Source organism: Erpetoichthys calabaricus, chromosome 10 (assembly GCF_900747795.2).
Source record: "Erpetoichthys calabaricus chromosome 10, fErpCal1.3, whole genome shotgun sequence".
Lineage (NCBI taxonomy): Eukaryota > Metazoa > Chordata > Cladistia > Polypteriformes > Polypteridae > Erpetoichthys > Erpetoichthys calabaricus.
The window spans coordinates 8,742,908-8,808,975 of NC_041403.2; the positions used below are offsets into that span (position 1 = coordinate 8,742,908).

Sequence of the window (66,068 nt, forward strand, 5' to 3'; positions counted from 1 at the left end):
AACTCCATTTGCAGAAATGCAGCCCCAAACATTCAAGGAACCTCCACCATGCTTCACTGTTGCCTGCAGACACTCATTATTGTACCGCTCTCCAGCCCTTCGATGAACAAACTGCCTTCTGATACAGCCAAATATTTCAAATTTTGACTCATCTGTCCAGAGCACCTGCTGCCATTTTTCTGCACCCCAGTTCCTATGTTTTTGTGCATACTTGAGTCGCTTGGCTTTGTTTCCACGTCGGAGGTATGGCTTTTTGGCTGCAACTCTTCCATCAAGACCACTTCTGGCCAGACTTCTCCGGACAGTAGATGGGTGTACCTGGGTCCTACTGGTTTCTGCCAGTTCTGAGCTGATGGCACTGCTGGACATCTTCCGATTTCGAAGGGTAATAAGCTTGATGTGTCTTTCATCTGCTGTACTAAGTTTCCTTGGCTGACCACTGTGTCTACGATCCTCAACGTTGCCCGTTTCTTTGTGCTTCTTCAAAAGAGCTTGAACAGCACATCTTGAAACCCCAGTCTGCTTTGAAATCTTTGTCTGGGAGAGACCTTGCTGATGCAGTAGAACTACCTTGTGTCTTGTTGCCAGTTTCTCATTAGGATTAATAAAGTATCTATCTATCTATCTATCTATCTATCTATCTATCTATCTATCTATCTATCTATCTATCTATCTATCTATCTATCTATCTATCTATCTATCTATCTATCTATCTATCTATCTATCTATCTATCTATCTATCTATCTATCTGTGCTCAATTTTGCCATGACATGAAACTGTCTTCCACAACCTCACCTTGGTAGCAGAGTCTGGCTGTTCCTCACCCAGTTTTAAGCTTCCTACACAGCTGTTTCTGTTTCAGTTTATGACTGTGTTTCAACCTACGTGTGACATTGATGATCATTAGCATCTGTTTGGTATAATAGTGGTTAGTGCTACTGTTTGTGCACAGTTTCGTGATGTGAGGTTTGAAACCTGCACAAGTCACTGTAAGGGCGATGTATACATACACTCTCCATGTATGCAATGATTTTTGCTGAGTATTCTTGTTTTCATCCTATACTCCAAAGACAAGCATATTACATTTATTGGTCACTCTAAATTCACCTGGTATACATGATCATGCTCAGAGATGGACTTGCAGGCACTACAAGAGCAAGATATGTAAGAGTGCAGATAATGTTCACAAAACTGAAGAAAAGAGAAAAAGAAAAAATAACTTTACATTTGTTTCTGAACATTTATTTCAGTGCATAAAATCATTAAAATTATTGTTCACTGTTTTTAATTGATTATAAAATTATGTGTAAAAGCAACAGATGATGGAGAAGACATTGTCTGCTCAAATTATCAAAAAGTGAAATGCCTTCTGAAATAACTTATTTGTTACCTTCATTCTGCCGGCTGTATTTCTATGTATGCTACTCTGATTTCTTTTCACAGGCAATATCACTGCAAAACATTCGTAATTTGGGTGTGATCTTTAATCAGCTTCTTACTTTTCAACCACACATTAGCTCAATAGTACAGACGGCTTTTTTTCATCTCTGCAGCATTGCTCATCTGCATTCTTTCCTCAGTGTGAAGGATACTGAAACACTCATTCATGCTTTCATCACCACCCGTCTGGACTATTGCAATGCATTGTTTTATGGCCTCCTGACTAAAAATATCAATAGAGTACAGTATGTTCAGAATTCTGCTGCTCGTCTACTTACACTAAAACATCTGCTCACATCACTCCTGTCCTCTATGATTTGCATTGGTTACCAGTCTTTTCAAGAATCAAATATAAAATTATTCTTCTCACCTTTAAAACCCTTCATGGGTTAGCCCCTCATTATCTGTCTGAGCTGCTGCTTCCTTACACTCCTGCCTGTGCGTTAAGATCATCGGTTGCTAACTTACTCACTGTACCTAAATACAGGTTAGTAACTATGGGTGTGATAGCCCCTAAAATTTGGAGTGCTATTCTTCTCAGCCTTTGTGAAGAAAAATCTATTATTCATTTCAAACTCCTGTTAAAACACATCTCTTCAATGAGTATTATTCATTTTCTTGTATATAATTTCTATTGTCTTGTTAATGTGTTTATTGAATTGTGTCCTTGAGTGTATGAAAGGCGCTACATAAAAAAAAACGTATTATTATTAAAAAATGAAATCTAAGCAAGTGAAAAGTACTTGTATCATGACATTAAATCTTGTTTTCCATAATGTAAGACTTATTGACTTATCAAAAACGGATATTGCTTTAAGAAATCTTGTCAAGTAAATTTTGCTTACCCCATTGACAGATTTTTTTTACTAAATATAAGCAAACAACTGCCATTTAAAGTTTATTTTCTCTAGTTTTTGCATATGCATTTTTTCCAGTGTAGCTGTGTTACATTTTATAAGACAATGGGCCTCAATTATAGTGTCATCGATTAATTGGATGTATCAGAAATACAATGTAACTAAGTACTTTTCTGTATATAACATTTGTGAGATTGTATTCAAAGACTAATATTATTGTCAAGGCAGTGTGGTGTTATCATTAAGGCTTTGGACCTAGGACTTCAAAATCTGAGGTTGTGGGTTCAAACCCTGCTACTAACACTCTCTGTGCTCCAGTGTAAAAAACAGATGAAATGTAACCCGTTTTCTCTCAAATTTTGTAAGTCGCCTTGAAAAATGGCATCAGGCATCAATCAATTAGTAATGAGCTTACTCTTGAACGTGCTATTCACAATTGCACAAGAGTTAAACATTAGATCAGTTCCTGCGTTTCCTAGCATTGAAGACAGTTAGTAAGAGACAACCAATTTTTTGATGAAAAGTTCTGAGAAGGAAACTCCACTGTAATTCTGTTGTTAGAATTAAGAGCAGCATTTGACACCATTGACTATTCTATTTAACTGCACAGGCTAGAAAATGATGTTGGCCTTACAGGCACTGTGTTCACTTGGTTTAGTTCTTATTTATCAAATCGACTCCAATATGTACAGAAATGTGCTGACAGGATTCCATGATTACACACAGAAGTTCAATATGGTGTCCTGCAGCGCTCAATACTGGGACCTTTACTGTTTTCACTTTACATGCTTCCACTGGGATCTGTCATTAGGAAACATCATGTTAATTTTCACTCATATGAAGATGACACCCAGTTATACTTTTCTTTTAGATCAAATGAAGTTTCTCTGATGTTGTCTTTAATTAGTTGTGTTAGTGAATTAAAGGAGTGGATGAATGAGAACTACTTGTCTTTAAATACAGATAAAACAGATGTTAATTGTTGGAGGGAATGACGCCGATCACAACAATATTTTGTCATCATTTAACTCAGTTGGAATCCCCATTAATTTTACTGAATCAGCCCACAATCTCGGAGTTATCTTTGACTCTAGCATGTCATTTAAAGCATACATCACAAAGTTGTCCAAATCAGGTTTCTTCCATCTTAAAAATGTTGGGAAATTAAGGCGCTTTCTAAATAAACAGGATTCTGAGAAATTAATTCATGCATTTATTTCTAGTAGGATTGACTACTGCAGTGCGGTGCTCACTGGATGTTCAAACTGTTCTTTATACAGCCTCCAGTTAATTCCCAAAATGCAGCTGCAAGAATTATTACAAGAACAAAAAAATACGAACACATAACTCCAGTTCTTAAATCCTTACACTGGCTCCCGGTTAAGTTTAGGGCAGATTTCAAAATCCTCCTTTTAACATATAAAGCCTTAAATGGCTGAGGTCCGGCTTACTTGCCTGAACTTATCATGACTTACAAACCAGAACGTACATTAAGATCTCAAGATGCTGGTCTGCTTATGATTCCAAGAATTAATAAAATAATGGGGGCGGTCGAGATTTTAGTTACAGGGCCCCTAAACTGTGGAGTCGTCTGCCTGCTACTATAAGAGATGCCCCTTCAGTCTCAGCTTTCAAATCCCGGCTGAAGACTCACTACTTCAGTTTAGCACACCCTGACTAGAGCTGCTGATTAACTGTACAGACTGCATCTGTGTTGTTAGTCATTAGCACTAAAGCATAAGTACCATGAAAGTTAGAATTTGTTACTAACCCTCACCTATTCTGTTTCTCTTCTCGGTACTCAAATGTGGCACTTAAGAGACTAAGGTAAAGTCATCCCTAATGAAGGATCGCAGGAATCATGGGGTAGATGGTTCCATTCATCGGATTGGCTGGTCCAGCACTCTCTCAGCTGTGGAATGGCCAAATGGGGGAGGCAGCTTGATGGCTGAGGTCTCCAGGACTCTAAACAAATCTACAGTATATAAATGTAAATAATTATTAAATCCAAATCATATTATATGATATGATCTGTTAAATTCTGCTCCGAACTTGTAATATTTTTATTTTTAAATTGTATTGAGGATTACTTGTGTTCTGTTCTGTGTATTGTATTGACACCCTTCTTTATGACACCCACTGCACACCCAACCTACCTGGAAGGGGTCTCTTTTTGAACTGTCTTTCCCAAGGTTTCTTCCATTTTTTTCCCTACGCAGGTTTTTCTGGGAGTTTTTCCTTGTCTTGTTATAGAGTCAAGGCTGGGAGGTTGTGAAGAGGCAGGGCCCGTTAAAGCACATTGTGGCACTTCTTGTGTGCTTTTGGGCTATACAAAAATAAATTGTATTGTATTGTGTAAGTTAAATCTTGCTGATAATAAAACATCTTTTTAATCAATTCTATCGATTGTTACAAGTTTCGTTGTGCCCTACCAGACATTTCCAAAACTGTTGTTTTTTTTTTTCTAATAATACCATCAAGATATTTCATGGAGCACAGAAAATCAATATTTCTCAGATGGTCACTTTATTCCTTTTATAAATTTTATTGAAACAGATATTGTATGATGTCCTGCAGTGGGTTGGCACCCTGCCCAGGATTGGTTCCTGCCTTGTGCGCAGTGTTGGCTGGGATTGGCTCCAGCAGACCCCCGTGACCCTGTGTTCGGATTCAGTGGGTTGGAAAATGGATGGATGGATGGAAGGATGGATATTGTATGATAGACACACAGGTGCAAATGGGATCAATTCAGACAGTGACCACTTGGCTTTCTTTGCATCTCATTATTGTTAATGAGACAGCAGCTAGTTAGAGGAAAAACAACAAACAATTAAGGGTTCTGAATCCTAAAAAGCAAAGCAAGGAGTAATTTGTTATTAATTTAAAAGAGCTGCCAGAATGAAATCCTGCTGCCACTATGGCCCTTCAGAATCTTAGTTTGACGCCCCTACTCTACACCAAATCGGGCATGTTTGCTTGTGTCATTTAGCATATTATTGATTTTGTTTGACTTTTTAAGAAAGTAATTATTATTTTGATAGAATTTAGCACAGCTGTGTCTTTGATGGATTTTGTCAGTTCTTTCTCTGTCAGGAGGATTTTGAGGCAGCTGTGTATCGAAAAACAAATAAGCACAGCTGCCAGGTTTGAGGGATTGAGAAAACAAAACCAAAAGGAGAAAATTCATGTCATAAAGAGAAAAAAAGGAGCAGGGTTTGCATGAAGAGGAGAACATATTAGCAAATAACAACATTATTTGCATAAAATAAAATTTTGAAGTTGTAGACGCAACATAAAGATGCCAAAAAGTCCAAAAAAAAAAATCAAATCACCCACAGCTGCATGGGTAAGTCTGCTATACTTTGGATATTACATGATAGAGGATTACAGAAAAGAAATTAAACTTTCGAAGGATTTGAAAAAAGCTATCTGCCAAATCTTTAAAGATGCTGAAAGCTATGATACAAAGAAGTATGAACAAAGACAAGTCTGTGCCAGCGATAGAGTGTTGCCTTGAGCATGGGAAAGGCGCTATATAAATAAAATGTATTATTATTATTATTATTACTCAGGAACTCTTCAAACAATTTCTTATGGTATACTGACGATTCAAACTGTACTGCTGTTGTATCCGTACACCAAAACACACACAAATGCACACTTTGATAATTATCACTACTCTCAAATGTGGATAATAGGAAGCACTGTTGAGGCATCTGTAAATCAGATTAAATGCCAGGGAGAATGAAGTACTCAAAGTTGATATTTTAGTATTTTTATTTCATTTATTGAGCTTAGTTAATACAAGGTTTGTACCACTGTCTTACTAGCAGGATGCCTTAAACACTTTACCACTACATAATACAATCAAACCCTTCACTAATTCAATTCCTAACCACTCTCTCTCAGCCATAGCCTCTCTATATCTTGTGAGTTGATCCCTTTGTATGACTTACCACTCAATGAAGAGTTCAAAGGGACCATGACTGGCGGTGGCATTTAAGTCTCAGCCTGAGGGCAAGTATGGGGTCAAAACTGGCGTCTGAAACTCCTGGGACTCAGCAGTTAACAGCATAGAGTAGCCCTAGGGGTTCTTATAGTCCTGATTCAATACTCTTCTGTAAAGGGCCAGGTCTGTCTGTCTACTAAAATGAGCAACAGCAAACCAAGCAAACCATAAGCTTCTATGTTTAATGCTGGGGGGAACTCCAACTCTTTTGGGAAATACATAACTCTCCTTAGGTTTCTCTCAACCGTGAAGTATCTACATTCAGGTTTTTCATTATTGCCCATTCTGCCAACCCTTGCAGAACCTAAGCACACCTGCTACTTCTACCAATGACCTCTCCTAAAAGTACTTGGAATCCCAAGACTGTCCAGGTTCACCTCCAGAGCAGCCTGTCAGTTTTGTTGAGTTGACGATTCAAGCTTTTGAACGGGTAGGTGTACCAAACAATCAACTCTCTTTCAGTACTTTTCATAACCTAATCATCAATATCGAACTACATAAGTATTTTACTTATATTATTACAAAATAGGAGCTTTAAGAACCCAATTTATGTAGAAAAGTCTAAAATTATGCACAGTTTGGACATGGGCTGTGTTTTTGTTTAGTATCCTTGAACAGTCTTATCTGAATGTAATGTTTTATGGTACTTATAATAATACAGCATATAGTGGCCCTGAGTTACTTCATTAGAAAACATTAAACTGATGATATCATCCTGGGTTCAATGCCACTCCTGGCCATTGTCTGTCTGGAGTTTGTACATTCTTCCCATGTCTGTGTATGTCTTCTATCTACTGTACATCTCAAAGACATAACGCTTTAGATTAATTGCTGATTCTAAACAATTTCACGCGTGTTTGTTTTCCTGCCATGTACCTAATGCTGTTGGACCCCTGAATTTGACTACGTGTATCCAAGAATATTATTTTACACAAGAGTCTAAGATCCATCCATCCAGGTTTGGTTCTTGTATTGTCTTTGAAAGTGCCAAGAGTAGTGTCAACCTTGTGACTCTAAATCTGCATACAGTGTACAGTAATTTCCACTCATCCATTTTTAATCCATATTTGATTCCCTTTATTGGTGGCTTTCTGCAGTCATATAATGTTCATTATTCACTAGGTTGCAGGACACTGAGACTGTTCTGGCACCACTGGGTGCAAGGAAGTTGTCACCTCCTGACAGGATGCTAGGTCATGGCAGGGCAGACTCGCTCACACTATGCCAGCATTTCTCAACCTTTAAGTATTTGTGACCCGTGTTTTCATAACAGTTTTAATCGTGCCCCCTTAACGTTTTTTTGAAAGGAGCCCGCTAATACCAATTTGTTCTTTTTTAATTAATGATATATCATAGATGCATATTTTATTATACCTTGTGACAGATAGAGGGCGCTGTCGTCCTCTTGCACTCCAGACACCAGGTAAAAGTCCAAATATTATTTTTATTTGAACAATAATGTGCACAAAGCACCCTCCACTCCACAATATTCATAAATCACCAATAATCAATCAATACAATCCTCCACACTCCCAGACGCGTTGCCACCCTTCCACCCAGCTCAGCTCGACGTCTGGGATTTCCCATAGTTCTTTTATAGTCCTTGACTAGTCCTTGAAGTGTTTCGCCCTCTCTGTCCACGTGATCTGGAACACTTCCGGGTCAGATAAAAACTCTTCTTCTTCACCCCGGAAGCACGTCATTCTTCCTGTCGCTATGACTACAACGTACTTCCGGGTTATAGGGCACATAATAGTCTCTGGGCCTTCCTGCAGCGTCCCCTGGAGGTTCCCATGGTATCCAGCAGGGCTGTGATGAAAAACTCCACTGTCCACGATGCCCTGCTGGAACTCTGGGCACCTCTATGTTGCAGGCAGAGCTCCACCTGGCGGCCTGGGGGTATTGGCCGGGATAAAAGGCCGGTCATGTCCCTCAACCTGCTTAACTTTTATCGACATTTATCTAACTATATTTATTTTTCTAGTATCAGAATGTAGTTTAAGTTAATTTGTTTTGGTTTCAATAGATGTATTTTTCATATTTTTGATTCTTGTTTTCTTTTTTTCACATCTTCGCATCCCCCTTTTTGTTACTTCATGCCCCCCTAGTGGGGCTCGCCCCACAGTTTGAGAACCACTGCACTAGGCCAAATTAAATTGGCCAGTGAATCTTATTTGGTTATGTGGAAATATGCTCTACATAGAGAGTGACCCAAACATGAAACTTCTAGCAACCTTTTCCCCATTCTCAACAGTTATTAAGTGCTCCTGAAGTCTCTTTTATAATCCCAGCATTATTACTGTCTGTTTGGAATTCCTGCTTTCTCCCTGGGTCTGCATTGGTTTTACTCCAGCATCCCAATGATGAGCACAATATATTGGTGTCTCTCTCTGTTCTGGATTGTGCCAGATTAAAGATGGATTTCAATTCACTCTGAGCTGGTAAATGTAAAATGCATACATTCTCAAACTCCTTAATTGAAGTTGGGGCTGCAAGACATCGATGTCTGGGGTTTTCATTACTGCCCCCTGCTGGCAATCCATATACATTAGTTGAATGTAAGTACTTAAGCTTTAAGGCCATTTTACGGAGAGTTCTTTCCAGTAGTGTCCAGAACTGGATCTATAATCTTGTTTTTGTTGATATTTGTTGGGTTCTTTCTAACATTTGAACTGGGACATTAAAAAAACTAAACTTTCTTTTCAGTTATTGCAATAATGCTGTGTTCTGACTTCTTCACTTTATAAGTATTTGAATAAAGGTTAGGTCAATGGCCTTGCACTTAGTTTTGTCAAGATAGGCCCCCATCTTACTGAATGCTACATCATGCTATAATGTACTATTGATGCTTGAAACACAGCCATTGTCATCAGTTGTTTGATATTGTGCAGCTGACAGCTTTGTGCAAATCTGACCACATGTCCCACATTCTGTTTTAAATAACACAGGTATACAATGAAAAAATGGTTTTGATTATTTCATATGACTTTTAATAATGCTTTTGGGTGCTGAATTTAAAAATGAAAACCATTCTTCCCCATCATGTAACATTTTTTCACAAAGCATGTTTTTAGCGGGCGGCACAGTGGCGTAGTGGGTAGCGCTGCTGCTGTTAGGAGACCCGGTTCGCTTCCCGGGTCCTCCCAGCATGGAGTTTTCACGTTCTCCCCATGTCTGCGTGGGGGACCTCCCACAGTCCAAAGACACGCAGGTTAGGTGCATTGGCGACTCTAAATTGTCCCGTGCGTGCATGCGCCCTGTGGTGGGCTGGTGCCCTGTCCAGGGTTTGTTTCCTGCCTTGTGCCCTGTGTTAGATAGATAGATAGATAGATAGATAGATAGATAGATAGATAGATAGATAGATAGATAGATAGATAGATAGATAGATAGATAGATAGATAGATAGATACTTTATTAATCCCAATGGGAAATTCACATTCTTCAGCAGCAGCATACTGATACAATAAATAATATTAAATTAAAGAATGATAATAATACAGGTGAAAAAACAGACAATAACTATGTATAATGTTAAATATTAACGTTTACCCCCCCTGGTGGAATTAAAGAGTCGCATAGTTTGGGGGAGGAACGATCTCCTCAATCTGTCTGTGGAGCAGGACAGTGACAGCAGTCTGTTGCTGAAGCTGCTCTTCTGTCTGGAGATGACATTATTTAGTGGATGCAGTGGATTCTCCATAATTGATAGGAGCCTGCTGAGCGCCCTTCGCTCTGCCACAGATGTTAAACTGTCCAGCTCCATGCCAACAATAGAGCCTGCCTTCCTCACCAGTTTGTCCCTGGCGTGAGGCGTCTTTCCTCTTAATGCTGCCTCCCCAGCACACCACTGCATAGAAGAGGGCGCTCGCCACAACTGTTTGATAGAACATCTGCAGCATCTTATTGCAGATGTTGAAGGAAGCCAGCCTTCTAAGGAAGTATAACCGGCTTTGTCCTTTCTTGCACAGCGCATCAGTACTGGCAGTCCAGTCTAATTTATCATCCAGCTGCACTCCCAGATATTTATAGGTCTGCACCCTCTGCACACAGTCACCTTTGATGATCACTGGGTCTATGAGGGGTCTGGGCCTCCTAAAATCCACCACCAGCTCCTTGGTTTTGCTGGTGTTCAGGTGTAGGTGGTTTGAGTCGGACCATTTAACAAAGTCATTGATTAGGTCCCTATACTCCTCCTCCAGCCCATTCCTGATACAGCCCACGATAGCAGTGTCATCAGCGAACTTTTGCACATGGCAGGACTCCGAGTTGTATTGGAAGTCCGATGTATATAGGCTGAACAGGACCGGAGAAAGTACAGTCCCTTGTGGCGCTCCTGTGTTGCTGACCACAATGTCAGACGTGCAGTTCCCAAGACGCACATACTGAGGTCTGTCTTTAAGATAGTCCACGATCCATGCCACTAGGTATGAATCTAATCCCATCTCTGTCAGCTTGTCCCTAAGGAGCAGAGGTTGGATTGTGTTGAAGGCGCTAGAGAAGTCTAGAAACATAATTCTTACAGCACCACTGCCTCTGTCCAAGTGAGAGAGGGATCGGTGTAGCATATAAATGATGGCATCTTCCGCTCCCACCTTCTCCTGATATGCAAACTGCAGAGGGTCAAGGGCGTGTTGAACCTGTGGCCTAGGTGGTGAAGCAGCAGCCTCTCCATGGTCTTCATCACATGTGATGTCAGAGCAACAGGCCAAAAGTCATTCAGCTCACTAGGACGTGATACCTTTGGGACTGGGGTGATACAAGATGTTTTCCAAAGCCTCGGGACTCTCCCCTGTTCCAGGCTCAGGTTGAAGATGCGCTGTAGAGGACCCCCCAGCTCCAATGCACAGACCTTCAGCAGTCGTGGCGATACTCCATCTGGACCCGCTGCTTTTGCTGGCACGAAGTCTCCTCAGCTCTCTGCTCACTTGCGCTGTTGTAATTATGGGTGGGGATGTCTTTCCTATGCTGGTATCAGCAGAAGGATGTGTGGAGGGTGCAGTACTCCGAGGTGAGAGTGAGAGTGGGTTAGGGTGGTCAAACCTGTTAAAAAAGTTGTTCATTTGGTTTGCTCTCTTCACGTCTCTCTCGATGGTGGTACCCCGCTTCGAGCTGCAGCCAGTGATGATCTTCATCCCATCCCACACTTCCTTCATGCTGTTATTCTGCAACTTCTGCTCCAGCTTTCTCCTGTACTGCTCCTTCGCCGCCCTGAGTTGGACTCGGAGTTCCTTCTGCACGCGCTTGAGCTCATGCTGATCACTGTCTTTAAAAGCCCTTTTCTTCTGATTCAAAAGGCCCTTGATGTCACTTGTAATCCATGGCTTGTTGTTAGCATAGCAGCGTACTGTTCTTACTGGAACTACAATGTCCATACAGAAGTTGATGTAGTCAGTAGTGCAGTCAACAACTTCCTCAATGTTCTCACTATGAGATCCCTGCAGGATATCCCAGTCTGTAGTTCCAAAACATTCTCTCAGAGTATTCTCAGCCTCCGGAGTCCACTTCCTGAATGATCGTGTGGTTACAGGTAGGACTCTAACTTTTGGTTTATAGTGAGGCTGAAGCAGAACCAGGTTATGATCTGCTTTCCCAAGCGCAGGCAGCGGGGTGGCGCTGTATGCGTCTTTAACGTTTGCATAAAGTAAATCAATAGTCTTATTTCCCCGGGTGTTACAGTGCACATACTGGGAGAATGCAGGTAATGTTTTGTCCAGCGTCACATGGTTAAAGTCTCCAGCGATTAGCACAAGCGCCTCAGGGTGCTGCGTTTGTAACTTAGCAACAGCGGAATGGATGATGTCACTCGCTGACTCCACGTCTGCCCGAGGAGGAATGTATACAATAACAACAATGACATGTCCAAACTCTCTGGGCAAATAGTAGGGACGTAAACTTACGGCCAACAGTTCGATATCCCTGCAGCAAGTGGAGATTTTGACGTTAACATGTCCAGAGTGACACCACCGTGTATTAACATAGAGAGCGAGTCCTCCTCCTTTGTGCTTACCACAGGTACTTGCATCTCTGTCCGCTCTAACTGTGCTAAACCAGGATAGCTCCACGTTGGCATCTGGGATGGTGTTATTTAGCCACGTTTCGCAAAAACACAACAAACTGCATTCTCTGTAGGTCCTTACATTTTTCACCATCGCAGCCAGTTCGTCGATCTTATTTGAGATTGAGTTTACATTCCCCAGAATCACAGAAGGCACCGAAGGCTTGAAACGCCACTTTCTCGCAAGCCGCTTCTTTTTTAGCTTAGTGCCGGCTCTGCTGCCACGATACCGCCTTCTTACCTCGTCGGGTAAATATGGAACCACACCGGCACTGGCATTTGTTCTCAGCGCCCGAAGTTGAGTACTTGAATAGGCGAGTCTCGGCGTGTTAAAATCCATGCCCACGTTGTAAAAGTAAGTGTGTCCAGGGAAGGAATCCACATAAAATAAAGTGGTAGGAGTGATCAATAAATAAAAATAGAAAAATAAAAGTAGAAAAGTACACATACATATACAGTCATACACTGAGCTGCTGAAAAGGCTGCCACTCACGGCGGCGCCGGATGGCTGGGATTGGCTCCAGCAGACCCCCGTGAGCCTGTAGTTAGGATATAGTGGGCTGGATGATGAATGGATAGATGTTTTTAGCTGTCAGTTATAGTTTTGGATTGCTTTTTTAGTCTATTTAAAATCATTTTTTGTGATAAGTTGTTTGAATTTAATATATTCTAATATTAATATCTGTGTTAAAAGCAAAACCACTATTTTATTCTATAGAAAGGTCAGAATGTACAGTAGGTGGAATTGTATATGGCGATGAGCAGTTAGGGTATGCATCCTCCATTATCCAACTACAGGGTCACGGGAGTCTTCTGGAGCCAATCCCAGCCAAAACAGGGTGCAAGGCTGGAAACAAACCCCGGGCAGGGCGCCAGCCCACCACAGGGCACGCACACCCACACAAAGCACACACTAGAGACAATTCAGAATCACCAATGCACCTAACCTGCATGTCTTTGGATTGTGGGAGGAAACCGGAGTGCCCGGAGGAAACCCACGCAGACACGGGGAGAACATGCAAACTCCACACAGGGAGGACTCTGGAAGCGAACCCAGGTCTCCTAACTGCGAGGCAGTAGCGTTACCACTGCGCCACCGTGTCACCCTGGGTATACAAAATTAGCTGTTTTTTCTCTTTGAGTGGGACATTTTTTTCAGTAAGAATGGCCAGCTAGAAATAAGCTGCAGCTTTGTGCCAAACAAATCTACAGACCTTGTTTGGTCTGTCCAGTTCAAGTGCTACTGCCACAGATTCATATTAGGTTCAAAGAATAAGAGGTATAAGAATAAGATTCATCAGAGGTGACTGTGTGCAGAGGGTGCAGACCTATAAATACCTGGGAGTGCAGCTGGATGATAAATTGGACTGGACTGCCAATACTGATGCTCTGTGCAAGAGAGGACAGAGCCGACTATACTTCCTTAGAAGGCTGGTGTCCTTCAATATCTACAATAAGACGCTGCAGATGTTCTATCAGACGGTTGTGGCAAGCGCCCTCTTCTACGCGGTGGTGTGCTGGGGAGGCAGCATAAAGAGGAGGGATGCCTCACGCCTGGACAAACTGGTGAGGAAGGCAGGCTCTGTTGTAGGCATGGAGCTGGACAGTCTGACATCTGTGGCGGAGCAACGGGCGCTGAGCAGACTCCTGTCAGTCATGGAGAATCCACTGCATCCACTGAACAGGATCATCTCCAGACAGAAGAGCAGCTTCAGCGACAGACTGCTGTCACCGTCCTGCTCCATTGACAGACTGAGGAGATCGTTCCTACACCACACTATGAGACTCTTCAATTCCACCCGGGGGGGTAAACGTTAACATTATACAAAGTTATTGTCTGTCTGTATACCTGCATTGTTATCACTCTTTAATTTAATATTTTCTTTATCAGTATGCTGCTGCTGGAGTATGTGAATTTCCCCTTGGGATTAATAAAGTATCTATCTATCTATCTATCTATCTATCTATCTATCTATCTATCTATCTATCTATCTATCTATCTATCTATCTATCTATCTATCTATCTATCTATCTATCTATCTATCTATCTATCTATCTATCTATCTATCTATCTATCAAGTTTGGTTTAAAGATGCAAAGCCCTATCAGAAGATATAGCCTTTTTAAAACATTTGTGCTGAAAGTTTCCAGGTTTGTCCGAGGATAAATTGAAAGAGGACATTTTTGTTGGACCTGATATTAGAAAACTGATTTCTGATGCAGAAACTGATTTTATGATGAGCAATCTGGAACGAGAGGCTTAGATATTATTTAAAGAAGTAATGTCTAAGTCTTCAGGCAACAATAATGATCTAAATTCTAAAGAAAATTTTTATTTTTTTTTAAATTAAGTTTAAGAAATTGGGTTGCAACATGAGCCTCAAAGTTCACTTTTTGCGGATTCACATTTGGAATTTTTAACTAAAAATCTTGGAGTGGCAAGTGAAGAGTAGGAGGAATGATTCCATCAGGATACCAAGCACTTGGAAAGGTTACTAGGGTCATTGGGAAAGTCACTGGGACAGCAGACTACTGCTGGATGGGTCATAAGGACACAGCAAAATAGTGGACAAATGACGGGCTTTCAAATGAAGTTTTGTAATAATAATCCATCCATCCATCCATTGTCTCCCGCTTATCCGAGGTCGGGTCGCGGGGACAGCAGCTTGAGCAGATATGCCCAGACTTCCCTCTCCCCGGCCACTTCTTCTAGCTCTTCCGGGAGAATCCCAAGGCGTTCCCAGGCCAGTCGAGAGACATAGTCCCTCCAGCGTGTCCTGGGTCTTCCCCGGGGCCTCCTCCCGGTTGGACGTGCCCAGAACACCTCACCAGGGAGGCGTCCAGGAGGCATCCTGATCAGATGCCCGAGCCACCTCATCTGACTCCTCTCGATGCGGAGGAGCAGCGGCTCTACTGTGAGCCCCTCCCGGATGACTGAGCTTCTCACCCTATCTTTAAGGGAGAGCCCAGACACCCTGCGGAGGAAACTCATTTCAGCCGCTTGTATTCGCGATCTCGTTCTTTCAGTCACTACCCATAGCTCATGACCATAGGTGAGGGTAGGAACATAGATCGACTGGTAAATTGAGAGCTTCGCCTTGCGGCTCAGCTCCTTTTTCACCACGACAGACCGATGCAGCGCCTTCATCACTGTGGACGCCGCACCGATCCGCCTGTCGATCTCACGCTCCATTCTTCCCTCACTCGTGAACAAGACCCCGAGATACTTGAACTCCTCCACTTGGGGCAGGATCTCGCTACCAACCCTGAGAGGGCACTCCACCCTTTTCCGGCTGAGGACCATGGTCTCGGATTTGGAGGTGCTGATTCTCATCCCAGCCGCTTCACACTCGGCTGCGAACCGATCCAGAGAGAGCTGAAGATCACGGCCTGATGAAGCAAACAGGACAACATCATCTGCAAAAAGCAGTGACCCAATCCTGAGCCCACCAAACCGGACCCCCTCAACACCCTGGCTGCGCCTAGAAATTCTGTCCATAAAAGTTATGAACAGAATCGGTGACAAAGGGCAGCCCTGGCGGAGTCCAACTCTCACTGGAAACGGGTTCGACTTACTGCCAGCAATGCGGACCAAGCTCTGGCACCGATCGTACAGGGACTGAACAGCCCTTATCAGGGGGGCCGGTACCCCATACTCTCGGAGTACCTCCCACAGGATTCCCCGAGGGACACGGTCGAATGCCTTTTCTAAGTCCACAAAACACATGTAGACTGGTTGGGCAAACTCCCATGCACCCTCCAGGACCCTGCTAAGGGTATAGAGCTGGTCCACTGTTCCGCGACCAGGACGAAAACCACACTGTTCCTCCTGAATCCGAGGCTCGACTATCCGACGGACCCTCCTCTCCAGGACCCCTGAATAGACTTTTCCAGGGAGGCTGAGGAGTGTGATCCCTCTGTAGTTGGAACACACCTTCCGATCCCCCTTCTTAAAGAGGGGGACCACCACCCCGGTCTGCCAATCCAGAGGCACTGTCCCTGATGTCCATGCGATGTTGCAGAGGCGTGTCAGCCAAGAAAGTCCTACAACATCCAGAGCCTTGAGGAACTCCGGGCGTATCTCATCCACCCCCGGGGCCCTGCCACCAAGGAGTTTTTTGACCACCTCGGTGACCTCAGTCCCAGAGATGGGGGAGCCCACCTCTGAGTCCCCAGGCTCTGCTTCCTCATTGGAAGGCATGTTAATGGGATTGAGGAGGTCTTCGAAGTATGCCCCCCACCGACCCACAACGTCCCGAGTCGAGGTCAGCAGCGCACCATCCCCACCATATACAGTGTTGACACTGCACTGCTTCCCCTTCCTGAGACGCCGGATGGTGGACCAGAATCTCCTCGAAGCCGTCCGAAAGTCATTCTCCATGGCCTCCCCAAACTCCTCCCACGCCCGAGTTTTTGCCTCAGCAACCACCAAAGCCGCATTCCGCTTGGCCTGCCGGTACCTATCAGCTGCCTCCAGGGTCCCACAGGACAAAAGGGTCCTGTAGGACTCCTTCTTCAGCTTGACGGCATCCTTCACCACCGGTGTCCACCAACGGGTTCGGGGATTGCCGCCACGACAGGCACCGACCACCTTACGGCCACAGCTCCGGTCAGCTGCCTCAACAATAGAGGCACGGAACATGGCCCATTTGGACTCAATGTCCCCCACCTCCCTCGGGATGTGGTCGAAGTTCTGCCGGAGGTGGGAGTTGAAGCTACTTCTGACAGGGGGCTCTGCCAGACGTTCCCAGCAGACCCTCACAACACGTTTGGGCCTACCACGCCTGACCGGCATCCTCCCCCACCATCGAAGCCAACTCACCACCTGGTGATCAGTTGACAGCTCCGCCCCTCTCTTCACCCGAGTGTCCAAGACATGTGGCCGCAAGTCCGACGACACGACCACAAAGTCGATCATCGAACTGAGGCCTAGGGTGTCCTGGTGCCAAGTGCACATATGAACACCCCTATGCTTGAACATGGTGTTCGTTATGGACAATCCGTGACGAGCACAGAAGTCCAATAACAAAACACCGCTCGGGTTCAGATCAGGGGGGCCATTCCTCCCAATCACGCCCTTCCAGGTCTCACTGTCATTGCCCACGTGAGCATTGAAGTCTCCCAGCAGAACGAGGGAGTCCCCAGAAGGTATGCCCTCTAGCACCCCCTCTAGGGACTCCAAAAAGGGTGGGTACTCCGAACTGCTGTTCGGTGCATACGCACAAACAACAGTTAGGACCCGTCCCCCCACCCGAAGGCAAAGGGAGGCTACCCTCTCGTCCACCGGGGTAAACCCCAATGTACAGGCTCCAAGTTGGGGGGCAATAAGTATACCCACACCTGCTCGGCGCCTCTCACCGGGGGCAACTCCAGAGTGGTAGAGAGTCCAGCCTCTCTCAAGGAGATTGGTTCCAGAGTCCAAGCTGTGCGTCGAGGTGAGTCCGACTATATCTAGCCGGAACCTCTCAACTTCGCGCACTAGCTCAGGCTCCTTCCCCTTCAGAGAGGTGACATTCCACGTCCCAAGAGCCAGTTTCTGTAGCCGAGGATCGGACCACCAAGGTCCCTGCCTTCGGCCACCACCCAACTCACACTGCACCCGACCTCCTTGGCCCCTCCCATAGGTGGTGAGCCCATGGGAAGGGGGACCCACGTTGCCTCTTCGGGCTGTGCCCGGCCGAGCCCCATGGGTGCAGGCCCGGCCACCAGGTGCTCGCCATCGAGCCCCATCTCCAGGCCTGGCTCCAGAGTGGGGCCCCGGCGACCCGCGTCCGGGCAAGGGAAAACACCGTCCAAAATTGTTTTTCTTCATAGGAGGTTTGTTTAACCGCTCTTTGTCTCATCCCTCACCTAGGACCAGTTTGCCTTGGGTGGCTCTACCAGGGGCATAAAGCCCCGGACAACAGAGCTCCTAGGATCATTGGGACACGCAAACCCCTCCACCACGATAAGATGACGGTTAAAGGAGGGGTGTAATAATAATAATAATAATAATATATATATATATTTATTGCTTTTTTTTTTTTTTTTTTTCAATTAATAATAATAATAATAATTGAAAAAAGCAATAAATATATTGTTTTTTGCATGTATGTAATAAAATATTAGATTGACTAAATATTTTCATGTAAAATTGATTTAGAACAATATTGTGTACATGAATAAATTCTGTAATTAGTGAAATTTTAACTATTTTTTTTTTATTTATACTTGCATATGACGTGATAGAAACATTCAGATTATATTTTATTGTGTTCATGTATGCAAATAAAAACAACTATTTACAATTAAAATAGTTTTTTATCCGTTTAATTTTGGAGACCCGCGTAAAGGACGCAGTGCCTCTCCGATGCCTCATGAGAAGTTTCCGTTACCTCAAGCATTACAAAGAAATAAGAAGTGGGAAAGTTTGGACCACGCGTGTGTCCGGCTAAATAAACGCCGGAAAAGCTGTGCTCACACCACCTCCCCCACAAAGAGCTTTGTGCTGAAATTTCAAAGGAAGGAAGGAAAGACCGTTGATAAGGGCCATGCATGCTTACGGGTTTAGTAAAACGTACCGCTGTCTTCTCTTGTTCTAGGACCGGGTGCGTGCAGGTGGAAGGCGGGGAGCACGGACACACCTACTGGACTTGTGCGCATGCGTACGCGTCACTGCGAGACTCTACCCTTACCTGCAGCCTCGTGTCCTTTCTGTAAATTCGAGCGCTTGTGTCTGGGCAGGCTCTTTGAAGTCGCAGTAAGTTCGACGAAAAGGACGCTTTGGAGCCGCAAGAAACACGTACGTGGGTTCGGCCGAACAGGTGGATGAACGCCGGTACAATTTATGCCAGCCGAGTTTTATTTCACGTGGACGGACCCGGCATTCTCCACAGGTAACTTGTATTTGCATGTTATTATCTCACAGACTGGGCTTTTTATTAAGCCGTATGCTTCACGTAAGAAAACTTCCTGCACATCTGATTTGTGACGCTTGGTGACATCCTGCAATTGTTTTAGGTCGGAGAGAATTTGCGAACTTGAGCGGCTTATGGATCGACGTACACATGTCCCGTTCTAGTGTTTTCTATTAAATATGTTGTCATTTGGGTTCCGATTTCTGTTGAGTATTTTCTCATTTCGGCTTCGATTTTGGATTGTGAAATTTTTGAAAACCTAACATTGAAAAGAACTATTATTCACTCATTCGCTGTCAGCTTTATCCGAATGATACATTATAACCGTTTACTTAAATTCCACATAACTGGAGGAAAAGAAGGTAAAGTGCTTACTGCGGGGGACGCTGAATTACTGATGGGAACTGAGCCGGCACCCTTGGGGTTCAAGTCCAGTGCCTTAGCCGCTGCGCACCATCTGCACGAATAATTAATAATTTGGTAGCACGCTACAAAAATGCATCTATTCATTTACTCTTATGTAACAAGACTTCAATAAATGCTTCTGTTGGTCTTCATAACACTTACAAAACCTCAGTAGATATGTTACACATCTCGGTGCAGTGTGGCATATTAACATGATGGTAAAATCACTTGTTAATATGAATGATTCACAGGTCTTGTGTAATATCAAGAGAAATGTCTCTCAGTTAAGCCACCTCAGACCACTCCAAAGGGAAGTTTTGTGAGTGGGTGACATTGCAAAGATGAAGAAACAACTTAATGATCCTTTGTTAGTATTCTGAAGACCCAAAGATGTGTTTTTTTTAGGTCCTGTTAGATAATAGTAGATTAGTAATAGATGCATTTTTGCAGTAATTAAACTGTTACCAGTAATTTAATCTGCCACACTGTGAAAATGTGCTTACAGAGCTAATCTCTATAAATAACTTTCAAAACTGCTTTATAAGCAGTTTAATACAGGTTATAAATATTTTGAATGTTAGGTTTGTTGACAGACAAATGACTGAGTTAGTACGCCCTGTGACAATCTAGATCTATATCCAAGTTTGATTCCTGCTTGCACATGTAACTTTATTATAGGCTGTGCCCTCCTGAAAACATGAATTCGAGTTAAAGGGCTTGGACACTGATAACTGTAATATTGATTGTGTAAATCACCATGAGTCAGCCAAATATATATGAATGAGTATGGAATTACTATTAAATCGGACACCTCTTGTTTTGAGGGTTTAGCAGCATTAAGGCTAGTGCAGCATTTTTCTTTCTTTCATTCTCTCTTTAACACCACTCCCAAAGCAATTGTTCTATATTTACGTGAATGTGACGACAATCTTGTTACTGAAAGCACTAACAGTGCTTGGGGATACTAAATATTTTAAATCAATAGTCTGACTTTTTCAGAAGTCTGGTACAAGTCCATTTTGTTTATGATTGTCATAAACAGTGCTCAGAATATCAAATGAAATTAGATGGGTATTACTAGCCTATTAATTCTGCTAGATCTTAGTGCAGCATTTGATACTGTCAAGCATGATATTTTACTGTCCAGAATGGAGAACATGTCTGACACTTCCCTCTAGTAGTTTAAGTCCTATTTGACTGACAGTCAGGAGTTTGCTAGTTTTGGTAACAGCAGGTCCAGCTCTGGTCACACAAGGAGTTACCCAAGGCTCTGTCTTCTGCCCATCGCTCTTCTGTATCTGCATGCTTCCCCCTTGGCTCTGTTATTCGTAGCTTTGTACTGAGTTATCATTTATATGCATCGATTGCAGTGTTAAAACGGAAAGTTCTTTCTCGGCTCACATATTGCCTCAGGGAAATTAAAACCTGGATGGAATATAACTCTTTAAAATGAATCTGTAACAAAACCAAAGTCATGTTGATTAGCTCACGAACAGGAGCTCCTTCTCGGTAACCTTTGGTGATGATGTCATTAGACATTATTCCACATTCATCACATTAAGAAACTTTCTTACGTAGCATTCCGTGTTTGCTCATTCCTCTCCTTTTCCAATGCTGAGATACTTGGCCATGCTTTTATTACATGCTGCATCGACTACTGGAAGTCCTTACTGGCAGGTGCCCCTTCTAATCTTTAATCGCAGCTCCAGTTGATTCAGAACTCTGATGCAAGCGTCAATTTTGAATTTCGCCTTGGGATTAATAAAGTATCTATCTATCTATCTATCTATCTATCTATCTATCTATCTATCTATCTATCTATCTATCTATCTATCTATCTATCTATCTATCTATCTATCTATCTATCTATCTATCTATCCAGAACTGCAAAAATGAGCATATAAAAACAATCCTGCTGCACTTTCGCCGTGTGTCTTACAGAACAGAGTATAAAATTCTGTTAACATTTAAAATGTTAAATGGCTTTGCACTGGACTACATCAGTAACCTCCTCCAACTCTATGATCCTGTCTGCCCGCTAAGGTCCACTGATTGTGGCAGTCTCATTGTGCCATGAACTAATGTGCGTTCCATGGGTGACAGGGCCTTCAGCTCTATAGTGTCGAGAATTTACAATTTTCTAAATTAATGAGATCAACTGACTCAGTTCAGTCTCTCAAAAACAAATAACTCCTCTGTTCAGGAAGGTATTTAACTTAAACTGAATGAAGGGTCAGAAAGTCAGGTTAACTTCTCTGTCAAGGTGTTCAAGAAGATTTGTGTTTGTAAAACAAATTATTTATTCAGAGCTTTCTTGTAGGATTCATATTTTTGTATTTTATTCTGGTTAATCATTTCTTATTCTATTTCAGTGCTTTATATAACCTGTGTTTATCTTTATTTAATGTTATATATGCCTTGCTGTTCCTTCTGAGTTTCTGTAAAGCATGGGGAAGGTCCTATATAAATGAATTATTATTTATTATTACCAGAACCGTAACTGTTGTTTTGTGTTAGTGATGGAGGAATAGTGTAAAGGTATCTATATGAGACTAAAAAGTCTTATGGTGAATGGTAGAAAATGAACAATATAATTTATGTAGGTGAAGGGCAGGAGTCTGTTAACAGGTAAAAAGATAGCCATGCAATGTTTGTGGTAAAGATATTGGAAGTGTACAATGCACAGATTCCTGAATTGAGTTTGAGTGTCGTAGTAGTAAAAAGGATAGGTGAGCAGGTAGCATGAACAACTTTTATTTTAGATGTTTAAGATGTGTGCTACATGCTAATAAATTAAGTGTAAATTTAAGGCAGGCAGTACAATGTAGTGATTAAAGCACTGGACTTTAAACTACAAGGTTGCTGGTTAGGTGCTCACCTCTGTCTCACACTCGGCCTTAATATGCTTGTGCTTCAACTGTAAACAAAAAAGAAATGTCTACACATACAGTATCTAACTTCTCCAGATCTTATGAGCCAGCTTGGGTAAAGGTGTTTGCGCAATATGCAATAACAATAATTTCCATTAATAAGTTTTAATTTCCCTTGGAGTACATTATCTATCTATCTATCTATCTATCTATCTATCTATCTATCTATCTATCTATCTATCTATCTATCTATCTATCTATCTATCTATCGATCGTATAGTGCCTCTCATATCAGACAGACAGATAGACAATCTATCATAAATCTGCATAATGACAGTGGGGTTGGTTTAAGTAAATTAGTAAAGCTGTGCTATTTAGGTAACATATTCAGTGTTGAAGGAGGTACAGACTTAAAAGTGTTTCCAAAATTGATATGGACACTATCCTTCTTTCTTACCTACACCTAGGCTATTGTATTTAAGCAACATGAGGGGTTGTGTGGTGCTTGGGATTGACAAGTGGATGATTAAGTTAAAGTTGGTATGGACTGAGATGAGAATTACTAGGTGGCACATGCAGTATTACCATGTCACAGTGCTTGGACCCTGTTTCACTTTCACACTGGGAAGCCATCTGTTTTGAAGTCTGATCATTGTGTGGATTAGGCAGTCTACCAAGGTTATGGCTGGTACAGATGTAGTTAAGGAGGAGGTAACGGGAAGAAGGAAAGCAGGCAGTGAAGCAGTGCTTTGCATTGTGGATTAAAGTTAATATTGAATATTTTCAACATCCCATGTAGCATGTTACAACATTTGCTGTTTAATTTTGACCTTTATCAAAGGCACAGTTAAATAATGAAGATTTATATAATTTGGATAATAAATGCTAAATGCTCACAGAATTGACCTGGTTTATTAGAACTTGCATTTGGCAACTTGTATTAGCATGAGAGTTTTCATATGTTGTTTTGTACATGTGGATTTTCTCCCACAATCCAAAGAAATGATGTTGGGTGTTTCTGAAGTACTTGTTGTGAGTATGAGTGTTGGTGCATACCTTCCAGTAGTCTGACATTTGGTTTGAGGTTTGGCACCTTCACTTTGCTGCTCGGACAGGATCCATGTCTCTGCAGTTGTCAACCCCCAAACCCTCCCCCACCCCCAAACATTAAAAAAAAAAAAAAAAAGAGATGGGTCCAGTAAATCAATAATATTACTTTATGTAAACCATGCCTTATCAAACTTAATCATAGACTTTGATTAACTTACACTTCTAAATATTACCTAGTGATCACAAATTAATAACTATGCGTTATTCATCTGTTAATAGTCTAACCCACTTATTCAGTTTGGGGTTGCAGAAGTTGGTACATTTGGCACCCTACTATTACAGGACTAGACTTACTATATTATGAGTAATTTTTCCATAAGACCTACAGTGGAACCTCGGTTCACGAATGTCTCGGTACACGTACAGATCGGTTTACGACCAAAAAGTTCGCCAAATGTTTGCCTCGGTTCACGACCATACACTTGGTATACGAACAAGCCAGTTTCCCTTTCGGTTTGTACATGTTCAGTCTCTCCCTGTGCATTTCCTGTGCAGCGAGCAAGCGAGAGAGAACGAGAGAGAGAGCACGACACACACACACGAGACAGAGACACACACACAGGCGGGAGAGAGAGAGCTGGACTCATAAGGTAGAGAAGGCAGTTAAAGAATGCACTGGGCTTGATTTTGTTTTCACTTCTGTTTAGAGCGATCGGTTCGTAGTGTGCATTGTTGCAATGTTACTTTTCTTGGTGGTTTATTAAATTACGGATTTTTTCAAATGTTCATTTTTTTTCCCTGTGCTTAAAACTCATTAAAAAAAAAAAAAGTGTTTTTAGCCAGCGGTTGGTAGCGCTATAGCGTGAACTATTGCAGTGTTAGTTCAAGGTTTTCTCAGTGTTATTCAATGCTTTTACATTTAGTTTACTATTACGCTGTGCATTCTATGGTTTAATTAACTATATTTGTGCTTAAAAGCATAAAAAAATATATATATTTACATACAGTTCATATGATCTGGAATGGATTAATTGTATTTACATACAATCCTATTGGGGAAATTACTTCGGTTCACGACCAAATCGGGTTGCGACCAGGTTTTGGAATGAATTATGGTCGTGAACCGAGGTTCCACTGTATACCATTCATAAGCACATAGCACTTTACACATAGGGAAATATAATTAAAACACAAATACTTTAGTTACAATTTTAATTATAGGTTCCTCCACACATATTTGTTCTGATTTAATGTTAAGATACTGGTCTTATTACAGTCCTTGATTAGTTTTTCTTGTGCTGGTTAATGCAGTTTGTTATTTGTCTCAAATGATTTTATTACATAAAGTTAGAAGTGCGGTACAATTCTAATATTCTAATTTCATACAGCTGAAAAAGCCAACAACACAGTCATTCAAGGTCCCTTTTGTCCAGAGAATTAATTTTATATCCTTTATACAACAGTGTGCTTGTCCAGTGAACTACAGTATGTGCTCAACTTTTCACTTGTCCACAGAAATTGGGGTGGTATGAGGATTACAGAATGGATAGTTATTTTTTACAGTGGGGCTTTATACTTCAAGCTTATCCGGACATATAGTTCTTCTTTTTTATTAGAATCATTGCTACACTTTTGTGGTTTGCAAAAGATGTCGATCAAAGATAGTATCATCTCTCGCATTTCCTTGTGTTATAAGCTCTGTATAGTACGTTTAAACACATACTTCTGCTGGACTCCCAGGGTATCATGTTTTCATAACTGGCATTGGTTGAACTGTAGGAATTTAAATGGACATATATGCAGCATTTATAGATGAGTTTATCAAGCTCAGGGTTGATTGGAGTTTGTACAGCACATATTGATTTTTTTTCTTTTTTGTAGATATCATTCCAACTGTCTAATTTGGCACACATGATAGAGAACAAAACTTGTATAAAAAAAATGGGTGGATGAAGTAGGTTGTTAATTGCGTGAATTAAACTGGAAGAACTTCTTATATCCTGGGTATAACCCTTTAATGCTGCTTTGTATCAGTTAATTTTGTCAAAATATTGTATTCTAAGATTGTTCATAATTTAAGGTTTGGACAGTATTTCACCCATCTAATTCAGTGTTTTGGGAAGCTGGAGCCTGTCCTGGCAGCATTAAACACAAGGTTAGGCCATCAGTAATTGAGACATCAATTCATTACAGGGCACACACCTCTTCACTTATACCAAACCTGCCTAATGTTGTCTGTCAGACCTGACCTCTTCTGTGTGTGGTATTTGGGAGAAATCACACAAATAATCAGGTAAGATTTTGAAACTCCACATAGCTTTTTTGTAATTTCTAATTAGACCCACATTATGTGAATTTCCCATTGGGATTAATAAAGTGTCTGTCTGTCTGTCTGTCTGTCTGTCTACTGTATTTGGGGATTTAGAACAGCTTAGTAAGTCACAGAACAGTTCACTTAAGTGTCCCACATATTATTTACAGACATGAAAACTGACCAGATTTTTAACTTGCCGTCAATGGCATCGGCACAGCTATGCATGTCTTTACCTGGAACAATGTAATAGAAATATATTCAAGTAATCAATATATTAATAATGTATGGCATTTGCTTCACATTCTAAATATTAAAAGGAGAAAAACTGGTATTTTTAACAAAAACTTTTACAATTTTTAAAAAGCAATCATACAATTTTCCTTTTCCTGAGCTCACTTAGTGTACGTCAGGATTCTGAATATATTACATTTAGCAATTCAAAATCACAAATAAATGAATGCATCTTTTGGAAATTATAAAAATATATATCAAAGTAGCACTGGCCATGTAAAAATTATATAAACAACAACAAGAACATTTATTTCTATAGCACATTTTCATACACAAAATATAGCTGAAAGAGCATTACAAGATGTCAAAGAATAAAAGAAAATAATTTTAATTAGGCAAAAATAATAATGAATAAGTAACAAAAAATAAATCAATATATCAATAAATCAATATATAAATAGATATATAATTAGTAGAATAGTAGAGTCCTTATAAGGTATATAACATCATATTCTAAGTCTCTAAAGAGGAGAATGATGGTTAAAATATAATAAACAATGAATACTGAAATTCTAAAAGCAAAAATTGTGGGAAAATATTTTGCTGAATGAGATAATGAGATAAAACAGTATAAGAAACAGACTACTGACAGGAAACATTCAGCAGTGGACAGGAAAAAGATGCAAATGTACACAGCTGGGTAAGTGTGTCATATAAATAAAAATGATTTTCTCATCCATGTGGACTCCTTTAAATAATTTGTTTTGAAAGCAAACAGCTCTTCCACAGAGCTTTAATACACTTTATACTATATTGGCCAAAAAATACAGTTGATTGTAGCTTTTCATACTAAATTAGGTAACTACAGTATGTATAGTGATGGGCGTAAAATATACTGTATGAAAGCAGTCTATTAGGAAAGTATAGAGAAGTATCCCCCCCATCAGATGATTTTCAAAAAAATGGCCTAAGAGGGCAGGAAGTGACATGTCACCATATTTGAATTTATAGAACTGTTTTTTTTTTTTTTTAAATTACCTGTTTCAATATTACATTATGGAAAAAATAAAATGAAAGTAAGTGTTCTTATTAAATATAGGTACATAATTTTCTGTGAATTTCTACATTCTTGCAGATGTTACAATTTGACATCTCTTCTCTTTCATATATAAAGTAAAAATGTTCACATTTTATTTCTATTTTCACAAAAGAGAACAAAATATTACCTGCTTCATCTAAGGGACACTTTTTGTCCTTTTCTAAAAAAAAAAAGTGATATTTGCAGAAAATTACTTTCCCTCTGTAAAGCTGTGATTTAGTAATAAAATATTGCAGGCCACAATGTTGTATGGAATGAAATGGAATAGTCCATTTTGTGGGAGAAAAAAAATTCTTCTGTCCCAGTTGTAGTGCACAAGGGTACAAATGTGCATACAAATTCAGAATAACTGTCTTTGTAAAGCATTGAACAACTGGAGAAATTTTACACAAAATTACTAGGCTTCTGGAATTTCACTGTGCTAAGAACCGTGGCATGATTTATTTAGACTGAGTGATTATATCCACGGACATATTTTTAGCTAGCGGTTGGTAGCGCTATAGCGTGAACTATTGCAGTGTTAGTTCAAGGTTTTCTCAGTGTTATTCAATGCTTTTACATTTAGTTTACTATTACGCTGTGCATTCTATGGTTTAATAAACTATATTTGTGCTTAAAAACATAAAAAAAATATATATTTACATACAGTTCGTATGGTCTGGAATGGATTAATTGTATTTACATACAATCCTATTGGGGAAATTACTTCGGTTCACGACCAAATCGGGTTGCGACCAGAGTTTTGGAATGAATTATGGTCGTGAACCGAGGTTCCACTGTATACCATTCATAAGCACATAGCACTTTACACATAGGGAAATATGATGAACCATCCTAAAACAATCGTAATCACCACTCCTTAATGTCCCCTAAACAATTAGTTTAACCAATACCTTTGGATGTATTTATGAACTTATTGTTCCGGTCAAGATGTTGAAGGTCATGTATTCTTTTTTTTTTTTTTTTTTTTCCCACAGCTTGGGGTTAAGTACTATTATTATAAATTGAGTAGTTCTGGTCTTTCTTATTAAAAACTAAATGTAGAAGGAAAAGACAAATTTAGGATTGCCCTTACATTGAAGGTTGTATAACGCAAGGCACGCAAGTTATCTTTTTGACTTGGATTTTAATGTTGAGACTTAAAGAACCTAATGTACATACATTTGTGTTGGACTGCTGCTTTATCCCAGCTTTGTATTAAAATTATTTTTACAGGAATGTGTCAAGATAGTCAGTTCTGTAGAAGGCCAGAAATAAGGGAGTTTATGGTTGTTGTCAGTAACATTCAGATAGAATCTGAAAGACTGTAGCTTGACCTTGAGATTTGCACTTTTGAGATTCAAATGCTTTTTATTTATTACCGTATTTTTTGCACCATAAGACGCACCTGACCATTAGACGCACCTAGGTTTAGAGGAGGAAAACAAGAAGAAAAATATTCTGAACCAAATGGTATACTAATATGTTTAGTAAAATATAGCAGAATATTTCAACCATGTAAATTCAACAGCGGTATTAAGAAACATCATCACTGTCAATAACAAATAAGGAGAGACTTTAAGGTTCAAGCACTCTTCTAGTTTTATGGAAACCCCAAGAACTCCTCATCACTAGTGTCAGAATTTATGAAGTTCAGTTGCTCACAATCACTTTGCAGGAGCACGTACCTATCATCACGCGGCATAACCTGTCTAAAGCCACCAGGGTACAAAGCACGTTTGGACCAATGCTCCCTGAAGTTATATCGCCAGTCTAGTCCCATCTCTATTTGTAATGCCACAAAGCCCTTCATCTCGTGTTTTGTTGTGGGTTTCCAGTTTGAAAAACGAGAATGCGGTGCAAGCACAGCCCTCGATTCAAAAAATTGCTCTGCATACCTGTTTGTCTCGTCTGACAATAGCTGAAAGGCAGCTTCAGGAAAGAACAGCCTGGAGTAGTCCAGCGGCTGGTAATCTGTCGAGTCCAACAGCAAGCCATACTGTCTTGTGAAGTCCGGTAGCCAGTTTGGCTCCCACGGATCAATGTCTAGGTATTCCTCCCACACGAACCTTGCCATAGGTGCACGAATGCACTCAGCTGGGGAGGCATCGGCTGGTGTCCCGATCAGCTGATGCCAGTTCCTCACTCTCTTGTTTGATCTCCTGATCACTCTCAACAAAAGTCCGACTCGGTGATAATGCACAGAACATTTTCTGCACTCGCTTCGCTCCCTCGTGAGATGTCAATGCCATCTTGCCATTGTTTACATTTGTTTACATTTTGCAACTCACGCACACGCAAGGATTAGATGCCGAGTCAATGAGTCTAACATTCCTCCAAGCACAGAGGGAATGCCTGTAACGTAACAGTGAGTTTTGTCGCCCTCTACCCCTGGATGTCCACTTTTGTCAGGTAATACACAACATGGTCTGTGACGCAATATTCGCTCCATAAGACGCACAGACATTTCCAACCTTCTTTTGGGGAAAAAAAAGTGCGTCTTATGGTGCGAAAAATACAGTAACTGATTTGGAGGCTCATGAGGTTTGCATGGGCCTACAAACAAACAAATACTAATTTATCTCTAAAATCAAGAACCATATAAATTCAGTTAAGAAATGAATGGTCAGAAGCCATTAACTTTATTATAAACATTGTCTCCAATAAAAAAATTAATTTATTTAAGTGAAGATAGATTATTTTAAGATACTAAGTTTGGAGGCCCTAGTTACTGTCTCTATGTAGTTTGTATATTCTCATCATGTTTATGTGTGATTTCCTACACTTGCTTCAGTTTACCTCTGACATCCTAAAGATGTCCAAGTTAGACCATGCAAAGTTAAAGATTCTGAGTCACCTAAGTGAGTAAGTGAGGTTGTTTGTAATTGCACCCTGCAGTGGACTGCTATCTAATTTAGAGCTGGCACTTGCCTTATGCCCAGTGCTTTCAGGATAGACTGTTGCTTCTGCCACCCAGAACTACTGTGGCTTAACTAATGGATGGATTTGTTGTGGCATATATACAGGTGCTCTTACTGAAGACTGGAGTAGCAGTATCATCTCTAATAATATCACAATCAGGGAACTCTTTGTAGCTTCACAAACTCATGCTCAAGTGATTTGAGTTGGAGCATTTGTGGGAATGATGAGTAGTAATGAAAACATTGCAGGTGGTAAGCCTAGGTCATTGCAGTAGCTCACTATGACCACTTCCTTTTTTTTTTTCTTCTCTTCAAAGAGTGTAGCTGATTCTAAAATTAAATACTAATTGCGGAAGCAAAGGAAGAGCCTGCTTTGACATGAGAACAATTCAAGGATAAAGCAGTACAAGTAAAGAGAAGCAGGAAATATTACTAAAACAGATCATTATCAAACACATTTCAAAAAGTCCGGAAGAATGATGATTGAACAATTGCTGAGATAGACAATCAAATATTGAATAAATGTTTGTTTTTGATTAAAGGAAATGACAGTGCGTTGATTCTGATCTTAGTGGTGGTTTCGAACTTCTTCTACTTATGGATGATGGAGGCCATTGTGGTCATTGAGAACTTCAAAGCAACAGAAATTTTTCTGTAACCTTCCCCAGATTTGTGCCTTGAGACAATCCTGTCTCGGAGGTCTACAGACAATTCCTTTGACTTCATGCTTGGTTTGTGCTCTGGCATGAACTGTCAACTGTGGGACCTTATAGAGACAGGTGTGTGCCTTTCCAAATCATGTCCAGTCAACTGAATTTACCACAGGTGGACTCCATCCTTGAGATGTTTCTGCAGCTTAATTGATCAGGGGAAACAGGATGCACCTTAGCTCAATTTTGAGCTTCATGGCAAAGGCTGTCAATACTTATGTACATGTTCTTTCTCAATTTGTTTATTTTTAATAAATTTGCAAAAATCTCAAGTAAACTTTTTTCACGTTGTCATTATGGGGTGTTGTGTGTTGAATTCTGAGGAAAAAAATGAATTTAATCCATTTTGGAATAAGGCTGTAAAATAAGAAAATGTGGAAATAGTGATGTGCTGTGAATACTTTCCGGATGCACTGTGTGTGTGTGTATATATATATATATATATATATATACATTTTTATATATATATATTTACATTTTTATATATTTGTATATTTTAGCTGCAGAAATTGCTTTGCTCGGCGAGTCATTATGCTCCTTATAAATTTCTGCTTTTACAGAAGAACTCATTGTTTTATGTAGATGTTCTAATTGCCTGCCGTATGCATAGTTCAGGGGTAAGCCAAGGTGCTTAATGTGTGAGGAAAACAAAGTTGGATTTTAAATGAGGCACCTCATCACACTGCGGCGGACTGGCACCCTGCCCAGGGATTTGTTCCTGCCTTGCGCCCTGTGTTGGCTGGGATTGGCTCCAGCAGACCCCAGAGACCCTGTGTTAGGACATAGCGGGATGGATAATGACTGACTGACTGACTGACCTCATCCTATTCAGATGCTGGGATAATATTATTAAAGTAAACCAGTTGGCCAACATTAGACAAATGTGGATTAGCAGAACTGTCTAACAGCTCCATTAAAGAGGCAATATGATATTCTGCATTTCTGAAAGTAGTAATGCTCTTTTCAGGGGACTGGTGTAAATTAACTGATTCATTAAAAAAGACTGCTATATAGTCTGATATCACCAAATCCAATCCTGATAAATTTATAAAAAGAGACAACAGTTGAGTATATTAAACATGCTGACATACATTAAGGGAATCAAGTAAATTTAAAAAATCGAAGCCCAGCTTTATTGCAGTTTCAAAATGAATATGGAAATCGTTCAGTTCAAGCAATATAAGGCATAACAAACAAACATACCAGCAATTTAGATAAGTTAGAAAGAAATTCAGACAGTGATTTAGAGGGAGGATGATAAATAACTCATATCTATTTGATGACCTTTGCTTTAGGTTAATGCATGATGGTTTTGATTGGGTGGTGTTCTACTGCAGCAGAGTAGAGCCATCAGCAACAGATATAAATCCTTCAATGACTGTCAGGCTCCGGTTAATAAGGAAAATAAGGATTTTTGTTTGTATAGTTTTTCACTAGCATGTTTATGGATATCAAGGCCTTTCAGGAAAGGACTACGGTCTTTAAGTACACTATGTGTGAACTATATGTGAACTGCTAGCAGCAGTGCCAGTTTTGATACATCTGAAAAGAAAAAAAAATCTACCAGAAGAATGACCCGAAGACTGAAACTTTCCTTGTGAAACTATCAGAGCTCTGTAATTGCAGACGTGAGTTGCTACGGATTAACTGCATCATCTTCTAAGGTAAGAAAATTGGTTTTCCTTCGGCAGTTATGCATGGATGTCATTCGCCTTTCTATTGAAAAGCGTAAACAGATATCTAATATTATGTTTTGCCACAATTTGGGTCCTGGATGTAAAAACAATTTGAGGACATAGTTGGAAAAACTCCACTTGTCTTGAGTATCACACCTATGATACCTGGAAAAAAAACTATTTATGTGAAATAAAACAGGGTACACCTTCATTATGTAAAACCAAGTCAGATATTTAAGAGTCAATAGATTTTAAAGATCCACATCCACAACAGTTGTGCTGCACTAACTGAAAACATGGCTTACCAGAACCTTTTAAGACAGCAGCAGCTAATATTCATCAAAATAGTCTGAAAATTCCTTCTTATTACAACAAGCCTGTTTTATCTCAAAGTAATGGCCTCACTGAAAAATAAATAAATAGTTAAAAGCACTGATCAAAAACAGCCAAGCAGCTCAGAGTTATCTTAGAATGTATCAGCAACCTAGTTAACAATTTCAGCTCTGTCACTTCTGTCTATGAGCTATTGCTTGTGCTCAGTCATCCTTAGAATAAATTAGCAGCCTCAACCAGAGGTGATCATTTACAGACAATTATAAGACTCAACATCAAAACAAATGCTAGGACAGGTTAGCCAAACCACTTTTACAGCTACATGAAAACAACCAGTTTTCAGGATCAAAGTCACTGGAAGCCAGGAGACATCATCCAGCCGACTAACACTGAGCAGTTATACAATATTGTGCACTGCAGAAAAATGGGTGTGTCACAGAAACTGTGGGCATCTGTTTAACACAAAAGAAGAGCATAATACAAATACTGGTGTGAGCTTGTGAATAAAATGGTCAGGACAAAACAGAACACACAAACACAGCATAACCTACTTAAGCTAGTCAAAATGAAGTAGTAATAACCTTTATGCCTGTTTTGGACTTAAAACTGTATAATTTATGTTGGTCTCTATGCTTAAAACAGCTGAATATTTACAGGTATAAACATTTGCTTATTTTTTTAAAGGAGGATGCACTGTTTCCATGCAAATATTGCAGTAAGCTTAACTATTATACAAGCCGATGGTTCAGTTTTTTTTTTTTCTTCTGAAAACAAAGGTGTATTGTAACAAATCTGCTTATTCCGGAGAGTAATGCAATTGAACTTTTTTTTTCTCCTGTCTTTTGATTCTTTTGTATTTTGTGCTTTGGGCATAATTATATGTAAAATGATGAGTATAGTGTATTATAGCTGATATATATAACCATGTACAAAGTGAAACAATCAAAAGGTTCATGACCAGGACAGAGTTTGAAAGGCCTATTGAGGTGGAGTCAACTACTCTACTTGGATGACCTTAGGAGTGCAAAGGAGTAGATTAAAAAGTGTATGTGTATATGTATGTGTATGTATATACAGTGTGTATGTGTGTGTGTATATATATGTATGTGTGTATATATATATATATATATATATATATACAGTCCATCTGGAAAGTATTCACAGCGCATCACTCTTTCCACATTTTGTTATGTTACAGCCTTATTCCAAAATGGACTAAATTCATTTTTTTCCTCAGAATTCTACACACAACACCCCATAATGACAACGTGAAAAAAGTTTACTTGAGGTTTTTGCAAATTTATTAAAAATAAAAAAGCTGAGAAATCCCATGTACATAAGTATTCACAGCCTTTGCTCAATACTTTGTCAATGCACCTTTGGCAACAATTACAGCCTCAAGTCTTTTTGAATATGATGCCACAAGCTTGGCACACCTATCCTTGGCCGGTTTCGCCCATTCCTCTTTGCAGCATCTCTCAAGCTCCATCAGGTTGGATGGGAAGCGTCGGTGCACAGCCATTTTAAGATCTCACCAGAGATGTTCAATTGGATTCAAGTCTGGGCTCTGGCTGGGCCACTCAAGGACATTCACAGAGTTGTCCTGAAGCCACTCCTTTGATATCTTGGCTGTGTGCTTAGGGTCGTTGTCCTGCTGAAAGATGAACCGTCGCCCCAGTCTGAGGTCAAGAGCGCTCTGAAGCAGGTTTTCATCCAGGATGTCTCTGTACATTGCTGCAGTCATCTTTCCCTTTATCCTGACTAGTCTCCCAGTCCCTGCTGCTGAAAAACATCCCCACAGCATGATGCTGCCACCACCATGCTTCACTGTAGGGATGGTATTGGCCTGGTGATGAGCGGTGCCTGGTTTCCTCCAAACGTGATGCCTGGCATTCACACCAAAGAGTTCAATCTTTGTCTCATCAGACCAGAGAATTTTCTTTCTCATGGTCTGAGAGTCCTTCAGGTGCCTTTTGGCAAACTCCAGGCGGACGTGATTTTCTGAAGTCCACGATTATCTCTTTTGTCTTGTCGACATTGAGAGATAGATTGTTGTCTTCACACCATGCAGACAGCTGTGTTTGTGGATGTAATTTTGGTCAGTGCAGTGATTTATATAATTCATTTAGATAATTGCTAAGGAAGGAAGAGAAGGTAACGAAAGTAAAGAAAGCGATCACAATCGAAACGAAGAAGGAAATTGTGTGGAAATACGAGAGTGGCGTTCGTGTGACCGATCTCGCTAATATGTACAGCATGTCGAAATCCACCATCTCGACAATTTTACAAAGAAAAGAATTCTATAGCTCCTTCCAAACAATAACCAACTTCCATTTCATTCTCCTCCTCCTCCCTTCCTGGAAGCCAAAGATGTCAACTTAAATGGTGAGTACAGTATGAAATTGTTGTTTCTGGTAGGCTAGGTACTTTTTATAACTTTTTGGTTAGTACATTAGAAAAATTATTGATGTTCTTGGTAAATTATGCACATTATACAACCCTTTTTTTATTAAAAACAGTTAAGTGTTGCTGTGGGAGGTTCGGAACACATTAAGGGCATTTCCATTATTTCTTATGGGAAAAATAGTCTTGACTTACGAACTCAATTCGTTTGCAAGGGCTGGTTGTAACTCAAGTTGGTTGTAAGTCAAGGGTCCACTGTAATGTCAGGGCAGCTAGGACCAAGCATTAGCTCTTAAAAAGTACTGACTCTTTAAATTTTACAAAGGACCATCTTGGAGAAGGTTTTGGCCACAGCAAAAAAAAAACCAAAAACAAACCCATAGGGACAGTATCACCTAGCTGATGTGCAGTCTTACATTTATAGCACACTTGCCACTTAATGTTCAAGCAAAAAAGTTACACATTAGTCTCATCAGAACACAAGACTTTCTTCCACATCTTTGCAGTAGTTTCCAAGATTTAGAAGTCCTTGAGGAGCAACTTTTTTTTTTTTTTTTTTTTGTTTGTCAGCTATGGCTTACCACTGTTTGTTAAAGGCCTGTTTGTGTGCAGTGTATTGGAGATTATTAAGCTGTAAACTTCCTCTTCAGTTGTCTCCACTTACTTTTGCAACTCGGTCAGAGTCATAAGTGGTGTTACAGTAGCCTCTGTCACAAGTGTCATTCTTGTCTGATGCCTACGTTTAGAACTGTGGCCTGACCTAAGCAGTGTGGCTGTAGTTTAATTTTTTTCCATGTCCATGTGATGGACTGCACTGAGCTCTGAGTTACAGTATGTTCCGTGCCTTTGAAATGGTCTTGTACCCTTCCCAACGTTTGTATATCTGTATCATTTATCTTCATTTTATTTTGCTTTGTGGAAAACTCTACAATAATGTTGGACCTTCGCGAGAAAGGAGGGATTTATACTCGTAAATGAACTGAGGACTGGTGATCCACCCATCACCCACACAGGTGGAGATGTCAACAAGTTGGGTGAGTGGTAAGACAATACACTGCACCTGAGCAAAGTTTGTAAAATAATAATAATAATAAGGCTAAGAGTAGGAATACTTTCTAAATCTCACTATTTAGATTTTTCCTTTGTATCAAAGTTTTTAAAAATTTTCAGTTTATTTCTTTTGATTTTACGTGATGTATTCTGTTTTGTAGATCAGCTGAAAAAAAATTATTTAATATATGTGAAAGTAGTTTTGTAGGCTTAGTGCTTTTTTTAAGGCACCATACATATTTTACAGATGGAGTACAGGCTCAGTAACTAACATGTTCAGGTTTACACCCAGGTCGGGTTGGGGGTCATGCATTGGTACAGTGTGTTGCCACACCCACCACATGACGAAACAGCTCGTGATCCTGGTTGGCAATCCCCCCCCCAGGCAGATACGTGGTCCAGTCCCACCCTCTGGAAATCATCCTCTATCTGCTGCAGCCAGGTATTACGTGAGCGTCCCCTTGGCCTGGTCCAGACACTCTGGTCCTCAGCAGTGAGGAGCCAGATCACCCTCGTGGCCGTTGTGCCATAACTGATGCTCCCTCACAAATCAGGCAATGTACATCTGACCACATGGTCGCACCCAAGTGAATAAAATCCACTGCTTTAGACACTAGGCCACACAAGCCTACTAAATATGAAATCACATAAAATTAATTATAACTAAATGCAGTTAATTTGATTAACTTAAGTATAACCATATTTTTTTTTCTTAGCCATGAATTAGGCTAGCTTGATGCTAAGTATGCAACTTGTATGCATGTGTAAAAAAGGAAACTGGTAGAATGGAACATGGCAGGTTTTGGAAAAAACAAAAAGTTTAGTTTATAATCAGCTTTAGACTTTGAATTATTGAGTAACTACATTTTAGACATGCTAAGTAAGTAAAAGAGAAATAATTCTTATTAGTCAAAAATGCCTTTAAGAATTTTAAATCAAAGTTTAATTTCGGTTTAGAACATGGGCAATTTAAGAGACCGACAACTGACAAGTAAAAATTAACCTAAGGTGGACCTGGGGATTTCCAAATGGATTCCTACAACAATACAGCAGTGTAACTGCCTTCCGTATAAACAAGTGAAATAAAAGTTCCATTTAGAAAAGGTGTGTTTGTCACCTTAAGGTGGAAAGAGAAGAATAAGATATTTGACAAAGTGCAAACTATAAAATATCCTATTACAAAGGTCTTTGCAGACTGGTTATGGAATTTTCTTAACGTGTAATCACACTTTCTTTTGGAAAACAGGATATCTCAAGATTGCTTCAAATGATTTACTCCTCTTACTTTTTGCAGTATTAGAGGAGAAGCTTCATTTAATTAAATAATGAATAACAATAGTTAAAATGTTTGCCAGTGAATATTTAAGCATGTTCATTGGTGGTAGTTTTGTTTTGTGGGCAAAAAAGTAACTCCTGTATACTAACATATGTTCATACAAATTTTGCCCTGTAGTATATACTAGCTGAAATACCCGGTGTTGCCCGGGAGGATAAAAAAATATTGTGTTTTTTTTTAATTAGATTTTTCTCAAACAATTAAAAAAAAAAAAAAAAAACACAACTTTAAAAATAAAAACAAATGACTCACTAAAGTGCTTGTATTATTTACCGAAGTGCCTTGTTATATGCATATTTGTGAATTTCTCCTTGGGATTAATAAATCTATCTATCTATCTATCTATCTATCTATCTATCTATCTATCTATCTATCTATCTATCTATCTATCTATCTATCTATCTATCTATCTATCTATCTATCTATCTATCTATCTATCTATCTATGCAATATTTTTAGTTTTTCCATCTTTAGCTAATATTTAAAGGTTCTTAGGACTTCCTACCCTTGAACGTGCCACATAAAGTTGTCCATGTGAAAAACAGGCTGTGTCCAAATTGATTCCAGTAATTTTCAATGATTGTCCAAACGTTTCTTAGCATCAAGTGGATGATAACAGACATACAAGACCGAATCTTCAATTAGTCTGTTCCAATTGAAATTCTTTTACAATCAATTAAAGGTTAAATATTTTACCTATATAAATGAATAACAGCAACAACAACATTTATTTCTATAGCACATTTTCATACAAACAATGTAGCTCAAAGTGCTTTACATGATGAAGAAATAGAAAAAAAAAACAAAATAAATAAGAATTAAAATAAGGGAACACTAATTAACATAGAATAAAAGTAAGATCCGATGGTCAGGGAGGACAGAAAAAACAAAAAAACTCCAGACGGCTGGAGAAAAAAAATAAAATCTACAGGGGGTCCGAGGCCACGAGACCACCCAGCCCCCTCTAGGCATTCTACCTAACATAAATAAGTTAAATATCATAGCTATATTTGGTCTATACTTTACCTTCGATTTTGATAACTTAATTTAATTAGTTTTTTGATTATGAATGTATTAAAAAAACAATTCCTATTTCTTTTTTACGATAAAATTATAACAGCAACACTTTAGCTACGATGTTGTGAAACAAATTACATTTAGTTAATTAATGAATAAACAAAAATTGCAAAGAGAGCAGTTGAATCCACAAAATAAGTATAGAATGTTTATGGTAGATAAAATAAAATTACTTATTTTATATATAATATAATAGATAGCCTATTTTAATCAAAATACAAGTGTGGAATACATTCAAAGTAGTGTAAAAACGATGGGAAAAGTGAAGCCTTTTTTTTTTTTGACAGATTAATTTTCATATTGTGGTGAAGTAATAAGTTTTTACATGCAGAATTTTTAACGACGTAAAAAAAGTCAATTGTTAAAATAAGAATAATGCAAGATGAAAATATAGTTAACAAAAACAAACAAATAATACTACAGATATTTCTTGATAAAACTGTTGGTTGCTTTTACGGAACACACCAGAAACGTTCCGAGCGTCAACTGGATGATAACATACATACAAGACTGTGAGATTGTTATAGTCTGCTTTATATACAACATATATATATAAATATATGGTGGCTCGAGTCACAATGACAGAATTGAGTCCCAAAAATAGTTGGGATGCCAACCTGGCCAACTCTTTTTAATTTCAAAAGCAACAGGGCTGCGGTGTTGCTCAAACATATAGAATGCTGGCAGTCATCTCCAGTTCACCCTGTGCTGGTCGTTCTGAGTGTCAACTGGATGATAACATGCATACAAGACCGCAAGATCACCCCCCACCCTACCCAGAAGGGAGTGAGTTAGGGTTGATTTCACCCTACAGTATTTTTAGTCGACCAATGAGAAACATGTACCAAGTTTCATTAAAATCACTCCTGCTGTTCGGAAGTGATGCTGGAAGATACATACTGTACATACACACACACACACACACATACATTGACTTTTGTATATATAATATATATATATATATATATATAATATATGCATATACATATACACAGGGGGTCCTCGGGTTACAACACAGTTCCGTTCCTACAACAGTGATGTAACCCGAATTTTGGTGTAAGTCGAAACACACCCTAGCCTAAGTCACTTACCTTTTCTAACACATTTGTAGAATCATAATCTAGAACATAAAAACACAACTAAGCCACAGAAAAAGGAAAAGGACATAAATATACTGTACTGTAGTAACAGAAAAAAATGAGTGTTAAAAAAAAAAAAAAATAAATCCTTACCTTTATTCCTTTTCACGTCTCCATTTTTTTTAAGTGTTTATGGAAGTGAGTGTTGTAAACTCGAAACGTCGTATGTCGAGACATTGTAACCTGAGGACCCCCTGTATATAGATTAAAACTGCAATACCAGGCATTGTACTCTATATTTGAATTTCTAATACTAAAAAAATAAAACTTCAGAGATTAATTATCTTTAGCAACAAATTGGAGGTGCAGGCTGCTTTGGCAAAATAATCTGGTCTCGGGTGCTTCTCATGGCAAACGGCAGTGCATACATACACCATGGCTGACTGGAAACAACCAGCAATGCAGGCACACCCCATGGCAGACCGGAAAAAAATAACGGTGCCATTCGCTGAGAGTGAAGCACATTGCATTGCACAGGCGAGTCGGACATGCAGCAACTACAATATACAATGTAGGCGTGACAAATATGAACTGTTGCCTGGGTAAACTGATGTCTGCTTAGGTTTTTATAGCAGACTGGTCATTTTCAGTGCATCACTCCAGTTGCAAAACAAAGTCATCCACATTGTCTTGTCATGAAAGTACAAGATCTGCGACATTAGCTCAGCATCAAGCCAAAATCAGGAGCCGTATTATTGACGATGAACAAGAAGCAGTGAGATGACAGGATACTGTCACACATATCAAAGCAGTATTTCAGCCTGAATTTAGAGCCACTGAGGACTTTGATAACACTGTGACCCATCACCATGCCGTACAGAGTGCATGGCATGAATTTAAAGTGCAGGAAGACCTTTCAGAAGAACTACATGATAGTAAGCAGGAAAAACGGGTTCATGAGACATCTTTCTTGTGGCTCTTGAGTGTTTCCTAGTATGCATTATTAGTGTTGCATGGATGGCAAAGCAAACTACCTATGGATTTGTAGATTGGTGTTACTCCTCTGTAGTTTTTAAAGTGGTGTGTAGATGGTGTGCTAGAATGGAGACACTGGATGATTGTCCAAATGTAGGTCCTGGAAGAGCTTTGCACATTTCATCCTGTCCACAGAGTGTTGGGCCAACTTTTTGCTATTCTGCACTCATTTCCTGAGTTGTGAGAGTTTTTTCCTTTTGGAGTGTTGTAAACACCCGTAGAGGTCTTAGGGTCATCAACTCTATATAGTGTTTTTTTATGAGCTGTGTATCATAAAGTTTCATAATTACCAGCATGAAAGGTGTTCTTGCATTCTAAAATTGGGACGACAAGTGTCTTGTTTCCATTCCTGTTTGTAACATTTGCAGACAGGATGTGAAGATATACCATAGCGTTAGAGAGATGCATTTTAAGGACCTACAGTTTGCATTTCTCCTGTTTTGTGGATGTTATTAGTTTCTCTGTCTCATATCCCTGTACTCAGTTTAGAAATCTGCAGAGCGTGACACACTCAATTTGAGAATCTGTGCCTCTGAGTCTGAGAAAATGGTACACTCTTAGAAATGAGTGGTTTTTCTCCCAGAAAGTGAGTGGTGAGCATCTGTTCCAAGTAGCTAGGTAATATGTTAAACTAGTGTGGAAGGAATTGTAAGAGAGACAAATGATTCAATAAAATATAAAATGCTTTAAATAAGAAAGATGGCTGGTTATTCATTGTTTGTAGTAAAGCACATTTTAAATTCTGTCTCAAAATAAAACCAGTTTTAATAAGTAACTGTTAGTAAATCAATGTTATATGGTGTCAAAGTAAGCTCTCTATTAAAGACAAAGAAACTTTCATTTACAAATATCACAGTTTAGGTTATGTATAGTTTTATTAAGCGCAAATCTAGTTTAACTAGAATTTTGTGAAATGATTTACTTGGATGTTTGGAGTATCATGAGTATCGTGAGTATTAAGACTAGCGTTGGATCGATACAAATAGTTTGACTTTGGTGTCAATACCAACTTTTGGACCTCAGTACTGGTACCAAAATGGAAAAGCAAATAACTGATAACTCCAAAACCCTAACTCCAGCCTTCCTGGTGCACTGCACTATGCACTGCTTTCTTCTTGACATCACTGAAGTCCCAATTGTATCGGAAGTAGTGAAGTTCCGATCACGTCTAAGCATGCAGTTTCATTTGTAACATATATGAAACAAATGTTTCCCCTCTCAGCTGCAAGTGGGGTGGTTGTTAATTGGGATTGAGAGGAAAGCTGACATTTACTTCCCATATCAAAAAATCATTAAATGCTGGTACCGTATAATTTTTTAAAATTTGGGCTTTTATGTAATTTTGAAATGTACTGTACAACCTTAATTAAGACATCCATCTATCCATCCATCCATCCATTTTCCAACCCGCTGAATCCGAACACAGGGTCACGGGGGTCTGCTGGAGCCAATCCCAGCCAACACAAGGCAGGGAACCAATCCTGGGCAGGGTGCCAACCCACCGCAGGACACACACAAACACACCCACACACCAAGCACACACTAGGGCCAATTTAGAATCACCAATCCACCTAACCTGCATGTCTTTGGACTGTGGGAGGAAACCGGAGCGCCCGGAGGAAACCCACGCAGACACGGGGAGAACATGCAAACTCCACGCAGGGAGGACCCGGGAAGCGAACGCGGGTCACCTAACTGGGAGGCAGCAGCGCCACCACTGCCCTTTAATTAAGACATACATTTTTAATTTAGGGCTGTGCTGTAGCCAGTCACTGAGATAGCTATTGATACACTGAGATAAAAAAGCAATATGGAATTCCTTAACCTGGGGCGCAATAACTTCTAGGACTCTAAGTAGAATACAGACAACCCCAATTGTGAAAACTAAATAGAAAAATCTTCACTGTTTAACTGGCATGTCTTTATTTTCTATAGTGCACACTTTCTCTTGAGGATTTATAAAGAAGAGTAGCCTTCACAGTAGAAAGATAAAAATGCAGGATACTCTAGTCATAAAAGTCCAGTTACACCGGTAAAATAAGCCACAGAAATAAATGGAGCAGTAATTGTAACATGTAGACACCAAGAGAAATACACAGAGGAAAATATTAAAAGAAATAGAAAGTTTTGGATGTTATTGAGCTAGACTTTATACAGTGGAACCTCGGGTCACGACTGTAATTCGTTCCAAAACTCTGGTCGCAACCCGATTTGGTCGTGACCTGAAGTAATTTCCCCCATAGGATTGTATGTAAATACAATTAATCCGTTCCGGACCGTACGAGCTGTATGTAAATATATATATTTTTAAAGATTTTTAAGCACAAAAACAGTTAATTATACCATAGAATGCACAGTATAATTAGTAAACTAAATGTTTGTTTACTTCTTCTGCTTGGGCTCTCGCGCTCTCTCTCTCGCTGCACAGGGAGAGACTGAACACGTGTGGAAATCATCGGCGTATACAAACCGGAAGGGAAACTGGCTTGTTCGTCACCCGAGTGTGTGGTCGTGAACAGATGCAAAAGTTTGGCAAACTTTTTGGTCGTAACCCAATTTGTATGTGGTCCGAGACATTCGTGACCTGAGGTTCCACTGTATAACTAGGGCAACTAGTAAAGCAACTTAACAAAAAGTCAAGCAAAATGAATAGTGTATTTACTTAAATACAGGAAAACAATGATAATACGCTACTGGATGGTAGTGGTGGTGGTCATTATGGTAATGAAGTTATAATAAACATGAAGCAGATCATTTAAATGGAAGTCAAATATATCGGGGAGGGAAAAAATTAAGTGAAGGCCATCTCAAAAACAGAAAGACTACACTGAAGTGAATCATGCATAATGTTACAGCAGAAAGACAAAAAATGAAAGCACTATCACCATGCCACCTCATTCTAAACAAATATAGTGCCAGGCAAGAAAAATACATAAAAATATGCCCTTTTATTATATGATGAATTAAACCATTCAAACAATTTTCAGGATGTTGTATTTGAAGTAGTAGCGGTTTTCTTCCACATATCCAATAGGGTGGGCGGCTCTGTTCTTGGAGTCCTGTGGTATTTGCAGATTTCGTTCTTATTAAGTTCCTTTCCTTTAGAGATCAGTCTCTGCTATTAATTTAATTTCTAATTCAATCAGATGGCTTTGTAAAATGCCCAGTCTGCAACATCAGACTTCCCAATATTATGTATTTTATTGTTGTAATAATGAAAAATATTGGCATACCTCTTCATGAACAAATGTTCTGTACATTTTTATCACCATTTCACACATTCACTTGTTACATTCTGAGGTGTTGTCTCTTTCTCTGTCTCTTTTTTTTTTTTTTTTTACTTTTCAGCTAACAATAAACTGCAAAATGATAGGCCCACAACTAAATTAGTACCTTTTGCCAATGTGATTATTTGGAATATATTTTAAATAAAGTATTGAGAAAAAAAAAACTGGAGAATAATGCTCCATTAGCATAAGAATTGTCATTTCATTAAGGAAGTCATTGGGCCTGTAAATATGCAGTGTAAGTGTGTAAAACTGTTGGCAGCATGATGTAGTGGTTAAGGCTTTGAATCCTGAAATTGGAGTTTCAATGCCCACTCTTGACACTGTGTGACTTTTAACTGCCTTCGCTTCAATTGGAAGACCAAAGAAAATGTGACCAGTTGCATCTCAAATGTTGTAAGTTGACATCCAAATAAGTAAATGTAAATACAGTTGACTGAACAAAGAGAAATTAAAAGTTAATTTGGGTAGCCCACATCATCATTGTAATTTGGGTCACAATGCTGAGCTGTAATATTTGAAGGAGACACCCCAATGGCTTAAAAAACACATTTGAATACTTTCTTGTTTTTGCTCAAATGAACTTGACGGATTCTATAGTCTCTTCTCCTTTGACCATGTTTTAAGCCTGTGAACTAAAGACTACTGTTCAAACATTTTAAAATAAAATGCTGGAGAGAAGGCAAAAATATCAGACTGGTGTAAAATTGCAAAATTCCTAGAATAATGAAGGTGTCTGAGCATGAACACAATGGCTGGCTAAATCATGGCTGATCCATTGCAGTTTTTATGTGCTTCAGATTACTGAAGTGTTTGTACTTAGCAACGTGAACTTTTTCTCAGTGTTTTTTCCTTATTTTTCAAAGCTCCTAGGGTATGTTATTAGTGTGTTGTGCTTAAATACATGGTTACAAGGTTAGCCAATACTTCCTGATTACTCTTGCTTTAAACATTAAGCATAATGTTATAGATAGTTTGGTCCACTTCCAGTTTGCTTATTGGTATAATTGGTGACCAATTATTGGTTTATGCCGATGACATATCTTTTGTACTTCACACTGTCCTGGCACTCCTGGATAATAAAAATTATGCTTCTTATCTGAATTACAGATAGTATAAAGCATCTCCGGGCTCCACTTTCTCTTTAATCCCATCCCTTTGTGCACACAGATAATTTTGCTGTTTTTAAGAGCTCTGTTTTCAAATGTCGTTTCATTGCACTGTTGCTTTAAAGAAGCAACTGAAGGTTCAGATGAGTTATTGTATATGCACTTCATGTTTCACAAATGTGCTGTGATAAAATATCAAAATATTAATAAAAAAAGAACAAAGTAATGATGTATAGGTTTAATCCACATTTTTGTATATCTTAATATGTGGTTATTTTATATGTGTAACACTGGTCTACAAAAAAAGTATTTTTTGTTTGCTACTGGGAGCTTCAGAGCAACTCTTTATTAAGTTTTTTACACTGATTTCATATATGAAATCGGAATTAAGCTAGCACGTCATATTTTTGAAATACACATCATTGACGTTTTGACACTTTTGAATATCAATAAAATATATCAGCACGATATCTGGAGTTTGGACTCTGTCCCACCAAAATTGTTTTGATGTGTTTATTCTGAAAACGAACCAGAAGACGATACCAGACACACATTAAAGTATATTTATGTCAATTTACCTCAATATAAAAGTGAGGTCAGCATGCCCAAAAATGTTGGAGGCACTCGCTTTTGCACTTGTACTGCACATCCGTCTCTCTTTGCAAGAACCAACAATAGTCACCCATCATGCTTGGAGTGAATTTTCCCTGATATCAGTTTTCCATCGCCTTTACTGTATATCGTAATAAAATCATTTCCCATACTCATCTCTGACATCACTTAGATTTGGTAGAAAAAAGTCGAGATGAGAATGTAAAAAATGCGTCTTCAGTGACATTCTGGCTCCCGTAAGCTAATATACTTTCAGCAGGTTCTCCGCAAGCTCTGTATAATTCTCTGCTCTGTGCTTGTCAAGAAAATTCTGGACAACCTGCATGAATGAGGGCGCTGATTCAGTGGCCTTCAGTTTCTTTTTGAACTCATTGTCAAGCATCAGTTCACTGATTTCAGAGCCAACAAAAACACCTTCCTTAATTTTGGCTTCACTTTTCTTGAGACCAAACTTATTTCTTAAATGCTGAAATGCACTGCCTTTACTGTCCAGTCACCCTAGTTGTCCAAGACCTGGAACATCATAACTAAAAAATGGATCATGCTGGACAAAAACGGTTTTCAGATTTGGAGTCAGCAAGTGAAATTTGTTAAAGTACAGGTGAAAGAATCCCAGTAGCAAAATGCTTGTTGACCAGTGTGTAATTGAACCTTATTTTTTGGATAATTTGGTAGCCCTTGTGTGGTGAATGATGAAACAAGGATTAGGCTAACAACTGAGAAGACTGGAATGCATTTTTTTTTCTGAAGAAACATTTCCCCACCTAAGGAACAGAGAGATTTGCAAAAGATACCTGATTAGTGATGATTTTTGTTGTTAAATTTTTTTTAAAGCTGAGGCTCGTAAGTCAAAATGTTAACATTGCGCCCAGATGTCTTTTTTTTCAGATTTACATTGTGTTCTTTTTATTGGTTGATTAGTTGGAAAAATAACAATATCTGTGTCATATCAAAGTATAAAAATTAAGTACTTGTTTGGTTACTTTGAGATATATAGGGATATTACACTTTTATGACTGATTTTTGTGACAAGTATTATACTACAGTTTCAATTCCTTTATTTAACTCATTATACACTAAGTTGTTTTGGCATTACGGCACCTAAATTACATACCCAAAAATAAATGGCTATTACTGTGCTTATGAAATAATGGAGCAGAAAATGGCTGAAGAGTAGCGAGTACAACACTTCAGACTTTTAAAAGAAAGTATTTGTATGATTAAAAACCTTTCTTTACACCAATATTAACCAAATAAAATACAATAAAAATGGTGCTTTAAGGGATTTCTCTCCAAAAACATTTTACAGTACATAACCAAGACTTTTTATGATGCACAACCCTGAAATCAAATTTTTTTTGTGCACCAATATGTAAGTAGTTAAAAGTCAGAAATGTGTCCATGACTTACATGTAGTTAAAAATAAAAAAAAGGATTGCTGCCAAAGTGCATAGAGCTCCTATATTGCTTCAGCTATTTATATAGTATAGATGATAAGACACAATAGCAACCTGTCATATAGCACAGAAAGACCAACTGTATGTCCATGTAAGTTTTTTTTATAATATGACATTCTTAAATCTGCTTAGTCCAGTTCAGGGGTGTGAGCGACTGGAACTTGTCCCTGCGGTACTGGGTCATAGTCAGGAAATAACCCTGGACTGGGAAACAGCAGTCTGTCACCAGGCGCACACATCCACACACTCTCTGATAGCCAGTTTAATGCACACAATTATCCTAATCTGCATGGCTTTGGGATGTAGTAGGTCAACCCACTGCAGGAGCTGGGAACATAGATAGAACTGTGAACTTTAATTTGTCTTCATTGGAAAACTGGGCATTTTACAGAAGCTCTTTAATACATCAATAGATAAAAATTATATAAAATACACACACACATGCTATGATCTGAAAACACACCAGAATCACAAAAAAGCAAAAATTTAAAAAGAGAAAATTTCTGACTTGATAGTCCCAATGTGAGACAATACAGGCATATTACAGTTGGTATAAAGGAGTCCCAGTAGGGTTTCTTAAAACACTTCTGCTGATTGATTCATAGGCTTAAAGTACTTGGTAGATAGATAGATACTTTATTAATCCCAAGGGGAAATTCACATACTCCAGCAGCGACATATTGATAAAAAAAAACAATATTAAATTAAAGAGTGATAAAAATGCAGGTATAACAGACAATAACTTTGTATAATGTTAGCGTTTACCCCCCGGGTGGAATTGAAGAGTCGCATAGTGTGGGGGAGGAACGATCTCCTCAGTCTGTCAGTGGAGCAGGACGGTGACAGCAGTCTGTCACTGAAGCTGCTCCTCTGTCTGGAGATGAACCTGTTCAGTGGATGCAGTGGATTCTCCATGATTGATAGGAGTCTGCTCAGCACCTGTCACTCGGCCACGGATGTCAAACTGTTCAGGTCTGTGCCTACAATAGAGCCTGCCTTCCTCACCAGATTGTCCAGGCATGAGTCGTCCCTCTTCTTTATGCTGCCTCCCTAGCACACCACCGCGTAGAAGAGGGCGCTCACCACAACTGTCTGATAGAACATCTGCAGCATCTTATTGCAGATGTTGAAGGACACCAGCCTTCTAAGAAAGTATAGTCGGCTCTGTCCTCTCTTGCACAGAGCATCCATATTGGCAGTCCAGTCTAATTTATCATCCAGCTGCACTCCCAGGTATTTATATGTCTGTACCCTCTGCACACAGTCACCTCTGATGATCACGGGGTCCATGAGGGGCCTGGTCCTCCTAAAATCCACCACCAGCTCCTTGGTTTTGCTGGTGTTCAGGTGTAGTTGGTTTGAGTCGCACCATTTAACAAAGTCCTTGATTAGGTTCCTATACTCCTCCTTCTGCCCACTCCTGATGCAGCCCACGATAGCAGTGTCGTCAGTGAACTTTAGCACGTGGCAGGACTCCGAGTTGTATTGGAAGTCCGATGTATATAGGCTGAACAGGACCGGAGAAAGTACAGTCCCCTGCGGCGCTCCTGTGCTGCTGACCACAATGTCAGACCTGCAGTTCCCGAGATGCATATACTGAGGTCTATCTGTAAGGTAGTCCACGATCCATGCCACCAGGTATGAATGTACTCCCATCTCTGTCAGCTTGGTGTTAGTTTGTCAGAGAGAGTTTATTCTCTCCACACAGAAAACAACCAAATGCAAGATTCTGCTTAAGGATGATGGATCTGTGAGACACCAATATATACCACTGTGCTGTATTTGTGACCAGTATCGATTTATCTTCTGTACATTACAAGTAGATTCTTAATTATTAAGTTGTTGTTAAAGTCTGAATATATAATAGGCAAAACCAGTAATGGAGGGGATAAGAAGCTTCTATCCAGCACAGATTCTAGAGAACAGGGCCTCTGTGACCCCAGTTTAGAATTCAATTTACCAGGCCAAAGTACTGTATACCTTCAAAAATACAGTAAAAATAAAACAGTATTGAACACAAAACCACATTATGTACTATCCACTTCCATTCCATTCTCTTCAAGGTATGCTGTGGTGTTCTCTGATGTGAACAAATTCCGGCTTATCATGTATATGTTATATAGGTTTAGGGGCCATATGTATGAAACCTTGCTAAGATTCCATACTAAAAATTTGCGCATGCTCAAAATATAAAAATGGCTTTTGCATAAAAAAAACTCAAATTCATAGAACTGTACATACACCACTTGCTACTCCAAGTTACTTTGTAAATCTCAAATCAACTTCAGGCTATGTGCTTGTGCACACATTTTTAGCCACTTGTTGTCACCTTCCTCCAGTAGCCATGTGTGGCTTAGAAAGCCTTTTTTTAATAATCATGATCTAATTACCATATAAATTTGGCCATGTTCCTGAATGACCTTTTTCCTGAAAACCATGGGAGAACACAGAAAATGAAACTGAAGTGATTGTTAACTTGAGGTGGTACTGACCTGAGTAAAATAATCTTTTTGCTGGTTTCTCTGTGTGAGTCTCAAGTAAAAGAGAAAAAATAAATGAGTGGAGAGAGCAAAAAAAAAAAAAAGATTTTTGCCAAGTAAATGTCAATGTTACACTGCATTGAAGTCACTTTACTTTCAATATGCAACATCCAAACATCTTTGAATTGCAGTTGTGTTGATGTCTTGAGGGACATCATCTGTACAAACTGAGTCATCTATGCCCTCATTTTATCATATCCCAGGTGGCAGAGGTAGTCTATTGTTTCTGCACTATGTTGTGCATTGCTACACATTAGCTATCGCAATGCAGCAAACCTTTGTGGGGCTGTATAGCAGTGTGACATGCTACTCAAGCAGGGAGTTTTCAGGGGGTTAAAATTTTTGGCTCGTGACAATGACCAGTTTATAAGCCGATTTCGACTTCTTAGAGCCATCATTACTTGAAGGTGTATGCTGAATTGGAGCCTACAATACAGAGACCATCACACAGAAAACGTGCAATCCCTGTTCTGTTGTAGGTTCTAACAACCGTAGGGTATTTGGTGACAAATGTTTTTCAGTGTGAACTGGTGGACTGGGCAGGAATCTCGCAGTCATCCATGAAGTAAGTTGTACCATCTGCATGTGATGGTATAATCAGTCCTTAAAGTGGAACAAAATAACTGCCGGATCTCTCCTTTAGTGTCCACTGGTGGTTGTCTGCTTGGTAATGTCGTACAGCCAGAGCACACCCTTTTTATTGACAAATAGATTAAGCGTATGCATTAGGTGTCATTATTAGAATTGAAGATGAGATGTCATTTAATTGTGAATTAATTGGTTCAAGAACATTGGAATGTGACTTCACTTCTCATTGAAGTACGCAGTGATATGAGATTTTCTGTTTGCTTCATTGTTTTACCATCTGGAGTTGCTAAAATGGCAACACTATAAAGGTCTGTGTAGGACTTATGAATGGTTGAAACTTTGTGTAATATTAAGCCAGTTTTCACGCCAAGTTTGTGTTTTATAAATCCTGACTTTTGTGTAAGAACTGGCTTATAGAAAGGACAGAGCCGGCTATACTTCCTTAGAAGGCTGGCGTCCTTCAACATCTGCAATAAGATACTACAGAAGTTCTATCAGACGGTTGTGGTGAGCGCCCTCTTCTACACGTGATGTGCTGGGGAGGCAGCATAAAGAAGAGGGACGCCTCATGCCTGGACAAACTGGTGAGGAAGGCAGGCTCTATTGTAGACACGGTGCTGGACAATTTGACATCCGTGGCAGAGCGACGGGCACTGAGCAGACTTCTGTCAATCATGGAGAATCCACTGCATCCACTGAACAGGATCATCTCCAGACAGAGGAGCAGCTTCAGCGACAGACTGCTGTCACCGTCCTGCTCCACTGACAGACTGAGGAGATCGTTCCTCCCCCACACTATGCGACTCTTTAATTCCACCCGGGGGGGTAAACGTTAACATTATACAAACTTATTTCTGTATACCTGCATTGTTATCACTGTTTAATTTAATATTTTCTTTATCAGCATGCTTCTGCTGGAGTATGTGAATTTCCCCTTGGGATTAATAAAGTATCTATATATCGATCGATCGAACCCTTCCAAGTGTAAGCAAGATTTATACATGAGCACTGAAGATAATTGCCATTGCAGGAAACTAAGAAGAAAACAAAAGGAAGGACCTTTGTAGTGAAAAATGAATGCAGTTTTTAAATTATTACAATAAAGATATGAAGAACCTCAGCAGATACTTTTTCAGACATCACTCATTTTGATTGTACAAGGGACGTTCCCGCACTTTTTTTCAACTCTGTTTATTAAGAATTTGAAAAACAAATCACATTACTTTTCTACATAGTCACCTTCACTTGCGATGTAATTTTCCCAGCGTCGTACCAACTTTTTAATGCCCGATTACTGCTCCTCCCGCCTTCACCGTTTGCAATGAAAATATAAAAGTGCGGAAACTATTTGAACATCCCTTGTATAAAGAGAAGCTGAAATGTAAGTATCTGGAGTGTAGACTTTTGTCCATTGTGTCCATCTGTTTATATAATCTAACTAATGACAAATTTTGGCTTGTAGCATGTGTCTGTTAGGTAGTAAGGAAGTTATAAAACTTTTAGAAGTTTTATAACACAGGTTTAAGAATTGATCATATCAACATTCATATTTTATTCACAGTTTCCATTACCTTTGCAACCTTGTATTTTAACAGTTCTTATAACACTAGTGCGAATTGACATGCCAGTTCAAAAAATCAAAAAGTGTGGGTCACATTACTCAAATCTTAATAGATGAGGGTTTTACAAAATTCACATTTGTGACAAAGAGTTTTGCTATCTAGGAGATTATCTTAAAACACACCTGTCATAGATATGAAGTGAGTGTATCAAGCTGAGATCCCACAACTTCCTGAAATAGATTCTCAAGCCTAATAATAGCCCAAATACACACCTAGACACACACACATGAATAGGCATCCGAGGACAACACACACACAAATGACTTTTAATGGCTTTGAATAAGCGATCAAGTAGTGTGGTAGACAGTAAGACGTTGGGGACTTTGAAAACTCGACTTTGTTTTTTTGGAAGAAATAAGTGGATAGGACTGGCGAGCTTTGTTGGGCTGAATGGCCTGTTCTCGTCTAGAGTGTTCTAATGCTGGTTTAACTTGGAACATGTGAGTAGCTGTAGAGAGATTGAGCATATCATTATTATCATTGTTGGTACAAGAGTCTCTGGTACAAAAGCAACATGAATGGGTTTGTCTGCCACTGAATTTTCTGTAACTGTATGCAGGTGACTGGAGTCAGAGGTACAAAAAGGATGGATGAATTAATCACTCAGTTCCAGGGAAGACAGAACTTGGATATTAACTTGTGCAGTCACACTAGATACTATCAACAGGGTATTGTAACTTCCCCCTTTTTCGCATCTTATTCAAATATCTTTTTACATTTGCCTAATAAGTGATACGGCTTTAGTGCACACCCTTGTTCCTTGTTCCGGAACTTTCTAGCCTACAGCTCATGTATCATATTCCAAGTGCAGTTTGTGTGCAAACTAAATCTGTGTGTAAACATGTAAGTAAATAAATAAATAATTATACATCATGATTTACTGATTTACAGCCAACCAAGTTGAGATGATTTGTACTTACTGTATGGCTGAGGGCCACAGGAAATCAATAGGGTAATAATGGTAAAGAAATTGCCAAAACTAGCTGTACTAATAATTCTTCCATTGTTATTATTTCAAAAGGATCACATATGTTTTCTGACTCTTAAAGGGCCCTTTAAGGTTTGTTTTGATTGGTGCTGCTCCACGTGGCCCATTCTTATGTATTGAGTCCGCAACTGCCTTACTTACATCAGTGTGTCTCAAATTTTTGGTCCTGCTTCCCAGTTTTACCGTTTAATTTTAATTGACGATCCACAAACTGCAATTGCAAACTGTCCCATTGATGTAATGAAACTTAGAAAAAGGGAAACATATTGCAAAGTGCTGCCGTCACTTCGTGAAGCAATTGTGGCAACTTGCGATCCATTGGCAGCATGATCCAGTGGTTAAGAAACACTGCTCTACGTTAACCCGGTGTACGGATGCCGAGATAGGATGTTAGGTAGAATGCCCAGAGGGGACTGGGCGGTCTCGTGGCCTGGAACCCCTACAGATTTTATTTTTTTCTCCAGCCTTCTGGAGTTTTTTTTTGTTTTTTCTGTCCACCCTGGCCATTGGACCTTACTCCTTTTTATGTTAACTAAGGTTGTCTTATTTTAATTTCTTATTTGTCTTTTATTCTTCTTTTCTTCATTATGTAAAGCACTTTGAGCTACTTTTTGTATATAAATGTGCTATATAAATAAATGTTGTTGTTGAGATGTGAAGATTGGTTTGTGCTATTCTGTACTGACAGATAAAGCATGCTCACCGGTGACCCATGCCAGCCTTATGGGGCCTCAGTTTCAATGACCTGCACACTTTGTAATGACATTCAGCAGCCAAATGGCCGGTCCAAAATGGAGCTATTAGTTGATGCATGGCTGTATTTGCATAATCAATTAAAACCTAAATCAGAGTGATGTACTTATTGCTGAAATATATTTTGACTACATTTGCTGTACATTTAGCTTCATTTTAACAGAGTAAAAGTGTTGCCAGTAATTAAAGATAAATGCAGCAGAACAAAAGAGTTAAAAGACAAGAAATTTGCTTGGCAGTGTATGAATCAACAAGAATAATTAAAGTAAAGCTAAAGTGTAGAAGGTTGTGATGACAGGCAGTAGTCCTTTGTATGAATATTGGTTGTTCATCTTTGCAATACGTTGGTGGGATTTTGAGACTTGTTTGTTGCTGTAAATGGAGGAGGGAGATGAAGTCATAGAAATGTATCATTTAGTTAACAAAAGTTGCCCCTTATACGGAAGGGGTACATACTGCAACAATTTCATAATCTACCATTCTCCACAATAATTGATTTGGGGATGAAAAAATGATGATAATGAAATGGCTTGATTTAGTTTTCTTTTACTCAATAAAATGCACTCATGTAAGCTCTCGACTGAAATGTTTTATAATACATTAATAAGTTTTCCTGTCACAACTGTCCTGCTAATTCTCCTTCATTGTTTTTTTCAGGTGAATAAGGAGCATCAAAGACGTGAACTACAAGTTGAAATAAAAATAGCTTTTTATTTCCACTGAACCGTCTAAATTGCAATAGAATCCTCGACAATGTGAGCAATCTGTGGCAGGAACGGGTTACGTCTGCTTCAAACTGTTAGCTGAATCAGGCCATTGAGATGAAGACAAGACGGCCCATCCCAGAACGGGTATAGAGCAGCTTTGTAATACAAATGACTTCAGTTGCATTGCCAGTGTCACTCGACAGGAATGGAAGGATGATAAGCAGTGTCACTGAGGCTCATTGGCATAGAAACAGAAAAAAGAAGACAGTGGAAGAGGACAGTTTACTTACAAGTTTACATCTGTTAAAGTTTTGAAAAGTCTCAGAATACCTACTAAAACAAATCACTGCTTGTGGATTTTGTTCAAGTTAAATGAAAATAGTTTTGATAACGACTAATTTTTCTTTTTTCTTTAATGGAAATCAATTATTTTTTTCAATCAGCCAAACAGTTTGTAATTTTAATACTTTAGCAGAGTATTTAAGTAAATGCTAATGAATGAAGTCATTAGTGGATTTTCTTTAAAACCCCAATTAAAGCAGACTTAGAAAATGGTCCTTCTTGTCTCCGCATTTTGATCCTTAACCAACACTTCTCCATCCACTTCCACCTGGGTGAACACAAAGAGAAGACGCAAATGAAGAACATCAGTTCGCAGTAATCCCCCCCGGATTCAATTATCAAAAGGTATGGAAGCCAAGTTTAAATTGAAGTATTTTTTGTTTGTAAAGAACAAGTAATAACAGTCTGTACTGAATCCTGTTGGATATTAAAGGAAAGTGTTACTAGATTGAATCATTGAATTGGGAAGGATTTGATGGAATTTAAGGGAAACCATAGCATTTTGAAGTAGCAGTCTTTCAGATGACGGCCTATTTATGGCTGACCAGATTGCTTCATGACATCAATTCTACAGGTTCAATACACTGTACTGATTCCCAACAGTCAATGATATGGAGAGCTTGCTAAAATGAACTGTACAGTCCTGTGTAATTTAGTGATTAAAAGACTGCAGAAAAGTAATGGAAGTGGAAAAAAAGCTTTTATTTTTTAAAATGGTTCTTATGATGTAATTCTTATAAGCTGGATGGTATCAAATGAGTTTACTTTAAGACATGTACTGTATATAAACACAGGAGGGAGTAAGATTTCTAATTTTGAAAATAATTTGAGGGACTGCAGTTTGCTTAATCATTAGTTTATGCCAGCAGGACTCTCTTTAGGACATAGTCTTTATATTGCATTTTTTAACAGTTTTTATTGGGTATTTCAGATGTATAGTGATTTTTTTTTAATTAAAGTGAAGTAATATCTTTCAAATATGTGCATGGAAGCAAGACATGTAGGGTTACTGAAGAAAAAAGCTTACATTTTTACTGTTTGTCATATGTGCAGTATAAAAGTCATTTGCTGTTTGTCTGTGTTGTGTCTACTAACACAATGTATAAACAGCCTTTATCATTGGATGCAAAAATCATTTTAATATTTAATTGTAAAGCTGAAAAACCTGCTTATGGACCCTGATTATAGTTGTTATAATTTTTTTAAAATTTATTTCATTGATTTTATTAAAATCAAATAACGTTCCATACAAATAACTCAAGTGTTACAAAAAAATGTTAGAAGCAAATCAACCCCCACCCCTGGGAAAGAGAGCTAGGCCAGCAGAGTAAAGCTTTAAGCTAGTAAAAATAAGTAAATAGATAAATTAATAAATACATAAAGATAAATGGAGTAAAAGAGGGTAGAGAACCTGCTTCATCAATTCAAATGCTTATTCTTAAATGTTATTGATTAAATCCTACCAGGTTTTGAAAAAGTTTTGTACAGATCCTCTAAGTGCGAATTTGATTTTTTCCAGTTTTAAATACTAAATAACATCAGTCACCCACTGACTTAGAATAGGAGAGTTAGGATTCTTCTAGTTGAGAGAGATAAGTCTACGTGCCAATAGTGTAGTAAAGGCAATTACAATTGTACAATTACAACCCTTACCCACTTTAAGCTCATCTGGAAGTACCCCAAACACAGCTGTTAGTGGATTAGGAGGGATTGGGACAGCAACTCAATCTGAAAGGCATTTAAAGATTTTGGTCCACATTGATGTTAATTTGGCGCAGGCCCAAAAACATGTGGCCCAGTGAGGCTGGAACTTAATTGCAGCTTTTGCAGGTTGGCTCCCGCCCTGGAAACATTTTGGACAATTTTAAACGAGAGCGATGCTCTCGATATATAATTTTGAGTTGAATAATTCTATGCTTTGCACATATGGAGCTTGAGTGAATTCTGTGAATTGCTGCTTTCCACTCCTTTTCTGAGATGTTCGATCCTTTTCCTACTGTGCTCTTGGATCTTTGAAAAGAAGGGACTACAAAAAGGTTTTTTATATTACGGAGGTGCTGTCTGACTTCTCAAGACTGATCAACATTTTTTCTGGCATAGAGGTACAGTAGGTGCAAGGTGAGGAAAAGTGGGCAAGGCCCTGATTATAGTTAATATACAATATACCTTAAGCTCATAAAATCCATGTACACTATACTTATACACACATTTTGTGAACAATAAAATATTTTAGTATTCTAGTTTTTTTTTTAAATCATAGTGCACATTGTTAAAGTTTCTTAACTTTCCACAGTACAATTCTTCCTTGTATACTTTAACACAGACTATGGACTGTAGTATAATACCAAAAGCAGTACAGTGCATTTAACACCATATATTTAAATACACCACCAGAGTTACACAAGACAAGACAAAACACACCTCAGGTCCACTCCTGCACTCCATTGGTCAGTAGATGTGCAGCTGTTGAGCAGCCTGGCAGCATGTGGATAAGAGCAGTCAAATCAAACAAGAGTGAAACACTAAGAACAACCAAGCTGTAGTTAACCTTAAGCACTGTTTTGTGAACTTCCTGTTATATATTGGATATGTTCTAAATTTATATGTAGTATCAGTTTAACAAAGGTGATTCATGTTTTACTGTGTCACTGTGGTTAGTACACACTTTTTGCCTAATCAGACAACTTCATTATTTGCTTTTATGCCTGACAACAAGGTGACTAGGGTTCACATTCCAGTTCTTCAAGGAATGGAGTTTGCATGTTCTCCCTGTGTCCACGTGGGTTTCCTCTCATAGTACAATGACATGCAGTTTAGGTGACCTGACATTGTTAAAATGGCCCTAGTTTGAGGTGTGCGTGTGTTTTCACCCTGCGATGGACTGGCACTCATTCTGGTGGGTGTTCAGACTATAGTGTGTGTGTGTATATTTATTTATGCATCTTTTTACGTTTTTATTTATTTAAAGATCTTCTGTATAAAGCCCCATTTCCCCCTGGGGACGAATAAAGTTCTGTCTATCAATCTATTATATAGTACCTTATCCATCCATCCTTCCTTCCTTCAGCTTCCCGATGATCTTGCTTAGGATAAATGGGTTTGGAAAAATAGATGGCTGTTCTCTCTGAGGCAGAAAGGCAAATCATTGTTTTTCAAACCAGATGATTTCTCTTTGCAAACCTCTGGGCCACAATTTTACATCGCTGTAGTTTAAAATTGAGAATGGTGATGTCTTTTTTTTTTTTTTTTTTAATTGGCTAATCCGTAATACTTTGTGTGTAAAGAGAGATGTATGTAGTTTTATTAAAAAAATAAGGGTTCAGGTTTCAAGATAAATTTGAGAATTAAATTCTATGCACATTTCAGATTTGTATTTATTGGTTCTATCAACTCTGACCTGGAATATTTAGTTCACTAAAGGAATGATAAAACACTTTTACGTTTTTAATAAATGTATTTTGGTTTCAAGTCAATCATTTGATCTAAGTTGGGAAATATTAAGACTGAAAGGCTCTGTGCTGAGTGACTGAGTGTCAACTGCACACATGGTCCTTCAACATCTGCAATAAGATGCTGCAGATGTTCTATCAGACGGTTGTGGCGAGCGCCCTCTTCTATGCGGTGGTGTGCTGTGGAGGCAACATAAAGAAGAGGGACGCCTCACGCCTGGACAAACTGGTGAGGAAGGCAGGCTCTCTATTGTAGGCATGGAGCTGGACAGTTTAACATCTGTGGCAGAGCGACGGGCGCTGAGCAGACTCCTGTAATCTCCAGACAGAGGAGCAGCTTCAGCGACAGACTGCTGTCACCATCCTGCTCCACTGACAGACTGAGGAGATCGTTCCTCCCCCACACTATGAGACTCTTCAATACCACCCAGGGGGGTAAACGTTAACATTATACAAAGTTATTGTCTGTCTGTATACCTGCATTGTTATCACTCTTTAATTTAATATTTTCTTTATCAGTATGCTGCTGCTGGAGTATGTGAATTTCCCTTTGGGATTAATAAAGTATCTATCTATCAAGAAATTATTCATTTTATGGCAAAATGTCTCAGCTTTTATGATGGTATAATTTTAGACCAGCCAGGCAAACATTTTTTTATAATATGTAACTTGAAATCACATAAGAGTCTCTTTTAAATTACATTTGGTTTCTAATTTTCCCAGTGGTGCACCTTCTTGAAAGAACACAAGATGTCGGAGCTTGAAGATCTCTCTCCACCGAGGACTCCAGCTGACCCTGTGCAGATTCAGAGGAATGTTTTAGAAGAACAGGTTGAGCTGTGGTGGTTCAGGGATCCAAAAAAATCAATCCTCTGCTACTGTGCTTCTCTCATCCTTATACTCGGCTGTGGCCTAGGAGGAGTTGGTCTGCTCTCCACCACCAGCAGCATATCCAGCGAGTGGCGGCTTGGTGTTGGAATGATGTTATGCCTCCTGGCCCTCATTGTTCTTCTTAAACAACTTCTCAGTTCAGCCATCCAGGACATGAACTGCATTCGCAGTCGGGCCCATATTGAGATGCTCAAGAGTGGAGGACTGTCTGATCATCTAGTTATTCTGCTCACTGGGTTGATACTTGTGATTTGTGGTACTGTCTTGCTTATTATTTCTGATTCATTGAGCGCAGAGCGGCCCAAGGCATCTCCACATAATGATATGTTCATCACAGGGGTTGTGTTGGCAACAGCAGGTGCAACAACTATGATTTCATTAGCAGCCTATGTTGTTTGTTTTAAACACTGTCAGCAAACAAGTGGAAGCCCGAGGCAATGGCAGGACAGATTTCATATTTACACCATATCTGGGCAAATTGCTGGGAACACAAGAGAGACTACTGCCAGCACGACCAACTTAATTTAAGGAAACGTCTTGGGGAGAAATATCTCCTGGTAAGAAGGACCGCTTCAAAATCGACTTTCTCTAAGAGGTTTACACTCCCAACAAATGAATTCTTTTTAAAGATCCCCAAATCTGAAATTTCATGTGTGACGTTAACTTAACAAAATTGAGAGGTGCATAGCAGATGAATCATTTTATCATACTGGATTGTAAACACAGATTATTTTTAGTGACTTTTTAAAAAAAAGGGAGAAAACCTTTACCTTAAATAAATTGCCATTGCCTTTTCATTCTGTGTATCTTTACTCTCTTGAGTAGTAAGTTAGAAGTGTCTCTGCAGGCACACTGTTATTCCCTGAGTAGCTGGTGATTTGCCTGTTGTGCGGCGAGGGCCTCAGAAACTGGTAGACCAACGTTTAACTTGTATGCAGAAGGAGTTCTGGTCAACATTTTTGCTAATCAACAACTGAAGTGTGTGTGTGTGGGATTTACTTCCTCTAAAGTCTTTTAGTCATGTTTGCATGGTATTGGCTGATGTTAAGAGTGGTGTTCCACAGGGGTCAGTGCTAGGGCCGCTGCTATTTTTAATATACAGTGCATCCGGAAAGTATTCACAGCGCATCACTTTTTCCACATTTTGTTATGTTACAGCCTTATTCCAAAATGGATTAAATTCATTTTTTTCCTCAGAATTCTACACACAACACCCCATAATGACAATGTGAAAAAAGTTTACTTGAGATTTATGCAAATTTATTAAAAATAAAAAACTGAGAAATCCCATGTCCATAAGTATTCACAGCCTTTGCCATGAAGCTCAAAATTGAGCTCAGGTGCATCCTGTTTCCCCTGATCATCCTTGAGATGTTTCTGCAGCTTCATTGGAGTCCACCTGTGGTAAATTCAGTTGACTGGACATGATTTAGAAAGGCACACACCTGTCTATATAAGGTCTCACAGTTGACAGTTCATGTCAGAGCACAAATCAAGCATGAAGTTAAAGGAATTGTCTGTAGACCTCCGAGACAGGATTGTCTCGAGGCACATATCTGGGGAATGTTACAGAAACATTTCTGCTGCTTTGAAGGTCCCAATGAGCATAGTGGCCTCCATCATCCGTAAGTGGAAGAAGTTTGAAACCACCAGGACTCTTCCTAGAGCTGGCCGGCCATCTAAACTGAGCGATATGGGGAGAAGGAGCTTAGTCAGGGAGGTGACCAAGAACTAGATTGTCTTTCTGTCAGAGCTCCAAAGGTCCTCTGTGGAGAGAGGAGAACCTTCTAGAAGGACAACCATCTCTGCAGCAATCCACCAATCAGGCCTGTATGGTAGAGTGGCCAGACAGAAGCCACTCCTTAGTAAAAGGCACATGGCAGCCCGCCTGGAGTTTGTCTAAAGGCACCTGAGGGACTCTCAGACCATGAGAAAGAAAATTCTCTGGTCTGATGAGACAAAGATTGAACTCTTTGGTGTGAATGCCAGGCGTCACGTTTGGAGGAAAGCAGGCACCGCTCATCACCAGGCCAATACCATCCCTACAGTGAAGCATGGTGGTGGCAGGGACTGGGAGACTAGTCAGGATAAAGGGAAAGATGATTGCAGCAATGTACAGAGACATCCTGGATGAAAACCTGCTCCAGAGTGGCTTCAGGACAACTCTGTGAATGTCCTTGAGTGGCCCAGCCAGAGCCCAGACTTGAATCCGATCGAACATCTCTGGAGAGATCTTAAAATGGCTGTGCACCAACATTTCCCATCCAACCTGATGGAGCTTGAGAGGTGCTGCAAAGAGGAATGGGCGAAACTGGCCAAGGATAGGTGTGCCAAGCTTGTGGCATCATATTCAAAAAGTCTTGAGGCTGGAATTGCTGCCAAAGGTGCATCGACAAAATATTGAGCAAAGGCTGTGAATACTTATGTACATGGGATTTCTCAGTTTTTTAATTTTTAATAAATTTGCAAAAACCTCAAGTAAACTTTTTTCACGTTGTCATTATTGGGTGTTGTGCGTAGAATTCTGAGGAAAATAATTAATTTAATCCATTTTGGAATAAGGCTGTAACATAACAAAATGTGGAAAAAGTGATGCGCTGTGAATACTTTCCGGATGCACTGTATATAAATGATTTAGATAGGAATATAAGGAACAAGCTGGTTAAGTTTGCAGATGATACCAAGATAGGTGAATTAGCAGATAATTTGGAATCCGTTACATCATCACAGAAGGACTTGGATAGCAGACAGGCTTGGGCAGATTTGTGGCAGATGAAATTTAATGTCAGTACATGTAAAGAATTACAAATAGGAAGTAAAAATGTGAGGTTGAATACACAATGGGCGGTCAGAAAATCGAGAGTACACCTTATGAGAAGGATTTAAGAGTCATAGTGGACTCTATGCTGTCGACTTCCCGACAGTGTTCAGAAGCCTTTAAGAAGGCTAATAGAATGTCAGGTTATATGGCGCCTTGATGTGTGGAGTACAAGTCACAGGAGGTTCATCTCAAGCTTTACAACACACTGGTGAGGCCTCATCTGGAGTCCTGTGTGCAGTTTTGGTCTCCAGGCAACAAAAAGGACATAGCAGCACAAGAAAAGGTCCAGAGAAGAGCGACTAGGCTGATTCAGGGCTACAGGGGATGAGTTATGAGGAAAGATTAAAAGAGCTGAGCCTTTACAGTTTAAGCAAAAGAAGATGAAGATGTGACCTGACTGAAGTGTTTAAAATCATGAAGGGAAGTAGTCCAGTGGATCGAGGCTGTTACTTTAAAATGAGTTCATCAAGAACACGGGGACACAGTTGGAAACTTGTGAAGGGTATATTTCACACAAACATTAGGAAGTTTATCTTTACACAAAGAATGATGGACACTTGGAATAAGCGACCAAGTAGTGTGGTAGACAGTAAGACTTTAGGGACTTTCAAAACTCGTGGATAGGACTGGCAAGTTTTGTTGGGCTGAATGGCCTGTTCTCGTCTACAGTGTTCTAATGTTTAAATTCACTATGAATTTTTATTTGCACTACATCATACTCGTAGTCACAGTTTTTTTCTGTAATTTTGACAGATCAATATTTGTGGTGTTCTACTGGACCATCTGAGTCAAATGCTAGCATTGTGTAGTATGTTATCACATACTTCAATTTAAAGAAGAGCGGTTAGATGTTGAAGTCTCATGTCTCAATATGAATGTGTTATCACACTTTGTGCAGGCCAGAGGAGTGCTTACCAGTTTGATTGCTATGACCACTTTGCAGCTTTTTAATTTATTGTGCCTCTTTGAGAGTAGCACACTGGTGCATTTCTTGCCACACTGGTTTTCCAACTCTGGGGTCTGGGTTTGGTTATAATGCCTGTTCATGAATCTATGAAGTTTGCTCATTATTCCTTTTGTTAATATTAATTTCTTAATGTAATGCATTTCCTTGTTATGTTCAAGTTAAACATAATTCTCGTTTGTGAGTTGATCTATTGTCTGCGTATGTGCGAGCGCGAGCAACCCGGCAACCCATGAAAGGTTCATTCCTGTGGCAGAATGCAATGCAAAACAATGGAATATTTTGTCACAGTCAGCCAGCAAACAATGGAGTAAGTAATCATACAAGAGAGAGCAGGTAAGAATTACATTTATCTTTAATAATAATAGATAGCTTTCTTGTGTTTTCACTGTATTTATACTGTATTTTATTCAGTTAATGACTCAACACTGGAAAAACTTCCTAGCAGTGACGTGCCAAAAATGATTTGCAAACTCACTTTTCTTGTCTCGGCTCCACTCGTATGAAAAATTGTATATTAAAAGTGGGGAGATTTGCATTCTGTCTAATATGAAAACTGCATATCCGCTCAAGCAGTAACATGCCGTTGTTCATGTCCTGTTCTGTTAAGCACCAACAGACCCACGTCTCCCCCTGTTGGGTCATGTAAATTTATCAGACTCTCTTTTTGTCTCTCTTTTCACCATTTCAAACTTTACTAAACTTTTATAATTTTTACTTTTACTATCATTTTAAGACCAGGTTTTTAACCCCACTAATTTCATTACAAAGCTTATGTGTAGCCAGCAGCATCAGGGAAAAAGAAACAAAACAAAAATGGATGCCTAAACATGTTTAAAAAGCTTCTGTTAAAAAGCTAAACATCCCCATGGTGACAAATATATATATTAATTTTCATTTTATTTATAAGGCACTTTACATTTGTTGTAAACCTCAAAGATCTGTCTCTGTCTATCTAATAACTGTGTAACCTGCCTACAACTAAAACATGTTATGTTCAATAGCACAACAAAGATGTAGAAAATAAGTAGGAAACAGCAAAATATTTTCAAAAAAAAGGATATATTTAGAAAACAACTGTGATCATCACAAAACGTCACCAATAGCCAAGAATTTAAACAACTGAAAAAAATACTTTGAAACAAATTAATTACAAAGAATTCATACAAGTTGTCCATAAAATTGCATAGATAATTATCAAGGGACAACAAAAGCAAACTGAGAGATAGTGAGTGTGTGTGTGTGTCTGTGTGTATACTGTATAAATACTGTGTGAGATAGAGAGAGATACTTGGACTCTCCACTCCTCTCAATTTTTCCACCTTCCTGTTCATTTCTTTGTAGTTCCTGCATCCTACATCTTTTATTATTTGCTCAAGATATCGCAAATATGGAATTCCTCTGCCTCTCTACCCTTGCAGTTGTCCTTCCATTATCAATTTCAGGAACCCTTCATGTGTCCATAGGTGTCCCACAAGTTGCACTCTTCTTTGAACTATATTTTTTCCATAAAATGTGCCTACTCTTAGGAGAACTTCATTGGCGGAGTGGTGGCTCTGAGCTAGGGATCTGCACTGGCAATTGGAAGGTTGCCGGTTTGAATCCCGTAAATGCCAAAAGGGACTCTGCTCTGTTGGGCCCTTAAGCAAGGCCCTTAACCTGCAATTGCTAAGCACTTTGAGTAGTGAGAAAAGCGCTATATACAGTAATCCCTCCTCCATCGCGGGGGTTGCGTTCCAGAGCCACCTGCAAAATAAGAAAATCCGAGAAGTAGAAACCATATGTTTATATGGTTATTTTTATATTGTCATGCTTGGGTCACAGATTTGCGCAGAAACACAGGAGGTTGTAGAGAGACAGGAACGTTATTCAAACACTGCAAGCAAACATTTGTCTCTTTTTCAAAAGTTTAAACTGTGCTCCATGACAAGACAGAGATGACAGTTCTGTCTCACAATTAAAAGAATGCAAACATATCTTCCTCTTCAAAGGAGCAAACAAATCAATAGTGCTGTTGGGCTTGTAAGTATGCGAAGCACCGCGGCACAAAGCTGTTGAAGGCAGCAGCTCACACCCCCTTCCTCAGGAGCAGAGAGAGAGAGAGAGATAGAGAGAGACAGATAAAAAAATCAATACGTCCCCTTTGAGGTTTTAAGTATGCAAAGCACTGTGCAGCATACTTAAAAGCTGCACACAGAAGGTAGCAACGTGAAGATAATCTTTCAGCATTTTTAGACGAGCGTCCGTATCGTCTAGGTGTGCGAACAGCCCCCCTGCTCACACCCACTACGTCAGGATCACAGATAGTCAGCGCAAGAGAGAGAGAAAGAAAAGTAAGTTGGGTAGCTTCTCAGCCATCTGCCAATAGCATCCCTTGTATGAAATTAACTGGGCAAACCAATTGAGGAAGCATGTACCAGAAATTAAAAGACCCATTGTCCTCAGAAACCCGCGAAGCAGCGAAAAATCCGCGATATATATTTAAATATGCTTACATATAAAATCCGCGATGGAGTGAAGCCGCGAAAGGCGAAGCGCGATATAGCGAGGGATTACTGTAAATGCAAAAAATTATTATTTTATTATTAGTTATTTTATTAGCCCATTTAATATTCAACATACGCTGGTAGCACCATAGCTCACATTTCCTCTTTAACTCCTATTGAACACAATGGGTGCGCACCTTTGTTTAACTCCTTTCCTAACTCCGTGTGTGTGTGTGTGTGTATGTATATGTGTGTGTGTATACACATCTATTGTTCTTACTCCTACCTTCTGGCAAACAATGCAGGGCCAATGGTACTCGCAGCAGTAGATTCCACAGGTCTTACATTTGCTGAACAGTTGACCTTAAGAACAAATATTGCAATATAAAAATGTAAGTATGCAGGTGTGCTTTGATAGTATGATTTGATTACCTACTGCTGGGAAGGAATGCAAGCAAGAATTTCCTTGTACTGAGTACACATGAAAATAAACTTGACCAACAACAGACATATGTAAACATATAGTAACAGTGGAAAGACCAAAGTCCATTTAAAAATGTTTTATAAAATATGGAAAATAAATTGTTAAATATTTTTAATATAGTAAGAACTTATTAGGCTTATGC

At 39.3% G+C, this 66,068-nt stretch overlaps 1 protein-coding gene across 1 annotated transcript; it reads left to right on the forward strand.

Moving 5' to 3' along the window:
• The first annotated feature begins 18,883 nt into the window (after positions 1–18,883).
• Positions 18,884–59,858, forward strand: LOC114658799 (transmembrane protein 125). The gene is made up of 3 exons (XM_028810853.2): positions 18,884–19,237; positions 54,440–55,176; positions 59,004–59,858. Exon 3 carries the CDS (start codon positions 59,031–59,033, stop codon positions 59,697–59,699), a length of 669 nt encoding a protein of 222 aa, XP_028666686.1. The 5' UTR covers positions 18,884–19,237; positions 54,440–55,176; positions 59,004–59,030; the 3' UTR covers positions 59,700–59,858.
• Positions 59,859–66,068: the final 6,210 nt, after the last annotated feature.

Bases quoted from the DNA above. Each gene is read 5' to 3' on its own strand.
- LOC114658799 (XM_028810853.2), top strand. From the start codon at position 59,031: ATGTCGGAGCTTGAAGATCTCTCTCCACCGAGGACTCCAGCTGACCCT.